This window comes from Theobroma umbraticum, unplaced genomic scaffold (genome assembly GCF_002168275.2).
Source record: "Theobroma umbraticum cultivar Fairchild unplaced genomic scaffold, ASM216827v3 scaffold_56.0, whole genome shotgun sequence".
NCBI classification, from domain to species: domain Eukaryota; kingdom Viridiplantae; phylum Streptophyta; class Magnoliopsida; order Malvales; family Malvaceae; genus Theobroma; species Theobroma umbraticum.
The window spans coordinates 5,369,246-5,441,334 of NW_018397256.1; the positions used below are offsets into that span (position 1 = coordinate 5,369,246).

At 31.4% G+C, this 72,089-nt stretch overlaps 4 protein-coding genes across 13 annotated transcripts; 1 reads left to right on the forward strand and 3 right to left on the reverse strand.

The window, feature by feature from the left end:
• Positions 1 to 13,033: 13,033 nt before the first annotated feature.
• Positions 13,034 to 19,100, forward strand: SCY1 (SECY homolog 1). Its single transcript, XM_021421458.2, has 8 exons — positions 13,034 to 13,336; positions 13,766 to 13,920; positions 14,023 to 14,408; positions 14,597 to 14,896; positions 14,978 to 15,067; positions 17,344 to 17,467; positions 18,033 to 18,196; positions 18,634 to 19,100. The coding sequence occupies exons 1-8, from the start codon at positions 13,158 to 13,160 to the stop codon at positions 18,862 to 18,864; spliced, it is 1,629 nt and encodes a 542-aa protein (XP_021277133.1). The 5' UTR covers positions 13,034 to 13,157; the 3' UTR covers positions 18,865 to 19,100.
• Positions 19,101 to 19,436: 336 nt separating this feature from the next.
• CNGC17 (cyclic nucleotide-gated channel 17) lies at positions 19,437 to 27,151 on the reverse strand. 2 transcript variants are annotated; one of them, XM_021419903.2, is made up of 7 exons: positions 26,671 to 27,145; positions 25,298 to 25,874; positions 24,314 to 24,526; positions 23,870 to 24,171; positions 21,799 to 21,910; positions 21,111 to 21,347; positions 19,437 to 20,595 (listed from the first exon to the last, which is right to left on the reverse strand). In XM_021419903.2, the coding sequence occupies exons 1-7, from the start codon at positions 26,697 to 26,699 to the stop codon at positions 19,867 to 19,869; spliced, it is 2,199 nt and encodes a 732-aa protein (XP_021275578.1). In that variant the 5' UTR covers positions 26,700 to 27,145; the 3' UTR covers positions 19,437 to 19,866. The 2 variants fall into 2 exon arrangements, with proteins under 2 accessions (XP_021275578.1, XP_021275579.1); XM_021419904.2 differs by lacking the exon at positions 24,314 to 24,526 and having other exon boundaries at positions 26,671 to 27,151.
• Positions 27,152 to 32,385: 5,234 nt separating this feature from the next.
• TPS11 (trehalose phosphatase/synthase 11) lies at positions 32,386 to 35,823 on the reverse strand. The gene is made up of 3 exons (XM_021420269.1): positions 33,506 to 35,823; positions 33,150 to 33,420; positions 32,386 to 32,969 (listed from the first exon to the last, which is right to left on the reverse strand). The coding sequence occupies exons 1-3, from the start codon at positions 35,467 to 35,469 to the stop codon at positions 32,688 to 32,690; spliced, it is 2,517 nt and encodes an 838-aa protein (XP_021275944.1). The 5' UTR covers positions 35,470 to 35,823; the 3' UTR covers positions 32,386 to 32,687.
• A 24,935-nt stretch (positions 35,824 to 60,758) lies between these two features.
• LOC110411349 (uncharacterized) lies at positions 60,759 to 67,022 on the reverse strand. 9 transcript variants are annotated; one of them, XR_002444755.2, is made up of 7 exons: positions 66,868 to 67,022; positions 65,721 to 65,805; positions 64,762 to 64,875; positions 64,405 to 64,431; positions 64,217 to 64,318; positions 64,000 to 64,113; positions 62,765 to 62,836 (listed from the first exon to the last, which is right to left on the reverse strand). XR_002444755.2 is itself a non-coding variant. In XM_021421470.1 (6 exons), the coding sequence occupies exons 1-6, from the start codon at positions 67,011 to 67,013 to the stop codon at positions 64,069 to 64,071; spliced, it is 519 nt and encodes a 172-aa protein (XP_021277145.1). In that variant the 5' UTR covers positions 67,014 to 67,022; the 3' UTR covers positions 62,859 to 64,068. The 9 variants fall into 9 exon arrangements, 5 of the variants coding, with proteins under 5 accessions (XP_021277143.1, XP_021277144.1, XP_021277145.1 ...); XR_002444754.1 differs by lacking the exon at positions 62,765 to 62,836 and adding an exon at positions 62,854 to 63,930; XM_021421470.1 differs by lacking the exon at positions 62,765 to 62,836 and having other exon boundaries at positions 62,859 to 64,113.
• Positions 67,023 to 72,089: the final 5,067 nt, after the last annotated feature.

Here is a 72,089-nt window from a genome sequence, read left to right on the forward strand (position 1 = left end):
TAACTTTTTATTGTTTACAAAAAGCAGTCTTAAAAATGAATCCAACTTTTAAGCAGGCTTTTAACCCACTTTCTTCATCATTATGCTTTTGTACTCTTCTTGAAATGTTGAACAAGATACAAAAACCCACTAGAACTTCCACTCAGCTACCCAACCATCCCCACATCTCCCTCACGAAAAATTATGGGTCCCACTATAGGTTTACCTAAACCCTTAAAAAGAAAAAGATTGTCTTGAAAGGAATACCAAATGCATTAACTTTTTCTCCTAACTTAAAAAAGCAGAGGCTGACATCTCAAGTTTTCTCTTACTCCCAATTGATTTTAGTAGCACAAAAAGATAAGGATTGGATTAATGTAATTCTATAATCTATACCCACTTGCAAAAGTGTTTTTTAATTTTTTAAAGCCTAAAGGGGATCCACTTTGGGGATAAAATAATTAATTGGAAAGCAAGACATTTATTTATTAGAATAAAATATAAAATGTGGAATGAGAGAATTGCAGTTAGAAAGGTATAAACAGGTAGATGACAAAGCAGGACAAGGCCCTTTTGTTGCTCATCTTTTTGTAGATATGCAGGCTTTTAGAGCACATGCTTACCTGTTCCCTCTTACTACATTTAAATTATTTAATTTACTCAATTAAAACTTTTTTCTCTCATCTCTGTTCACTAATTAATAAATAAAGTGGGGTGGTAATCAACAAATTAATGTATTTTTGGGCTTCCCACGCCCTCTTGGAGGCGTATTGGGGAACCCTTTCCTTATTTGGTGCAAATTGTTTGCCTCCAGACTTGACTCCGAGTGTCTTAACAAAAAAATACAGCAATTTTTGGTTATTTTATAATTAGCTTTTAATTGGAAAATTATTATGACCAAATGTATGACCTAAATAACTTGATGATCTTGGAAAGGTGTGTGTGAGGATAATATGCAAATATTATACTAATAAAATATTTAAAAAAATAATAAGGATGAAGAGATCTCAACTATCCCTTGATTGGGTTTTGAAAATGATAATATAACAACAATGATGGTCAAATGTTGGGCAAAGCCTTTAAAGAAAAAGAGACAAAGAAAGAAGTAAAACTAAAAACGGGTAGACAATGAACAACCAATAGCCAATCATTCTCCCAAGTGTTAGTTAAGAAATTAGACCCCAAAAAAGGATAAAAAAAAAAAAAGTCAAGAATTAACCAGGACCAATTTGCATCATAGGAATTCGATATGAAGCCTAATGTTGTAGGCTCTTTGCCTGACTTGTCTCTCTCTCTGCTTCATATTTTCAATTGAGGACACCATTTTTGGCAATAACACTGGATTCAACCTGACTATTCTATAATAAGGAAATGAAAATTGACATGACCAAATATTTGATTAGACCAAAAATCTTGGTCCAACTGCAAATCTTGGTCTCTCTTAAGGGTGTGGGGGGTAGACCAAAACCTCTTCCTCCCTAAATGCAATTGATTAAATAGAATCTTTGGGTAGGCAGAGCCTAGATTCAAAGTCCATCTACCATCGGGCCGGTTAGCTTGATTAGTGGTTCCCTTATTCTTTGGGTGGGCAATCCAAAACAAACTGAATGAGACTTGTCGAAAAAGTCCAAGGTGTTTTGATTGGACCCAGAGTCAAGCCAAATAGAACAGGGCTGACACTTATGCAACATGATCCCATATGTATGACTTTATTATGTGTGTACATTGATGATTGGCCCATAGTTTCTAAATCTGAATTGGATAATAACCCAAAGTATGTGCATTAAAACAAATAAAATATTTACAATTTTTACATGCAAATGTTATCAAAGTGTAAAATTTAAAATATGTTAATAATTGAAATAGTGTAATATCAACTTATAAATTATTTAATACTATTAGAATTACGAAATCATCTTTTAATAGAAATCATTCAATACAATTAGGACACTAATATATGAAATTGAATAAATCTTATTATATATAATAAAAATACATAAAATAACAATTTAGAAATATAATATAAAATTTATCAAAAATTTTACGTATTATATAAATCTTATTAATATATGTGTTATAGAATTATATATTATAGACTACAATGAAAACTTGTAAGAAATAATACTAGAAATCTACTCCCAAAAAAATTTAAATACATAAATGTATCTACATTTCCTAAAAGGAATCAAAGATTGTTGCTTGGATCATATGATGGAAATATTTTCTACTATTATTATTTTTTAAAATTTTAATAATAAAATACTATGTGAACATGTTGATAAATCTAAACTTGATTTTTAAAAATATCTAATGAAAAAAAATTCGACCCGACACATAAATACCTCTTAAATTTACGAGTACTATTATTCCCTTATATTAGACTTATCCATAGGTAAGGTTTCTTGTCAACTGCGCCAAGTCAACTCAATTATGGTTAAGCCCTAAGCATGATTTTTTAGACTCAATTTGGGACATTATCATAAAAATAAATAAATAAGTATTATATTTAATTTTAATTATAAAATATTTTAAAATATTAATAATTTTAATATATATTTTAAATTTTTTAATAATAAATATAGTTTAGATAGGTAGGATAGGCCAAGTTTATGTCAAATTTTAGAGGCGTTTGTAAAAGGACAAAAAATTTGTCCAATAACAATATGTCACATGTCTAAAATTAAAAAATTGAATAAAATTTTCGAAGACAAATAATGTACCATCATGTGGACTTGATGACATCTTTTAAGCTAACCATATCATTAATTTCTTAACTAATTATTTCAAAGACACATAGTTACACCAATTAAAATTTATTTTTTAATATAATGTTTGCAGGAAACAGTACATATGTTTTCTTCCAATTCTTACATGTTTAGATTGTCCATGTGCAATAGCCACTTTCTCATTTTATTTGGGGCATCAAGAAGTTTCATTGTCCAAGTCACTGCATTTCTTGAATCGTTTTCTATACACAAATCAAAATCATGAACCCATTCAAAGACTGCAAAGATAATAAAAACTTCCCTAATAGCCAGTATTTTTGGCTAAATTAGAATTGCAAACCAATTGATTTGGTGAACCATTTTCATCATGCAAAATACCGCCAATTCTCACCTCATCCACAGTTCCAAAATTAGTACCATCTACTTTAAACTTAAGCCATCTAATTTAACTTTGACTGTATTGTTTTGTGTTTTAAGGAATTTGTACATTTAGAGTGCTTTGGAAAATATCTTCAGCTATCTTTGTTACATCAGGCCTTCTTACTTTGACCCAAATTGCAATTTTAAGCTTGATTGGATCGTATAATTGATGAATATCTCAAATATTATCATTAAAAATCATATCATTACGAAATAACCATAATGACCATGTAATTTCAAAGAAACCTATGGTCCAAACACTGTTTCTTCCTTTGTTGAAATTAATAAATCTCCATGATAAGAAAAATGATTGAGGATTATTAGGTATGCCACGCAATTAAAGTTTCGTTTTGCACATCACATATTCCATATCTTCCAAGATTCAATGCAAGTAAAAAATAGATGATTGATCATTTTTTTTTGTTTTGTTTGCAAAGTAAACATACTAACCATTCTTTCCAATTAATCATCTTTTGGTAAGTTCATGTTACACGACATCTTTCCAGACATAAGTTGCCAAATAAAAACCCCGACTTTATAAAAGGCAAACCCCATCCACACCTTTCATCAAAGCTTTGTATTGTCACACGCATGGTTGTCGCAAGTCAATAAAAGGGTTTGAACACTATATACTACTTGTGTTAGGTTTCCAAATCGCCCCATTTGGCATGGAATCACTAATAGTATGCTCTTTTAGTTGATTTCAAAGTCAAGTCCATTGTCCAAATTTCCACTTAAACAATTGGAGGCGACGTTCAATTTTCATTACCAAGAATTGTCGTGCCATTTTCCAAATCTCGTAGCCTACCGTTTTTGTTAATGGATAATGCAAAAAGATATGAAAATTTGTTCTTGAGAATAATTCCATCCATCCATTCATCATGCCAGAATGCTGTGGAATGCCCATTACCTACAACAATTCCAAGATTAACTGAAACCTACAAAAAGAATCTATTAGTCTGCGAAAATGGAGAAATAATATTTTAAAAATTAGACCTTTTACATGTGACAACAACATTAGGCAAAAGGGCATTTGGCTCATAGTTATTCTTTGCTATCAAGATTTTTCTCCATAAGCTATTTCTCTCATTCCCATATCTCTACAACCATTTGTTGAATAAAGCTTGATTTTTTATTTCTAGAACAACCAATCCAAGACCATCCATATCTCTGTGTTGGCAAACTTCATTCCAATTAACTTAATGAATTCCCCATTTGTACCATTGCCATGCCATAAAAATCTCCACGGAATTTTATCCAATTCATTTTTAACCCCTTGAGGCATCTTGAATAGTGACGTGAAGAAAATAGGTAAACTTCTTAACATAAATTTTATTAAAGTGACTCGGCCTCTAATTGAAAGCATTTTAATTTTCCACCTATCCAATTTAGCCTCAACTTGATATACCATAGGTTTCCATAATTTTCAAGAAGCTTAGGTAGCCCTTAAAGGAAGACCCAAATAAGTAGTTGGGAATTGGCTGACCTTACATTGAATTTGTTTTGCCTAGACTCCAAGTAGCTTCGAATTGATGCCTATCCCAAAGAGATTGGTTTTCTTAAAATTCATCTTCAACCTTGAAACAATCTGATAATATCTTTATACTTTTTCTAAATTAAGTAAACATTTTAAATTAGGTTCACAAAAAAGAAAAGTGTTATCAATATATTATAAATGTGAAAGACTCAAACCTCTTTCACCAATAGGAATACCATTACATATTTGTTTTGCCCTTGTTTTCACCATGGAACAATTAAAACCTTCAACAACTATATTGAATAGGAAAAGGGATAATGGGCACCTTTGACGAAGTTTTCTATGCAATTTGATAGGTTTAATAGGTTAGCCATTAACAAGGATCGAGATTGAGGCTGTCGTGATGCACTCTATAAACCAATTATGCCATCTCCTCTTAAAACCCATTTTAAGCATCATGAAATCAAGAAAATCCCAACATACACTATCATATGCCTTTTTAAAATCCACCTTTAATAACATAAACTATCATATGCCTTCTCAAAATCCACATTTCGTAACATGTCAATGATCTCAATTGCAATCAAAGAGCAATCTAATGGTTGTCTACCCTTAATAAAAGCAAATTGAGGAACCACAATTATGCCTCTCATTAGTTTTTTTAATCTATTAGCCAAGACCTTAGTAAGTATCTTATAAACAATCCTACTAAACTAATTGAACGATACTCGACTACTACTATGAGATTCTTTACTTTTGGGATTAAGAAATGAAAGTTTTGTTAATCCCATGACTAAGCTTTCCATTTTTAAAAATCTTTAAAAAGACAACTTAGGAAAAAGGCAAGATACAATTCTTTTTTTTAGAAAAAAAAACCTGTTAAGTTGAAAATTCTATAAAGGAAAACAAAAGTAAAAATAAGGGCATAACATAAAATGACTGACGTTATTACTTGATCTTTCACTTTCTAAGGTATGTAGGCAGCTTGGTTACCAAGTTCAATTAACTAAAAGCAAGTTCTCTTGGATTAAAGATAATTCACATCTTTGCAATAATGAAACTAGAAAGTTGACAAAGATAATTGAAAAATAAATCAAGTTTGTACTTCTCTTTTAAGTTGCGTGATTCAAGCCATTAAATCTCAAGCAAAACAAACTATCATTGCAACTTGAATTGCTTTGAAATTTTATTTGTGATTAAAGAAATTTTGGGCACAAAAGTGTCTTGAAGGTTTCACTAGCTTATTTTTATACCTCTCTTTAAAAATAAAGAAAAACAATTAGAAAGATTAAATTTATTACTAATTCGAAAAGCATTACATCGTGAAAGAGAATTCTGAAAAATCGAAATCCTTAAAAAATCATAAACAAGAGTTATGTGAATAAGGAATCAATCAAATTAAGGCTTCCACTTAAAATTCTTCAACTCTTCTTGACAAGATTCCAACATGCTCTGTTACAATTCTAAGGAATTGATTTCATTTTCACTCAAAATAGGAGAAGACTTAATGGAAACTACCTTATCATGAATCTTGAAAGTATTAACTTTTCTTCTATGTAACTCTTTTTCATTATGTTAGAAAGATAAGCTTAAAGTAAAACTACCAAAAGGGGGTTGTGATATACAAATTTCCCATTTTTAAAAATCTTTAAAGATGAAGCAAAAATATGAGAGAATGAAATAGCTAAACAGAGTATAAAATGAATAAGCAAAGAGCAAAATAATAAACAATACTCAATAGGATTTTTATAGAGGTTTGGCCGTCCAATGCCTACGCCTTCTCCCTTGATAGCACAAAGAGTTCGAATCCATTATCAACTAACCTTTTGAACAAGATCAAGCATAACCTTTACTATATGCCTTTTACCAAGATTAAGCGTAACCTTCACAACGTGCCTTTTGTAGGATCAAGCGTAATCTTTATTAAGACACTACCTTTTTCAAGATCAAGTATAACTTTTACACAAGATGTAGCCTTTTAAAGGATTAGACAAAACTCCTCTACTTTTTGCTTGGAGGTATAACCAATATAACATTGGATTCTAGCGAATCTCTATCTCAAAACCTTTAGAAAGGTAGATAAGGAAGTTTAAGATTAGAAAGATGAGCTTTCTCAAATGATATGAATGATGAAGGAGGTTTAAGCTCAGGAAAGTATTAGCTGAAGGATAAAAATGTGATTTTTAGGCTTTGCCTTGCTCAAAGATAGGAACTTTCAGCTCACAATTTTTTTTTTGTTTTTCTACTTTTTTTTCAAAAATGATTCAAATTCATTCAAAGTTTCTCAAAATTCATATATTAACGTTCTCAAGGTAAGTATTTGTTAGTACAATAAGCTCAACGAGTATAGTTCTAAGAGAGGGTGAATTATAATCTTTAAATGTTTTAAAAAATTTCTTTTCAATTTCAAAAAAATAAAGTTCCTTCAAGTTAAATTCCTTTTTTTGTGAATAAACAAGATAATTGATTTCTTATCAAAAAAGAGAAGTTAAAAACACAAATAAGATTTAAGGAGTGAAAAGGGAAAATTAACACAATAGTTTTTATAGAGGTTTAACCTTTTTGCATATGTCCTCTCCCTTATATTCATTAAGGAGTTTAAAATCTACTATTAGAAAAAGATTAGATATTATGCTTTTTGTGGATCAAGTGCAACCTTTCAATACAATGCCTTTTTATGGTTAAAGTACACCCATTCTACGTTTTGTCTTAGTTAAGGTATAACCACTCAAAGCTACATTTTCATTTAGTTAAAGTATAACTATTCAAGTGAATACAAAGAGAGAAATATAAGTGTAGCTAGAATGTTTTTTAAAGGTTGAGTAATAGGTTAAGTACAATGTTTGGTGAAGAAAAGAATAAGCAATGAAAGCTCAATAATGATATAATAGAAAAACTTAAATGCTAAAAGAAGAGTACAAAGAGTGTTAAATGATTTGAGCTAAGTTCTTATTTCGAAGTTGTGTTTCAAAGTCTTCCAACTTTCATAAATGCTATTGGAGCTTGTATTTATAGTTACTGAAGCTTCAAGGGTCATTGAAGATGCATTAAATGTGAAAATAGTCAATTTTCTCTTCATTCTAGGTTCTAAGGATCATATTGTATCGATACATGCGAGGATGAATCGATACATTGCTCCTTTTATTTTTGAATTCTAGTGAAAATGTATCGATACATTTTGGAATGTATCAATACTTTTAAGCTTGGCTGCAAAGGTTTGACCACTTTGCTGAATATGTATCGATGCATTTGTTAATGTATCGATACTTTTAAGGCAGAGAACATTCTATTGAAAATGTATCAATACTTTTAAGGCAGGAGCATTCTACTACATTTATATCGATATATTTTGATAATGTATCAATGGATTTAGTTTGACTTAGCAAATTTTAACTTCTCTTAAGAACATGCATCGATAGATTTCAATTTCTATCGATACTTGTCTAAATATATCGATACATGATGAACATGTATCAATAAATTTGGACTGGAAGGCATTTTTCAAAGTCCTTTTAATTGTTTTTCTTTTCAAACTCATTTGTAAGTGCTAAAGGATATTTAGACTTTATTGTTTAAGTCTTAGATGATAATTTGATCACTTTCTGTTGTCATTTCAAAATATGGGATCAATTTGAAAGTTATAAAGCTAATCGTATTTGTAACCTCTATGATTGAAATTTGAATAATTTCTCATACGTTCTAGCCAGCTTGTGCAATTCTATTACATATTTAGAATCGATTCTTTATTGTTGCATTTTTCGTTCTTCATAAAGTCTAGAGCTTTCTATCTCGAGAGAATCAAATCTTTTATTTTAAGGTGTTGGTTCTTCTACAACTAGGTTCAAAGGTGACACCTTTACAATCTTAAAGAATCGATTCTTTTGCCTTAAAGTGTCGATTCTTCACTATGATCTGGTGTCAAAATTTGAATTTAAGCTTAATCTTTGCTGCTTCAATCTTGTCCAATTGTACCATCTCTTCATTTGGTCACCAAGTTTTTGAATTTTACTTTTGGTGCTTCAAGAATTGATATTTTTTTTCATGTAGAATCGATTCTTTCTTCTTTGTATTTTTGCCTTCTGCATTCTATCCCTCTAAAATATATTCATCTCTAAGGTGACGATTTTTCACAAATCCTAAAGCTTCTATCTTTCAAAAATCGACTTATTCTATTCTTAAAATTGATTCTTCATTATTGATCTCTACTTAAGAACTGACTTCTCCTTTTACAGAATCAATTCTTCTTGTAATGAAGAAATATATTTTACTTTTTCTTCATTTAAGAATCAAGTCTTTTCTTTTAAGAATTTGATTCTTAGGCTAACATTTTGAGTTTTGAAAACAAGAGATCTTTGAGAAAATTAATAAACATTTCTTTGAGTTCAAGAGCATGATCATTCATATTCAAAACGTGTTCAAATAATCATAGCATTTCAATATATCTTTCTCTTAAGTTCAACTTCAACACTTTTTTAGGTATTTTCTTCATATTCAAAAGTATCTTTTATTTATTTTCAAAACTCATTAAGTTCAATTAATTTTGTCATTTCAAAACAAGAATAAAGTTAACACATTCTCTTTGAGAGAAGATTTAATCTTATTATTCATGCATCACAAAGCATTCAACTTTTCAAGATGTACTAGCTTAGATTACAAGTCTTTTGCTGCACCTAAAAACTTCATTTTCAAGAACTAGAGTATGACCCATGCTTTGCACACAGGCCTCTTTACACCTTTCTTTTTTTGGTTTCTCTTTGCTTCAACATCTTTTCTCTTTCTTTCTCTACCTTGAAATAAAAGAAGTAGAATTACTAGAGAAGCTATGGATATCTCTATCTATCTTTCTTTCTCCAAGATTGAGCTTTTGTTGTTGTTGTTGTGTTTCATAAAAGTTTTACCTTCTGTTCAGGAAGAGAGAGAGAAATTAAGACCAACCCCATTTTTTTTTCTCTCATTTTTTTTTGTATTAGAAAAAACCTAAAAGAAATAACAAAGGCTAGCCCTTTTGTGGGGATTTGTTGTAAATTCATCTTTTTCTTTTGCTTTTTCTTTAGATTTGTTACTAATCCTTTTTTTTCTTTTTTTCTACTTCCACTACTATCCTCTAGTAGAATTGTTTTATTTTTTAGTTTTACTCACATGTGCGGGCAATTTGAGATTTCTTTTGGAAACTTGTTAGATCTGTGAAACTTGCTTCTTGAAGCCTTGTGGCCACTTTTTAAGCTTACATGAGGCAAAATGAGAAAGCCCCTTTGGAGCTTCCTTTTAAGTATGCTATAGATTTTGAATCTTTAAGACAAATTCCAAGGAACTAGCAAGCAAAAAAACTTAATCAATGGATGTTCAAATAATTTTTGGTCGAATAATTTCCCATAGGGCCATGGCAAGCTTTGAATGAGAATTAAGGATCACTCTATCAGCATTGGCTTTGGAAAGTTCTAAAGGTGCTAAATGGCAAACGTGGTTACCTTTCGACCTAGCTTATAATTATCCATGAAGTAAATCCTAATGGACTATTCAACATGTCATCAATAATAGAATATTATATTTCAAACATCTTTATTTTACTATGAATATGATGTTTAGCAAGTCTTGAACAAAGCAACTTTGCTCTACCATTGTCACTAACCTTTTACTAGTAATATTAGTAATAGCACCTCCTTTCAACTTCTTCAATCATATAGTCGACTAGTGCACGTTCTTCCTCAAGTGTCCAAACTTGCTTGTAAGTTGTCATTTCTATATTATGAGGCAATAGATAGAATGAACATATACTTACTCAATTATTAAATGCACAGATTATATGCTAAAGACAAGCAAATCTACAAGTCTAGAACCAGGCAACTTACAACTTTATTTTGTTATGCATATGATGTTCAACAAGTTTAGAACCATGCAACTTTTACTCCATTAGTGTTGCTAACCTACTATTAGTAGTGCTAGTTAAATCTCCTTTTAACTACTTTAATCATACAATATACTAGTGCAAATGCTTTCTTAAGTGCCCATACTCTCTTATGACTTGCCAATTCTATATTATTATGCAATTAATAGAATTAACATGTACAATTGTTAAACATATAGATTATATGCTAGAGACAATCAAACTTAGGAAGAAATAGTTTTTAATTCCACTATGCTCATAGATACAAGCAAGCTTGGAAGCAAACTTAACAGATATATGCTAGAGATAAAGAAACTACTATGCATTCCTTTTTTTTTAAAAAAAATATTGTTAAGGTTTCTTTTTAAAATAAAAGAAAGAGATAATTTTGATTAATCTAAGAAAAGTTAGAACCATTTTTTACAAAAGCATCATAATTCAATCCAACCAAATTCACTACTATTTTCAACTAAAGCAATCGAAAAAGGGTTTTAAATATTTTAATTTTTGGGTTAATGTCAGATTAAATTAGTAAAAAATAAAGAAATTAAAAAAATCAAAACCCATATGTAAATAACTTTATAGTATTTTATTTTTTGAATTTTTAAAAATTAACTAAGGAAACAAAAAGCTTCGAGTAAAATTTTAATTTACCCAACACATATTCACTGTCGTATTACACAAACAATCAATTAAATCTCAAACATACAATTTAATCAAATATACCATACCAATTACCATAAATATATTAATTTTTTTCACCAACAAATACTAAAATAGTTTAGGTTAATTTCAAGAGTGAAACAAAAGATACCAAAGTAAATATCAAAACCAAATCGTCAATCAACTAAGCTAGAAAGCTTTCGATCACTGATGGCTTCACTAACGACGATGGGTTTGAGCTTGGAGGGAGGGGCAGCTCAACTAGGGTTTATGAAAATAAAAAGAAAATGACTTTCTAGTAAGGTTTGTAGAAATTTGCTCCTAGTTGTTTTTTCTTTTTTAGATATAATTTCATTTAATTACAACATTTATAACTCTATATAAAAAGCCTCAATGGGACTCCCAAATAGTACCTAGACCTGAAAATTTTAGATACAATACGAAAATACACGGAGTTAAATAGGTTTGAGTTTAATTTTAACATGTTTTGTATTTAATCGTGTCTGACACATTTAAGACATGAGTAACATGTTTAAACACATTTAATTAATTATGTTACTGTATTTAAACTTGTATATAAATGGCACATTTATCAACTTGTTAAATATTAATAATCGAAGACTATTTTAACCTTACTTAAATAATTTTAAATAATTATTTTAATAAGTTTTTTTAATTTTATAAAGATAATAATGTAATTATGTCATACCTAAACCCTAATTTTGAACTTTTATTTGTTATATTTGATTTTATTATTTTATTTTGTTATAATTATTTTTATAACTATTGGTTTTAAATTTAAATAATAAAATTATATTTAATTGTAAATATTTTTATTTAATTGTGTTAAACATGTTAATTGTGTTATTAATCGTGTCATATTATATATTGACACTTTTAACAAATGTGTTAGTCATGTTGTGTCATATTACATGGTTATTAAATGTAAATATGTATGTATTTTAGATTTAAGATACGAATATTACTCATATCGTGTTCATATTTAATTTTATTGTGTTTCATATCTAATCATGTCTGATATGTTTAAGACATAAAAACACAAATTGTCAAATCTAACAATACCACGTGGCCACTTCAACAAAGAATGCTACAAGTCAAAGAAGTAGTCAGCTTTTGCATGTGGAGCTGTCAAGAGACAATTGTTATGAGATTTGGTCTTCGGCGACCCACATCACTGGTGGCCTATATGGGTGATGGATTGCAATTGGCAAGATTTGCCAAGTCAAATTTTAGTTATGGGTAGAAACAAACATTTACTAAGAGTATAAAGGAAAAAGAGTTCATATTTCTATTGAAATTAAAAATTAAAGGTATAATTTCATAAATTATATTCAAAATTTTAAATAAATTTTTATTTTTATTATATTTTAATTAATTTTTTTTATTTTAAATCAAATAAATTTTTATGATTAATAATTGACTAATTATTATTCGTTAAAATGTTATTTGTCATATTGATATAACATAATAAATAATAACGTGATATATAAATATAATATAGTGACATAACCATACGATATTTTTATCTTATATTTAGTTACATTAACAGCATATAATGTAAAAGATGATAAATTATGTTTGAATTAATGACATTTAATCAATTATTAATTATAGAAGCTTATTTGATGAGTAATATAAGAATAAAAATTTATTTAATTTTATAAAAATAATTTAAAAAATATTATGTGAAAAATAAAGTAAAACAATTGTGTGCATGGGATTACCTTACCTTTGAAATTTTTGAAAAATTGAGAAATCAATATTATGGAATTCTGTGCTATCAGATGAAGAGGAAGGAAGCAAGCATACCCAAGAATCTTATCAATATTTGAGCAAAAAATTGAACATTGCGTGAAACAAACGCGCTTGCAACAGGGATGACGTCCGACCACAGCAGGAGCCCTGGCCACTAAATCAATGAACTTCATTTGCTAATAGCCCCACAAAAACAAAAACTGTAACCCAACTAAGAGTTGGAAATAGGACAATGTTGATAACGGTCAGAGAAGCTTCGTCTTGGCCTCTTAGCTTCAACCTCTCTACACTCTCTCATCCCAATCCCAAACCTTCTCCACTGCTCAAAGCCTATGTTTGCAGAGCCAGTTTAACCGTCCATAGAAAACCCAGCTCCAACCAATCATGGAAACTTGGTCTTCTTTCTAACAGGTAACCTCTTTCAGATACCCTTTTGTTCGATCTTCTATAAATCCTTGTTTTACCCTTTATTTTTTCCATTTTAGTCTTGTAGTGTCGTTCAAAAAATGGTCTTCTTTTTGGCTTGAAATTTGCTTGTATGTTTTGTTTAATATTATTATATGCTTTTTATTGTACATTGAGCTTGCTACTGCTAGGGAGGAAAATGTTATGTTTTGAGGGGATAAGCAAGTTATTTATTGTATTTTTAAGGACTAGAAGCTTAGGCGATATGACAGATCAGAATTCTGCAAAGAAAATTTAGAACTTTGCATGCCGAGTTTCTTAACACTATATATTTAAACTCCATGTCTTTATTAACTTCTGAACCCTTGCTAGGAATTTTCCTGTAGACTTGCTGTTATAATTGTCATTTGTCTTCTGATTGGAATTCCTTCTCAGCCATAAAGGATCTGTTTTTGATCCCTTGGGTATCAATCCAGATGTCTCTGGTCTAAATGGTGTTTGGGAAAGTTTTTTAGCCTTGTTAACACCTACATTTGAGAGTACTTCTGGTACAAAGAAGGAGAAATCTTCTTCAGCTCGAGGAGTGGCAGGTTTGTTTTTTAAGCTTGTAAATTTATTTATCAACTATTTGCATGCGTCAAAATGATTTGATCCGTCTTGGCAGTTGACATAAATCCTTTGGACTTTGGCAGCTGCAATTGAGGACAGTTCCATTGACTTTGGGGATTTCTTCAAAGGCCAATTACCCGGAAAATTTCTCAAGCTTTTAGCGTATTTAGCCCTGTCACGTCTTGGAGTTTATATACCTCTAGGTGGGGTTAACCGAGAGGCTTTTGTTGGCAATTTGGATCAGAACAGTCTACTGAGCACTTTGGATTCATTCTCTGGAGGAGGCATTGGTAGACTTGGTATATGCTCCCTCGGTATTGTTCCCTTCATTAATGCACAAATTGTGTTTCAACTTCTTGCCCAAGTTTACCCTAAATTGCAAGATCTTCAGAAAAGAGAAGGTGAAGCAGGAAGAAAGAAAGTTCTTCAGTATACTAGATATGCTTCAGTTGGTTTTGCTATAGTACAGGTGAGGAACTTAATTCCCCAGTGACTTACAGGTTAGCTAACTAGATATAAGGTAATTGTTAGGTCTGTATCAATGTTTCGCATCCAAAAGGTCCTGAATTCTACCTCCTTTTTCCCCTCCATATTATGTACTATGCAGATTACCGTTGCTAAATATAAGGTCTTATATATTATTACGTTTCATTGCAGGCAATTGGCCAAGTACTATACCTTCGTCCGTATGTCAATGACTTTAGCACACAGTGGGTTCTCTCCTCTGTCACTCTATTGACACTTGGTGCTGTACTTACGACATATATTGGGGAAAGAATTTCTGATCTAAAACTTGGAAATGGCACATCTCTTCTAATATTTACAAACATTTTATCCTACTTGCCAGCCTCTTTTGGTAGGACAGTTGTGCAGGCATATCAGGATGGTAACTACGTTGGACTTGTTACCATCATTATCTCATTCTTCCTACTGGTTCTTGGCATTGTCTATGTTCAGGTAACCCTACTTGTATTGTTTATAAAAGTTCTATCAGTAAAGGGAAAAAATATGAACTGTTGTCTCAACAAAGGGTTTCAGGAAGCAGAGAGGAAGATTCCACTCAACTACGCCTCAAGATACAGCAGCAGAAGTGGAGGACTTCAAAAATCTGCTTACCTACCTTTTAAGGTCTGTGTTCCCAATAATTGCTTAAAAGGTTCTAATACTGTGATGTGCTTGATGACAATAGTACTGGCCTCACTGAGGTGTAACAAAATTGGAATGGATTCTTTGTTTGCATGAGCACTCAATTGAGAAACATATCGTCGGCACCAACTTCTCACACGTAAAATGGATTAAATACTGTATAATTTGTGCCTGTACTAATTCTTAAAAGTTGATATTCTTTCATTGGGACATGCTCTCTAGCATCATTGACTCCTCTAGTCTGTCAAGGGGCAGCTGAAGCCTAAAGTACAAGTAAACATGTTTTTCTTATGGCTTATGATCATAATGATAATGGAGTACTTTATGATGTTGATCATGTCGCAGTCAAGGACTTGTCGGAAATTCAATTGATCATGAAGAAGAGGTTGAATAATTTTAAACACATTTCCATAGATGCATCTTTTATACAAAGATCACATGATTTGAATAATTTTAATTGCATATCCTTAGGTGCATCTTGTATACAAAGGTGGAAAGATTACGATTTCTTTCTTGTAACTATGCTTGCCAGTTGTTGAACCATGATGTAGCATTTATTTGTTAGTTGCATATCTTCTAGAGAGGGGTGTTCTTTGAGTTTCTTATAATTTGGGATTGGGAGATGGTAAAGTAAGACAGCTGTTAAATTTTGCTACACTTGCATGTGGGTGATAGATTGCGAGAAAAAAAAGATAAATTAGTTGGATCCTTAACAACATATTCAGTTCAGTCTGTTACTAGCAGCAACTTAAAATTAAAAAAAGAAGGTGATATGCTTGCATTCTCCACACCAGCTTTAATGTCGGAAATTATGAGGCATTTTGTTAACCTTAGACATTGAAGTTTAGTAAATTGACAGATTACCACCTGCCTCTTACATTTTGTTGTATCCTCCACATCAAGACACACTTAGCATTTGGACCAAGAATTGATGAGGAGCTCCTAAAGTGATGCAGTTTGAGAAGAGAAATTTGATGAAGAAAACAGTAGATTTAATATTCTTGATGTGCTGATGGAATTGTGAATTGGGACCTTTGGAAGCTCATATCAAAAGTAAAAACCTCTGAAGTTATTAAATCCACTGAAAGAGTGACGTTGTCAAGCGGGGAACAGTGGGATTTGCAGCTAAATTCCTCGAAGCTTCAACTACTAATCAAGGAACTGGGCAAGCTACAAGAGGAAGAGCCCAAATGTTAAAAAGAATTTTTTGAGAGATCAAATGTGAAAATTGGATGGATTTTTTAAACTGACAACTTAGTGTTCTGGCCTATACTGTCAGGCTGAGATTATTTTCAACTGCTTCTTATGAGCTTCTATGCATGGTTTGGGCAACTAACTATCAACATACGCAAAAGATGAGCATGGCTGAGATGAGTATTTTGTGTTGGATATGTGCATAGAAGGACATACTTATTTATGAGATTAAGAATGATTTCATAAAGGAAAAAGTAGGGGTTGCAGCATTGAGGTCAAAATGAGGGAAACATGTATGAGGTGCTTTAGACATGTGAAAAGGAGACCTGCAAAGTTTTGAGAAGATGTGATTAACTGGAGGATATTCATATCAAGAGAAGAAGAGGAAGAGCAAAGAGGACACAGATGGAAACTAATAAAATGGACTTCATATTACTGAGCTTAATGAGGATATGGCTTAAATAGAGCACAGTGGTGAAATAGGATTCATATAGCTGAACAGCCATGGTGGGAAAAGGCTTGTTACTTTTGTTGTTGTTCTTGTTGCTTGTTTAGCTTCTGGTAGATAGGAGCACTTTTTCCATCTCTTACCACTGTTATTTCTCACAAAGTTGTGCACCTGTTTCCTGTGAAAATTTCTCTTTTTTGTTTCCCTATCCATTCTAAATGTAAAATTGTTACCTTTAGCTGCTGCTAAATTCTGATTTCTATCTGTTTGTTCAAATCTTGCCAACTTACTCTGTCCGTCATGTTCATGACTGTTTAACTGGTTTAGATTTTATTTGTTAACTTTGTAGTGTTTGATAGGACATTTACATTTATTTAATTGGAATGGAAGTTTCTATCAGTGTGATGGTCATTTTGATCATGCAAACTTTCGATGCACTTCTCTGGTACCTCATTCCTGCTCTAGATTCTTGTTAACCACAACATTTCTTTCACTGGTGTTGCATGTGCAGCTTCCCTATCTTTCCTTAATTGAGATTACTAATTATGTTTGTCCGTCTTGCAATCAACATGTACTGTCTTGTCTTTGTATTCATTCAATTGTTTTGGCCAACCAGGTGAACAGCTCTGGAGTGATGCCAATTATATTTTCAACATCATCCCTAGCTCTTCCTGGTACTTTAGCACGATTCACTGGCATATCTGTGCTAAAGAAGGCTGCAGTGGCTTTGAATCCTGGAGGTAAAATAATGATTTTGACTGCTAGAAGTTCTTAAGGATGAAAATGTGTACCAGATTGATATGAGATGTTCCTTGGCTCTATAATCTGTTCGGTTTTCTTCTGTAAAAGCTGTCAGTTAGCAAAATCTTCTCAGTGTTCTGTGAATATATTGCATTGACACATGCTGTGTTAAATCTTAAATTTAAGGGTTAAAATCTTGTTAATGTTCCTTCCAAATATTTCAAGATGTAACAGATGCTTGAACTGCTGAAATCTCTTATTGCCAATCCAATGCTAATGGTAGGACAACGGTTTGGTTCTTTTTTCTTGCTTTGCTACAGTGTTTAAAACCTTTCATCAGAGCTAGGTGGATGATATGAATTGCTTATTGAAACTTATATAATTTTCTAGCCAAAGAAAGAAGGGGTGGGCAGGGGAAGTTACACTGTAATTTTCGTAGGTGTAATCCTGAGAAAGGACTGAAGAGGTAAAATGAAATGAAAGAATATGCCATTATTATATCCTTTTGGCTGTTGAAGTTCCCACCTTTCTATATGATTAATTGTAAATTATAAACGTTTGTAGGATCTCTCTACCTTCCTACCAATATCTTGTTGATAGCCTTTTTCAATTACTACTATACTTTCCTACAACTGGACCCTGATGATGTTAGCGAACAACTGAAGCGCCAAGGTGCTTCAATTCCACTGGTCCGACCTGGTAAAAGTACAGCAGCATTTCTGAAGACGGTAATCCTCTTTTCTGTGGCTAGTGACTTTATTGTGCTAGCCTGATATTTATTCAGTGATACATGTTGATGATTGTGTTCAACTACCTTTACCATGTAGTCTGCGTGTGGTTATCAATATGATCTCTATGACAATTCAGTATAAAATTTTAACAAATTTGGTCCCCTAATTCTAGAAAATGAAAAAAAAAAAAGGGAAAGAAAACAAAGATATGTATCATGACTTGAAATGTTGACTCCTGAAATTTTCAACTATTTAAATCCACTTTCTCATAAGGTAGGTAATAGATATTTGTGTCTTCTGCTCCTTGTACTCAACCGCTTCATTATTTAGATATTGTATCTAAAATGATTTGGCTGACTTTAATTGTATTTCTAACTTAACCTCCATTTTTTTTTAATGACGGACTCATATTTGCATCTATTATTGGAATATAGGTTCTTAGTCGGATATCAGTTTTGGGTTCAGCATTTTTAGCAATCCTGGCTGCTGGTCCTGCTGTAATTGAGCAAACCACACACTTAACTGCATTCCGAGGATTTGCAGGGACTTCTGTTCTTATTCTTGTGGGATGTGCAACTGATACTGCAAGAAAAGTTCAAGCAGAGATAATATCTCAAAAGTACAAGAACATAGAGTTTTATGACTTCGACAGGTATGGGCCCTAAATGGGGATAGCAAGTTGAAGACCGGACGAGGATGAGAAGACCATTTTGCAATGACTAATTCTGTTTACGATATCTTCTCTAATAGGTTTGATGGTAATGCTTGCTATGACCATCATACTCCGTCCATGGTCAATTTTCCCTAGCATAAGATCAACTAAGGATGTTTCTTGTACATATGCTGCTCTGCGGCCACAATTCTTCGTTCAATATATTACAAGGTGATTGAAAACTTGTAATATGCTTATTGGTCAATTCTTGTCTAATGCGTAACCAGAATGATTTGTAGAAACAAAAGATGGAGGCTGAGAAATTACCTGGGAAATGCAAAAACATAATAAACGATGGGATCAACTGTCAACTGTGAAACTTGGTTTAGTAAGTAGAAGTATGCAAAAACAGATAGAAGGCCACAAGAAGGTTGATCCTGAAAAAGGGGTTATTCCATCAATTTAAGTTTTCTGATAGTTTTTATGGTTTATTGCTTAACTAAATGCTCAGTTGTCGCATTAAATTTCAGGTTACCATACGGCCAAAAGCCTACTTCATCAGCATGTTTTACTAATCCGCGACTCAGAGAACCGTTTTCCACTTTCAAATTATATTCAAGGAAGCTGGATTCGACCTTAGGCCAATCTTTTTGCCAAAGGCATTCCTAACTGATGCACTTCATGAGTAAATATTATAAGAGAATCAGACTGATAGCCAAACTTATACATCAAATCAATTTGTTAATATCTCAAGTCTTTTCCAGGGCTCGTGGGTTAGACTCAGCTTGCATTTGATGAAACCCCACTAATAAATAGCTAATAGTATACAGGCAGTGCACGACACAACCTTCTCCTGCTCGTTAGTAAGGTTTCCACCCTTGGGCACAATCTGTTCAAGATCCGGGATTCCCAATCCCATCAATAAGATTCTGAATCTGCTATTATACTGAAATATGTCTGACCCCCCAACTAGAGAAGCTCAAGCAACATAAGCTCTTTATCATAATGCAAACAATCAGTCATCATCAGGCTCGGTAGAAAAGTCAGGTTCTTCTGGTTTTTGTAATTTTGGCAACTCAACATCTTTGATCTTCTGAGCTCCTCTCCTAGTATTTGCTGCAAACCTTGATGCCAATATGGTGACTCCAAGGTTAAGTTTCGTCTGAGAAGGATTGGAGCCAGCAGGGAATATTTTCTCTTCCTCCTGCCCAGTCTCATCATCCCCTTTCTCATCCAAAGTAAATGATTCTGTCATAGTCAGATTGTTTTCCATTATCCTCCTTTTGTACCGACGCCAAGCAGCCTGTATGAAGCAGGCTGCCCATGTCCTCCAATGGTGGGAGTAAAACCGGAATGTGTGCTGTAGTTTCTTGCTATGGAGCCGTCTAAATTGGTTAGCCACAAATTTAAGATCTTCAGCACGTAGTGCAAAAGCTTCAACCTCAACTAAAGCTCTGACTGTTCTAGTTGAAGAGGGCAAGTTCATGGTGGATTTTGGTAGCAAAGCCCATGCCAGTAGTTCCTCTCCACAAAAATCTCCAGGTCTCAGCACAGTTGAGTTGAAGAAACCAGTTCGACCACCATTAGTTGTTGAACTCTCTAATCTACCTCTAATAATGAAGAGCATCTCTGTCACAGGATCACCCTCACGAACAAGATAGGTACCTTCAGTGCTCAAGGACGACACAAGACGCTCACATATTGCATCAAGCAGCTGATCATCCATTTGGGAGAAAAAGGGGACCTGCAAATGAGAGTAGCTTTAATGAAACTAATTACCAGATTTAATAAAGAAATACCATATGGAAGATTGCACATCCTTCCTTGGGTTTAAACACAAACATTTTGGAGTCAGATCTAATCTAATTGGGTGCAGCAACATTGTTGAGGCAACATATTAATGTTGTTTGATGGAAAATTCAGAATGGAACACATAGACACGATTAGAAGGAAGATCCTTGCAAAATGTGGTGAATGTATGCATTTTTATTCCACCTAAGTGGCAGGATCTAAGGGAGGACTATGTACAGCTCAGGAGGTAGTTAACCTAGATCTTCGCCATATGAATGCCCTGCAAGAAGAAAAGTCATGCTCAAAACAGAAGAGGCTGGTTTCTAAGTAAATAATTACATTACTCTTAAAATTCAATGTGGACAATCTCCCATCAAGACTTTTTGTTAGTAGAAACACCTAAAACAAAAGCAAGTTAACAATGGTTTGAAACTCAGAAAGAAATTGATTTGGGAAAGCACTGCATACACGTCGAACGAGGTCCAAGCATAAGTGGCGTTGAATATCTCGACTAAGATCAGCAGGTAAGCCACGCAAGATGGCTTCTTCATTAACTCCCCGAGTTGCAAGCCATTTATACTGAACAAAACGTCGAACACGATGTTTTAAATCTTCAGGGAGTTGACGATGCCTCATCCACTCCTCGGTGTCCCTTCGCTTAAGTCTCCATTCCTCAAGTCTCACTGTGAGGGATTGCAGATATGTCTGTATCACAGAAACAAAAGTAAACTATCAGAATGTGCAAGAAAAGTAACATGACAGGAATAATTGTTTTAAATGAGGACAAATAATCAGTTAAAATTAATTTGAAAATTGAAGCATAATGCAGTATTTTGCCAGCTACTAGAAACTAGATAAGAATGCATCTTACTTCCTATTTCACAACTTCCCTGCACGGAGGAAGAAAGAAAAAGGAGATCACAACTGCCAAGAGTGGACAGCTCAAGAAAGACAGTACTATGTGGTCAAGACAAAGTTCTGACAGATACAAATTAATTAGATGCAGTCTACTGAACAAATTCAAACAAAAAATTCCATCATCAACACATAACTGTGAGAAGATTGACAACATATATCACAACTTTATTTGAGTTAATACAAACAGAATGAATTTGATGTTCCAAAGAAAATGTCAAGGATGCAAACTTTCTGATACCTGCATGTTGCCAATCAAGTGGGCAAATAGAACAAGACCCAAGATAGCAATAAGTATAGCAAATAGTGTCTCCCCAATGAATGTGCTTGTTGACAAATTCTGGCCATAGGAACTGAGATGATATGAAAACAAAAGGCATGTATCAACATTTGTAAAGACAACAACTCATTAAATGACATCTGCTTTCTTTAATTTTCATATTAGATAAACTAATTCAATGTGCAAAGCAATTTTCCTGTAAATGATACGGAAAAGAAGTGTAAATGGTCTACAATCCTCTAATTAGCATTTCATGGAATAGGTATTATAAAAGCATTAAGTAATATGAAATGTTGATTGCTGGTCATCATTTGTTTCAATTTGCAAACAGCAAACAACAATGTTGATCCCACTGTATGCACATCTACTACTTCCTAGGGGCACGTAAAGTTATAACCTCTCTATTTTGAATGCTATCCATTCCAAACTAGAAAAGAGAAACATAAAATTGACCAGTAGGCATCTGATTTTATTCATTTCAGATGCATATCTAAAGGAAAGAAATTCGCATATTGATCACAATTATGGTGAAGGTTTACATCTTTTCCATCAAATCTTCCAGGAATATTTATCTCATTGAACACAACTGAAACATTCAATATATTCACATTGTAGTAATAAGGTACACTTTTTGCCTCATACTGAAACCTACAATAGAATATGACCAGTTAGATGATAACAGTTGTGTAATACAACATCACAGGCAAGATATTGAGTGCATCACTCAAGTTGGCACAATTTTTTGATGTGATGCAAATGTTTTTGAGATCAAGTAGCTTCCGAATCTTAGTAGCACAGAAGAGTTCCCTTCTAAAACTAAAAGCATATTGCAGCATGCCTCATGCTTCATGCCTCCTGTCTCCACATGGTCACCGCATTTCTGTGTCCCTTCACAAATGCTTAGTAAATGGCTGTTCCCATTGGCTTGTGGTTCTTTTCTCAAACAGTTTACTGGAACTGTTCAAAAGTTTTGTTACCAAAACTAGAAAGGGAACAAACAGGAAAAGGTAAATCGTGTGGAAGGAGGGAAACAATATTATCATGGGAACTTATCTCCATAACCTTCCATCACTTTAGCTGCAGTTGCAAATTATTACATATCTTCAACCATATACCAAATGTAAATTCCAATGCATATGCCTCTGATTCTTTGCAGTGATGGCAAGGTCATAAATTCAAGAGAGAGAGAGAGAGAGAGAGAGATAAGGTTTTTCAGGGAAGAATGCAGGAACCAAGAACTTATGCTTAGCAAGGAATTTCCAAGCCCAAATTCAACAGATGAACCACAACATTTTCCCTATGGCCATGTGACATAGTTCACAAGCAAGATATTGTAATTTCAAAACAGAACACTTACTAGCATCAATTTTTTTTCAACCATATTTTATGGAAAAGATGAATTAAATTAAAGATACTTACTGCATGGCTTTAGGCCATTTGGAGGACAAGGAAGACCTCTGATGGCACCTCATTAACGATAGAGGCCTTTCTTTGAGTTGTTAAGGGGAAAAATTATTAGATTAACAACTCATATGTATCTCATGAGATAGTTTCACAAAGGAAGGATTCATCATTTTCGTATGAATCTTCACTAATGTCCTAATATCTCTCCATCTTGTAAAGGCAAAAAAGTGAAAACCCACAAAAATTTTGATGCTAACAAAGAAATAAACTTGCAATTCTACACAGTTGAACTTCCATATTAATGCAACCACCATCAGCAAGTGCATAATTATTATATAAATGTCATTTGATTGCATGTAAAGTATGTCTGAACTACACTCTCACTATATTGCCAGAGTATCTAATGCAATGTGGTTAGTGAAATCCCATACAGGTACTGCATTGGCACCTAAACTATTTTTTGTAAGTGAAACAACAAAATTTACTAATCGAACAGTTTGGTTGCACTCATCAGCCACCAGGAGATTATCCAAAAAAAAAATATCAGTATATTCTGTGAATAAAGTGAAAAGTAATAAGAATTGGAATAGAAGATAATTTTTATCTATAAAATTTAATAAAATCATACCTAAGTTGCTGTAAGCCCCACCATAAGCAATAGAAATACTTCCGCAGAAAGCCCGAAGAGACAACATTTTTTTTTACTGCGCTTTCAAATATGCCATATTGGAAATTTATGTCACTTCTAGGATCACAGCTCTTGAACACATCTGTCCCATCTGCCCACACCTCGCGATCATCACTACCAAAAGTGTCACAATCTAAATAGTGTAGACTGCATCTGACAGGAGCAAATTCCTTTCTGCAAATTTTCTTCCAGCATGACGTATACCTGTCAACAGAGAGCAGATACCATGCTGCCCCTACAACCTGCATGAGTAGGCATATTTTTGTGTGAAAACTGACAGAAGGGGTGAGAAAAAAATTGAAGTCACTGTCGAAGAGAGCACAACACACACACAAACAAGAGATCCGAGAAAAAGGCTAATAATAAAGTACGTAGATAACATACATGGCTAGCTAACATGTATAAGAGAAGATTGTAGGCAGCACCCGCCCAGGCAGTCTTCGTAACCACTCCAGTTGCTTTAATAATTTGAGAACTTAACGGAAAAATCAAATATAATCTGGGAATGTACTGAAGCAGAACAATTAGTGCAAGGGCATTGTTGTTATGGTCAGTTCGAGCACTTCTTGTTGCCGGAATGATAAACCAGATAACTATCTGCAAAAAATAATTCAATGAACTGTGCTTTCATCTTTCTCATATTTAGTACCTAGTGCACCAAAGAGGAAATCACACATTTATTTCATTAATAATTTTTCCCAAGGATTAAAGATGAAGTCTCCCCAATGTACTTTCAAGAACTTCTAGTGCGGTACATTAGGTGGAGTCTGCCCCAGAATTACAGCAATATTTATGAAAAAAGGAAAAAGAAACAAGAAAACTATGCAAGAAGACCACAAATATAATTGTGCTTCAATTTTAAGAAGATAGGGGGCTATATGGAATTAACCATGACACTTGAATCAAAGGCTAAAGCACTCCACTTCAAAATATCCTTGAATGGCAAAGGGATTAATTAGACCCCTAATCTTCAGTACAAATGTACAATGCACTTAAAATCCAAATAAGAACAAAGAGAATTGAGTTATGTACAAAAAGGCATTTCATGCCTCGTATCTATTTATTAAGGATACCAAGATCCTTTTGGTCAACAAAGGATGATGTGACAAAACCTCTTCTAAATTGTTATCGTTCGAAAACATGTAACAAGGCTCACATAATTCCTGTTTTGGTTGATTTGGGAAACAAAGAACCACAATTCAAGTACAAGCCAATGTACATAAAGTCTACTGTGGAAATATAAGTTATTTACAATTTATTTACTCTGTTCTACAATTGAGTTCAAGCGACAGAACAATGCAAAATAAAGTAGGCAACTAATGTTTATTGTAGGATTTCAGAAGAAAAATGGTGTTTTAGAACAAATACCTGAGGAAGAGGCAGTGTCGCAATGAGATCTACAAAGAAGTCAGATCGAAGATACCTCTGTGCAATCTTCTTAGGGTCCATTACAAGTTCACCCCTTCCAAACACTCGAGTTGTTGAGTTTGGTGCAACATAACCTGTTCTGAATTTTATAATTATGTGCAACAAGTAGAAAATATCAGCAATAGTCCGAAAACAGGTAACAACAATTCTCAAGCTTGTATCTGTCTTTACACACGAACTGGTTGCAGGGCCTCCAACAGCAGGCAAATAAAAATACAATGGGTCAATGAAAAGTGCCACCAAGCAGGAAATAATGAAAACCCAGTTCCATTGTAACACAATCTCACTGCCAGGATCAAGAATTCTCTTGTACCATGGTGCATCAGCCTGTGGAAAAGCCTTTGACCTTCCAATTTTTCCCATTTCAGGAAGTCTATTTCTTCCTCCCACTATCCCATTCTCTGGTTTTAGCACTGAAGAATATGAAATCTTGTACCCAGAAGATGACTTTTCAAGGAATGATGGGTCATTCTTTCCCCATGGAGTTTCTTTCTGCCGTTTCCCGTCAGAATAAAACCTAGAAACAAACACATTTACCAAAGAACTCCAATTGTCCATATCAAGTATTTCCATAAAACTTTTTACTGAAAGTAGAAATGAGTTTTGCATACAAAAGAACATTTTAATGATTATCCAAAAAAAAAAACTTTTTCATGATTTTAGGAATAGGATTTGTTCAATTTACTCAGTATTCTTTTTCAAACCTAAAATTCAAATGTATGAAAACTTTTCTCTGTTCAGTAATGGAATTAACCCTTTCCTACTACATTTGACTCCCACATTATAGCAACATCATCTAGTATCCTCGATCATAGTTAAGGGGTATTTCAACTTTAATCAGCAAGTCCATTCAAATGGAGAAATCACCTTCATTTTTTTTAAAAAAAAAATAGACTTTACGTTTCAATGCGTTCCACTACCAAGAAAATTGAAGATTAAAGAGATTAATTCCAGTTGAATAAAAGTTCACTTTTTCCGGCAAACAGATAATAAGAAATGTAAAAGTTTCCATCACTACTCCATTAAAAACAGCAAGAAAACATTATGCAAGAATCCTCCTGATTAACTCTTCTCCAGTCCCCCCAAGTAATAGAAACATGACCCAATTCATCCATATCAGTTATACGAAGCTCCTAATTAATTATTACCAGAATTCCAACTTTCCTTAGTCCCTACCAAAAGTCTAAACTTCCCATAACTTTCCCAGCTCCAAACAGCATATGTTTGCAACAGCAAAACTAACCAGCAAGGAAATGTTAAATCAGAAACAAAGCTACTAATTGAAAAAAAAAAAAAAAGAGCAAACTATTTACCTGACAAGCTTTTCCTTCTTCAAGTCCATTGCCAATAAGAAGCAGGAGAAAAAGCAGCAACTTTAAATCTGATCTTCCAAACGCACAAAACAAAACCCTAAACAAACATGACCCAGATGACAAAAGATGAGCTTTAATATATCAACTTTCCTTCCTTGAATCTGAGCTTGTTGAAACTGCAAGGGAAAGCGAAGTTATGGGTCGCTGAGAAAACAAATAGATTTGCAACTCTTATTCGTATTTTCCATGGATGACAAATTGGCAAAGTCACGACTTCTTGTTTTTAGTCAGTCTCTGCAACATCTTCGCTTGCTTGTTTAATATTTTACTGCTAGATTTTTGACCCGACAGGAAGAAGAACGCAAGTCAATTCCAGTTGACAGGAAAATAGCCGAACGTGAAAGTAAAGTCAGAAATTAACCCATCTTGGGGCTGTTTTTCATTTTAACAATGCTTTTATTAATACACGAAAGAGAAAACTTCGGTTTTTCTACCTAACGTTTTGCAAATTTTTCTTTGGTTGTGGTTGAAATAAGAATGTTGAACGACTTTTTAAATGAAAATATTCGTAATTCGCATGCATTTTATAAAGTTCAATTGAAATTTTCTGCTTTGGTTGCAAAATTTATGTCTGATCTTAGAATAAAATTGGTCTTTTTGTACCAAAAAGAAAATTTGTAAATGGTCTTGTTTAGTTTTTATTTTCCTTTTTGTTTTGTCCTTTGTTGAATCCCAAAATGAAAGAGCATTTCATAAAAGTTAAAATTTAATTAATACTCATTGATCATAGTAAGTGCTATTTTTAATTGGTATAAGACCTAAAAAATTTCTAAATTATTTAAAAAATTTTACATAAATTTATATTTTTTATTACATTGAATCAAGTCGTTGATTAATTACTATTAATTAAAACTCTTCTTACCGTTTTATATCGCATAGCATATTGACATGATAATACAGTGACGTATTTTCACCTTATAAGTTACTGTTGCATAACATAAAAGAATGGCAAGTAATAATTTTAACTTGAAAATTAATCAATTGTCAATTATAAAAGATTATTTGATTTAAAATAAAAGTATATAAATTTAATTAAATATAATAAAAGAATAAAAATTTATTTAAAATTTTTTAAAAATAATTTAAATTTTTTAAAAATATTATATGTTTTTAATTAATATAGTAAATCATAAAATAAATAAGTATTTAACTCAATAGCATAAATACGTAAGGCTTAAAAATTAAATTTGAATTTTTAACTTCTTAATAAAATATAAATTAATCCTTAAAATGAACAATCAACAGTTGTTTCATACACAATGAGAAACTTGTTGCATGCATATTCCTTGAGGTTGCACTATCTATGTTGCATTGCAAAATTGTTTTGCAATAAAGGAAAATAAAGGAAAATAAAACTTATGTACTATAAATTCTGAGTAAACATTAAATTGATTTGATTGAAGCACCTAACCATGGCAAATGTGTTTTAAATATAGTTACTTCAACAGAAAATGACGAAAGTGTTGAAAAGTAATCAAACATGACAGCAATGCATAAAACATATCCACGTCAACCAAGTTTAAGATGGGACTTTGAATGGTCAAAAGATCCTTTCACTGTATATTTTTTAATTTTATTTAATTTAATTTTTATATTTAAAATCAAAATAATTTAAATTTTTAATTTTAAAAATTATTTCAATTTAATTTTTTTTCTAATAATATTTAATTTTATCGTTAAAAGATTATGTTAATCCTGACATCAACGTTGATATGTCATATTTTAATGATGTGATATTTGAAATGATGATGTGACATGTCATATGGCACTGAATGATAACATGACAATGTCACATGGTACTATACGATGATGTGTCATTGATATGCTGACATGTCAATGTTACGTGGCATATCAAAAAAACTTTTAACAAAATAAAATTTACCATGTCATATAAATTAAATTGAATAAAAATATATAGTATGTGGACTAAATTGAATAAAATTGAGATGTTAAGAGACTAAATTAAAAAAATATTTGAAAAGCATAAATTTTTAAACAAATTATTAATATCCTTATCAATAAGCTAAATATTTAAGTGTAAAAGATTTATGGTATTAAAAAATATATATAAATATTCTCATTGATTATTTGATTCTAGAATATATAAATTAATTTATCTTTTTACAAAAATTAAGTTTGAATTCTTCTTCTATAAAAAAAATTTAAAAAATTTTTATACCTAAAGTCAAATTTAGATGAATAACTTGCATTACGTTAAAATAAAATAATATAAAATAATTAAATATATTGATTTAGTTACAACTTTCACAATTTATAAATACACATTTTTTTGAAATTATTCAATTTTTACCTAATTTACTTTTTCTTGAAATTGACTCAAATTAGCAAATATGTTGATTTAGTTACAACTTTCACAATTTACAAATACACACTCTTTTGCAATTATTCAACTTTACCCAATTTACCTTTTGATTTAAATTTACTCAAAATTTCTTATAAAATGATTTTATTTAAATTTCAATACCACAGTCAAATTCTTCTAAATTTAAATTTAAATTATTAATTTAGATCTATAAAAAATTTGTTAATAAAATAAAATAGTACAAATATTTACAGTTATATTTAACTTTATCAACTATAAATACAAACTTTAATCTAAGAAATTTCAACTAAAAAAATATAACTTGAAATATTAAATAAAATAAAAACATAAAAATAAATAAAAATTGCAATGATGAAGCTCTGATTTTATGGTTGTAATAAGAGGTTTGTCATGTCTAAATTAAGCAAGTCAAAATGAAAAATTATTTTTATAATCATCGTTAACTATATATCTACGTTCTTATTTTTAAAAAAAACTAAATCAACATATTTTGCTAATTTGACTTTAGCTCAAGCTAAAAACTAAGTTAAATAAATTTTAAATTTTTATACTATTATGAATAGAAGAAAAAAGAATTTATTTAGTCATTTTGTATTATTTTATGTTAACGTAATATAAGTTATTTATCTAAATTTGACTTTATGTATGAAATTCTTTTAAAATTTTTTTTATAGAATGAGTATTCAAACTTTATTTTTGTAAAAAATATAAATTAATTTACATATTTTAGAATGAAATCATCAAGTAAGAAAATATTTATATATATTTCAACATCATAAATCTTTTACACTTAAATATTTGACTTATTAATAAGCATATCAATAATCTGTTTACAGATTTGTATTTTTCAAATATCTTTTTCAATTTAGTTCCTCAACATCTTAGTTTTGTTTAATTTAGTCATTATATTATATATTTTTGTTTAATTTAATTCTTATGATATGATAGAAATTTTTTTGATCTATCTCATGGCACTGACATGTTAGCATGTTTGTACCACATCATCATATAATACCATGTGACATTGCCACATCATTACTCAGTGCCATGTGGCATACAGCATTATCATCTCAAAACACCACGTCATCAAAATGTGATACGTCAATGCTAACATCAACGATGACGTTAGCACTGACGTCATCTTTTAATAGTAAAATTAGATGTCATTAAAGATAGAGATTAAATTAACGTAATTTTTAAAATCAAAGTATTAAATTATTTTAATTTTAAATATAAAAATTAAATTGAATAAAATTGAAGGGTACAGAAACTGAAAGAATTTTTTGATCGACTTTGAATAGGGAAAATTAGGGCCATGCCTATTCAACTATGTTTTTAGTATATAAAATTGAATTGATCTTATTACACATGTTTATTCTTGTTTGAACTCGACATAAAAAGATTAGGTGAAAATGCTAAAATACAAATGTTGATTTGATAGTTAAAAGTATTGTTGTCCTACTAACAAACTTTTTTATTTTTATAAAGCAAGCATTTGAAGAAATTGAAAATGATAAAGTTAAAGAGGGGAAGGTTGGGCTGGAGGTCATATACAGCTTCTTTGAACTTGGGTTTAGTAGGTTGAGTTAGCTTTGGGCCCAAATTGTTGATCGCATTGTTAATAAACAAATGCAAAACCCTACAACTCGGTGGAAGATAATTGTTTAGAAATGATATCGGTGAATCAGTAATGATTAACTTTATTGTTTAGCATCATCAACACTTCACTGCAATCTTTGTTTTCTCTTTAATGCTCTTGCTAAAAGTTGAAGCAGACCATGAAATCTTAATCACCTTTTTCTTTCCTCTTCAATGCTTTTCTTTTCTGTTCTTTTAAGACCAGTACCAGCCAGCCTCCGAGGAAAAAATGATCCATTTGTTCCAGAAAATGTGATCCAGTCTCCACAATTCACTTTGATGAATTACCCCATAGATCCTTTACAAACTCGGGAAGAAGTTGGCAGCGTATATCTGAATCTTTACTTCACAACATATACCTCATACCTCCATGTTAAGGTTTCCATCTAATTCCATGTTTAACCATCAATTCAGTAGCAATTGCTTTGCCACAGCTGAATCTATATATATATCATCACCAACAACATACTTCACTCGTAACAGCCTATGTTTCTGCGTTTAGAATTTCTCCAACCCCAACTACACTACTTATTCCTGCAAAAGAAAAACACGCTTAACTCTCCAGGTTTACTATCTCATTTTCATGTTGCAGGGTTCCTGGTGCCCTCTTTATATACGTGATTCAAAATCTACTGCTAGTATAATCTGCTTCGTTTGCCTGGGCAGGGATAGGGTATCCATTTCTTGAACTTAAGTCTTTGCATTCTCATAGCAACAAGATTGAAAAGTGCAACAAATCAGAACGTCTGGACTGGACTCAGCAATAAGGCAAATGGCATATGCTACAACATTATTCATGCACCTCTAAACGTATATCTCTTGTTCTATATATGTATGTATTATCCCATAAAAGGGAGAATATTTGAGTTTGATCCTTATTCTATCTATGCCTGTGATGGGTATCAGTAGTTTATTAAATTTATTTCTCAAAAAATCATCATAAAATATCGTTTCCCCAGTATTTGGCTAAGAAGGTTTACAATATGCTAAAGGTGATGCCCAAGGATCAGTTGGGAAGTCCCACCAAGACAGGTTTGAAAGAATATCGTGAACCTGCTAAGATAAATATTATCCCACAGATGATTCTCACGCATAGACTCCATTCTACTTTGATATGCTTAATGACACATGTTCTTTGTTTGCTAGCTTTCTAGCTAATGTCAGAGATAGGATATGCATCACTGAGGAGATTATTATGCCATGTCTATTTAGGTACATGAAGGCTCAATATTTTACGCAGTCCCTGTTGAAGGATAGAAACCTAGTATGACCGGTACATGAGGATCAAATTCAAGATCATTCCTACTCCACCTTTAAGATTGACTTAGCAACATTAGGCTGCTTGAAATAAAACCATGGTTGCCGACCTAATTAGTTTGAATCTTAAAGTCAAAAGTTTTGGAACCTAGGTTTTATACAATAGTTTTATAAATAAAAAAATAAATGGCAGTTCATTTCTCCAAACTCTAGGATTAATCTTTTCTAAATGAGACTTGAACACCCTCTTACATTCACACTCAATATTCTTAATATGAATCAATTAATTTAATGAAGTCAAAAATGTTGAAACCTGTTCCAACGACCATTCCCAGTCACATTGTCGGTAATTAGGAGGCTGGACTGCAAATTCAAGATACTTGGACAAAGTTGAACATATTTGAAGCTAACCAACATGTAAAATGGAAAGAGAGCTGGAATGCTCTTCATTCTGATATGATTGAAGGTGATAAAAAAGGGGATAATGGGAAATGTACAAAGAAAGCAAATTCTTAGACAGGCTAAGAAGTTTGCCTGATAGTATTATCAAAGAAGATGAACCAGCGGTGTAGCATGTCGAAGTAATGGAATCTGTTAAAAGTATCCCCTGTACAAGGCTTCCTATATCATTAGGCCTGATGGAAATTCTACCCACTGAAAGTAAATCCTGATATAAACATTGCTCCTTTTCTTTCTTTTCTGTAGGTTTTTTCTATTGTCAGTTTGGCTGTACCGATGCTTCTGCAATCCCTCGAAGCAATCCAATGACTTCGACAATATCATCAACATAGTATTTTGCCATACTTGGTTTTTGACCAACAGTGCAAGCAAATATCTCTGCTATGGTCGGCAAGGTTGGGTTGGCGGATGACCGCGCAATGCTCTCAAACATATCTTCATCTGAACGATCATCTCCTATGCACAGCAGAAAATCTGGTGATTTGCCCCTACCTCTCATGGTTGAGATAAGATTTTCCACAACAACGCCTTTGCTCAGTCCCTGCAGTTCACCATAAAACCCTTCAATATAGTTCACTAGAAACAACAAGCCAATGACGTAATACATTTTTGAAGACTTTTCCGAGTTCATAATTCTAATTCTCAATTATTGAACAAAATCTTGAAAATCTTTGAACATGCTCTTCTAACTGCAGCATAAGCTTCTGAAAACGCTTTGTACCTGTGGCTTCACCTCGACTATTTGTTGCCCCCTTTTAACAACAACAGGCTCATTGGCTAGGACATTCTCCAAGTGATCATGAAGCTCTTTAGCTTGGAATAAACCAAAATCAGGGTCAGCATCTTGATGGTGCCAGACGAGTGCAGTTTCTTTATTCTCTATGCACGAGCCATCAGTTGCCTCCATGTAAAGTTGCATTATAGGTTCAACAACCTCTTTCCAACTCAAGTCAATTGAGCGGTAGGTTTCCCATGGAGAATCCCTAGTCCATCTACCAAGAGGAGGAAAATATATTTCATCAGCAACAGATATGGCACATATCTAAGGATTAGATGAACGCAAATTTAAAACATTACCTTGTAAAGTATCCATGCTCAGCTGCAATACCCAATTTCTCACATGAAGAAAACCACTTGCTCAGGGTATCCCGATCTCTGCCACTCACAATGAAAACAATGTTTCTGGGGTCGTCGCATAAGCGATTCAAGACTGAAACAACTTCATGACTAGGCCCCTTGTTCACAGAAGTCGGAGGCATCATAGTGCCATCGTAGTCCAAAAGGATCAACCGGCTATTTGTTCTCTTGTAGGCAGAGTTGAGGGTATCCCCTAACAGCTTCCTGAAGTTAGGCTCCAACGCAACAAGCCTGAATGCTAAACCAAGTCCAATTCTCCAATACCTCTTGTGATAATGATCTTTACAAGCTCTTTCAAGGTCCTGAGTGAAACTCCGAGCCCAATAAGCGACATCGTGAGAACTAATATACTTGTAATGTTTCTCATGGCGCATTTGTTTCTCTGTCTTTGGCAAATCAATGGCTGAATACATGGCACTAGCCATTTCACCAGTGTTCCATGGATTAACACGAATTGCCCCACTAAGAGACGGTGAGCAGCCAATGAATTCAGAGACAAGGATAACACTGTTCTTGGGAGGTGAATTTTCATCAACTCCCAATGCCTTATCTAAAACAGGGCAGCCCTGTTTACAAACTGTATACTTGTAAGGCACCAAATTCATCCCATCTCTTACAGGAGTGACCACACAACATTCAGCAATTGCATAATATGCAAACTTCTCTTGGGTAGTGACTGGTCCCCTGATGAAAACAATTGGCTCATACCCCGGTCGGCCGTATTTATTATTGACCTCATTTGCTATACGATTGGCCTCATCCAGAAATTCTTGCACATCCGGGCCTGAACTCCTTGCTGGGTTTGTAATCTGTACTAAAACCACTTTGCCCCTCAATTCCTGATTGGTTTCCAAAAGCTCCCCCATGGCTGAAAATTTCTGGGTAATGCCCTTAAACAAATCCAAATCATCCACACCCACCATCATGATTTTCCCCTCATATTTCTCCTTCAATGCCTTTGCCTTCTTAACCGTGCTGTCCTCAGACATAACAGATTCAAGCTGCCCCATATGAATCCCAGCAGGCAAAATCTTAATAGTCACAGTCCTACCATAATATTCTAATGCAATGTAACCCCTGTTAGACTCGGAATGTAAACCCAAAATTCTTCTACAAGAAGACAAGAAATGCCTTGCATAATCAAAAGTATGGAATCCAATCAAATCACAATTCAACAAAGCTTTAAGAATGTCATCTCTAACAGGTAAAGTTTTATAAATATCGGATGAAGGAAAAGGACTATGTAAAAAAAAACCAAGTTTCACCCTATGAGACCTTCTCCTTAAAAAAGTAGGTAAAGCCATAAGATGATAATCATGCACCCAAACATGATCTTCATCTTCATCATCTCTATCCGTCACTTCCAAAACTTTATCGGCAAATATTTTATTAGCAGACACGTAAGCCTGCCACTGTGAACGATCGAAACGTACCCCATCGCTCCCAGTCCTGGGCATCATGTAATGAAACAACGGCCAGAGATAGTGTTTACAAAAACCATGATAAAACTTGTTCTGCATATCCACAGGCAAAAATATCGTTTCACAACTAAACTTTTCGCGCAAAACGTGAGCCACCTCGTCCTGATCAGCCACATCTACATCTGCTTTCAAAGTTCCAACGTATCTCACCTCTGTGTCGGGAGGGAAAGCGTCCTTCAGCTGAGCAAGGAGTTCGTTCTCGTCAAATTCGAAGCGCCATTCATTGGAGAACGAGTCCCTGGACGCACGTAAAGGCAACTGGTTGGAAACGATGATAACCCTTTTCTGAGACATGGTTTGTTGATCTTCTTCGAATTCAGAGATGACTCCTGGAACCTTCATGACTCGAGGGATCCGATTCATGACTCGGAAATCATCGGTAGACAACAAGTTTAATTGGTCTAAACAATCACTCGAAACCATGTTGCAAAAGGATACGGCAAGAAAAGCGAGACTTTGTATATGAGCGTAAATATATCGAGCATAAAAAGAATAAAAGAAGAAACCAAGGGGTATTCAAAAAATCAATGAAGAAGAAGAAAACTTTAATTTCTGTTTCTTGTGTTGTTTTTCTACATATATATATATATATATATAGTAATTGTTTTTTCGGGAGGCTGCTGCTTAGGGTTATATTCAGGGAAATTAAAGAAGAGTATTGCAAAGAAAGATGAATCTAGCAGTGATCGAGATCAAAGATATTGATCCACATTCCATAGAGGAAGAAAAGAAGGGAGAAATAGCTCTTAAGAAGGAAAGAAGCAGGCAGAGGATAAGGACGAAAGACTGGGAGGAAAAGAGAAGAAATAATATATGTGAGTACGTGAAGGCAGTGAACTGGACGGTTCTGATTGGATGAGCCCACACCAATATCAACTGAGGTTCGGAGCATGGGATTCGGTTCAAACTGTAACCGACTCCTTCCGCTCTGTCTGATCCACTGGTTACTTTCATTTAACTACTGTTATCCTTGCCGTTTAATTTTAATTTTAATTTTAGAGTTACAAAAATAAAAACAATAAATGAGAGATTGGATAAGTTTTGGAAAAAAGCTGTTAGGAATATAAGTTAGCAATGTATTATCTTTTGAGCATGTTTAATGTGATTGAGATTAGGCTTATCCAATTGTGTAATTAAACGTTTAATCATTGACATTAGGTGCCAGCATATTTTTTTATGTTAGAGATTGTGCCAATGATATTATATGTAAAGAACATGAATTTATTTTCCTTTAAAAAAGAAAACCATTAGGTTTTTTTGACTTAAAAGATCAACGTGAACCTTTAGGACGGCATTATTATACGTCATAAATAGGAAAATTCTTAACACCTTCATTCTGCCATTAATTACTAAAAAATCACGTTGCTGATTGTTTGGAAATGAAAATTTCTGTATTGATTGAGATTTTATCTCTGTGAAAAATAGTAGAAGATAATTAATTGGAAAGAAGATGGCGCTCGCAAATAAATGGCATAATTGATTCGAAACAATAAAAAAGTCACACGTCAAAGAAAACAAAGAAACGTGTCGAAAATCCTTTACAGATTTGCTCGGTCAGGAATTTTTCTCTTTCAACTCTGGACGCCTATCCGTCCGACTCTCTCTCTTTCAAAAGACTTTTCTTTTCCTTTTATTTTGTTTGAATTTTTGACAAAAAACCACCAACACATTTTTTTTTTTCAATTTCGCGTAATAATTTTAAGGGGGTTCTCGAAAATGCCACCTGGAGTTATTACAGAGGAAACATGGCGTGTTCGGCTGGTTCAACAAAGCCAAAGTCACGGACGTGTCTTTGACTGATTACGTGGCTGATTCGCGTATCAGTGGAACAATCGTTGCCAGCCTCTTACACGTTGACACATCACCCACCGACTTAGCCATTTTATTATTTCTTTTTGTGATTTCCTTGCATACAAATCCTTTGGTTTGCCAAAGTTTTTCCCACGTCATCTTCATGACTCAACCTCCCCTTAGCTGCCCTTTTTTATTTCTTTTTTCAGTTTTTCTGTTGTTATGGGAAAAATATTTTTATTATTATGAAACATAAACAGGAACAACCATTATAAAAAAAATATTAATAAAATATAAAAATTTAATTCAAGTGTGTATTTATAAAAAAAATGAGTGATCTGACCAATAAGTCTTTAAATCTTTATCTTAAACCAATTTATAAAAAAATAACTATAAAAATTTAAATTAAATTACACTTCTTGTTAAGGATGAGCAAAATCATTCCAGACCCATTACTCATCCAAACCAAATAGATTTAGGTAAAATAGTTCGGTCTAATTGATCTAGTGTATTAATTGATCCAAAATATTTGGTTCAATTGATTTTTTAATCGATTTTCGGTCTTAAAATTTTTAGACCAATCTACCTAAAAAACCAAACTAGTTTATTATATATTAGTATATATAGCATACTTTATATATATTCAGAAGAATTGATAGTAAATTTAATTAATAATATTCTTAAAATATATTAAAGTACTATATGTACATACACAAGTCAACATTATAGCAATTTAATATTAGTTATATATATTTTTATTAATTTGTATTAATATGAAATTAAAAATTATATGTTTTAAATGATATAACTTATATGTTAATATTATAATATGTAATCGTAAATATCTTACACATTAATATGTTATAATTATTACATTTTAATAATGTTTCGTAATATAATATGTTATGAATATATATAATTGTCTAAATATATTATATATATTTAATTTATACATATATATTACTATAATTTAAAATAAATTTTATTTATACGATTACATTTAATAAATTTATTAATTATCACCTTAGATTTATAATATATTGTTTATAATTAGTTATTATTTATATAAACTTTTTTGTATAGTTCAATAAAATGTTTCAGTGTACAACACGTACGTGACTAATGGCCTTTCAAGTTATATTGATAACAAACATTTTCTATATTTCTTTTATTATATCCACTTCTGTCTTTTTCTTATATCTCTTCACTATCTATTCACTTCTGATTGGTAGATGCATCCGTCAATTTTTGATAGTTAAATGTATTTTTATTATTAAATTAGTGATTAGTGTAATTACTACAATTGCAATTATTGTGGCAACTACGTCTATAACCATGATTATTAAATAATATCATGTTCACTTCAGGCAATGGACGAGATATATGATTTTTCATTAGTAGTTCGTTTTTCTTGCTTAGCCATAAAAAGACATTAAATCTAAAACAAGTCATATTTTCATATAACCCAAAGTATAATATTTTTCACTTGTTATAGAATAGATATTATACAAAGTTAATTTCAAATGTTCAATTCAAGATGTATTGTGCAAAATCTCATAGTATCAATAATGGATTTATATATATTGAGAATAATTATATTTGAAATTCAAAGCAAAGAAATCATATATTGATCAAATCATATTCTAATATCAGAATAAAGAGATCATATATAATTATATATATATATATTTGTATACTTATTCCAATTTAATAAATCAAGGGTTGAAATATGATATATACAATGTAATAGCAAATTTATATTCCAATTTGATAAATTAAGAGACAATATATATATATATATATATTACATGATAGTAAATTCACATTAAGGTTATTTTTAGGGAACAAAAACATGAGAGAGATATCAAGTCATTTATTTTATTTGATAAAACTAAAAATTAAAGAGCAACCATTAAAATCCTTTTTAATGCCAAAGATTGAAAGATTAGAGAATCATATTGATAACATATTATGAAAAGAGGACAATTATAAGAGAAAAGTATTAATAAAGTAAAAAAAATCTTATGCAAATGTATATTTATAAATGAAGTGAGTGAATTTTCTTTCAAGTTGAATTTGTGATTGTAATGAATATTTATCGAAGCTAATTTAAACAAAGGCCTACATATGTTGAATTTAAAAATTTAAAATTTAAGTTATGCTATGCTATTTATAGATTTAACTTGCCGTAAAATTTTAAATAAGGATAACAATCTTGCTTATTACGAAAAGAAAACAATTATATTAACTTTTTTTAAATTACCAGATATACTATTTCAATTGGATTTTGACCAAGGATATTTAAGCAGGGTTAAAGAAAAGAAGAAGCAAACAATTTCCCTTTATGAAGGCATATATCCATCAGTAACACCCCTGATGACTTAGCAACAATAATTCATGAATCATACCAAACAAACGTTAACATGTGAATTAAAAGAGATGAATCTTAAAATGTAAACACAAAACATTGAAATGGGGCTAGGCGTCGAATACGACTAGAACCAACTACACATTACCCATCAAAGATGACGTGGAGAGGTCCTAATGGTCAACGTGGCGACCTGATGATTGAACTGCTCAAATCTTTTTTAGAAATTTATCTATCTAAGGTTAAGGTTTGGTCTTCCTTTCTTTTTATTTTTTTTTAAATTTTAATTTCATTAATTTAAAATTTGTAAGTCTCGGTTGGGACGCAGAAATTGATATTGGATAGCTCAGAGGTGCGGTGCATAAATAGTCATCAAAAAGGAAACTGATGCTTATAAGTGGGGCCTAGGTTTCCAGCCACGTGGGTTGAAAAGCATGTGGACCCCACTTTATCTACAAAAGCAACTCGCTTGGATTTTCAGGCCTAAATAAAATGAAAAACCCACATTTTTTAAATTAAAATAAAATAAAAAAGAAAGAAAGGAAAATCTGAGGATAAGCGACTAGGCGGCGCCTTGTTTTAAATGTCTGAGAAGTTGGGTGTATCCGCGGTTTAGGTGAGGGACCCAAATCAGGATTAGCCGGTGTTTGGTTTGTAATACGCTTGCAGTATACTTTTGTGTATTAATAAATTATAGAATTATAGAATTATTGATTTATAGAATTGTGAATTGTAATATATTTGATTATCATCTATATTTAAAATCTAAATATATTTCAAATCTTTATTATTTACAACAAAAAAATGTTAAGTTCTATAAAATTATTATGAAATCAAACTTAATTTATTTAAATTATTTTTTATTATAATTATTAAATCAAAATACATATGGGGTACTAAATTTTATTTCTAAATATCAAATATCGTATCTTATCATATAATATCATAAAAAAATTTTAAAAATTGATTATAAATGAGATGTTTTCACCCAAACAAACTAAAGAAAAATTTCTTAAAATATTATATTTATTAATAAGATTGAGGATTATATGACATAAATTGAAAAGATAGTTGTTTTTAAATTTAAACTATCAATTAGATTCAATTTTATTAGATTTATTACATTTATGCGGTGTTTGGTATTTTACAATATAATGTAATTATAGCTAATATAATTGTAATTAATATGATTGCAAACAATGTAATTACAGAAAATATAAAATTGTAGTGTTTGGTTTATAAGTAAAATAATGATAAAAATGCAAAGAATATAACATTACAAGGTTGGTTTATAGGTATTTCACTAGGAATATAATGTTAATTTTTAAAATTATCTCTTTTTATTAAAACGTAAATTTAGTATACTTGTATTTTTTATTATTAATTTTTATATAATAACATTTCTTAAATATATTTTAAGATCACATATTTTATTTTTATTTCTTATTATAATCTTATATATATTATTTTTATTTCTTAATATAATTTTTTATATTATATATTTTATTTTATTTTTTAAAAAAATAATATAAATTTTATTAACAGTCATCAACTCACCATGACTACTAAGAATAATAAAAAAAATCCATCGAAATTTATATATAAAAAATAAATTATAACATTGCAAAATATTTTTAACAAAGTAACAAAATTGAAGATCAAAAATGTTTTTAACAACATTTCAAATTGCAATGCAAGTTGATTGTATTGGTTTTGAATTATAATCATATTACATCTATTAACTGTAATGTGATTGTATGTAATCTTATATTGTAATGGTTTTTTTTATAAAACAAACATTGTACTACAATTTAAATAAGTACATTATAGGGAATGTACTCTCACTTCCTTTATATCAAATGCTACCTTAAAAAAAATTAAATTATATTTTCTTTCTCTTTTTTCTTCAAAAAATGAGTTTACTTTTATATTATATACTATACATATTCACTTGGTATGTTGTACATAAGGAATTTTACACTACACCACCATAAATAGTAATATATATATATATATATATATATATATAAAGTGAAAGGAATCCAACCATTATATCATGAAAGTTAATATTTATTTAACTGATAAGTTAGAAAGAGTTGCAACTTGCAAGGTCAAATATCTGATTTTAAACTCACATAAGTGTAATTAAAATAATGAAATTATAGATTTTGAAAATTCAATTTTCCATCCAAAATCATTGGAATCTGCCCTTCTGCCCTTTAGCATAAACAGTTTTTGTTACTTATAAATACCATCATATAAAGGGGAAGGTAGAGACCAGTGTTAAAGTATCCATTGGCATATTTTATTTTCTATTTCCTTGATTCAGTGCTTACTCACAAAATTTTTAACATTTTGTAAATGATTTTATTATTATTATTGTTATTTTTTTGCCACAGCTCTTTTATACATAAGCATTTATAAAGATCTATATAATTGTTGAATGGTAGGTTTGTTTTATAAATAGCAAATATTTTGCTTCTACCATAAGCAAAATAAATGCATTTATAACAAAATGAATTATTCTAAGAATCACATTCTTTGCATTAAATTCTTAATTAAATTTCTAAAGTATGAGATTTCCATTGCTTGCATTTAATTTCTAAAAAAATTCCATTTAATATTGTTATAATTTTCTAATTCATAGCATCTACACTAGTTAAAGAATTGAAGTTTTGAAGTCTTACAAATATGTATTATTCAATTGATTCTTTTTTTTTGAAAAAGTATAATTTTTTCCTTATGTATTACTAGCATTTTGATATTTTAGCCAATCTACCTATCGCCCACTACTTTGATACTGCAAAATTAAATTGAATGCAACGGTTGTGAGACCAATGAAATACCCTTTTTTTTTAAAAAAAAAAATGATTGCATATACATGGACTTTGTTTCCCCATCATATTTTAGAGTATGTTGAAAAATTGGCCTTTTTATGCAAAATTCCATATAGACTTATCTATTTTAGATATATATTTTGTTTGAAAATCAAAAGCTTATAAAAAAAGACATTTGAAAATCAAAATATAACTATCTCGAGAGTGTCTATTATATATATATTTTTTAAGAAGTGCCTATTTGTGTGCATAGTATACATAAACACAAGTCATGCATTGCACGGGTTAAAAACGAATTTTAATATAAAAGTAAAAAAATTAATATTCACTCAACACTGATTTACCATAACAAATCAAAATAAAAGTTGCACCTATGAAACTTAGTTAGGACTTAGCGGGTTTGTAAGAACTAAAGCATCGGCTAACTTACGGATACAATAATTTTTTTATTTCAACAAATCATTATCGCACTTTAATAAAATACCAAATATAAAAACTCCAAAATAGTTGTAATTCCAATATAAAAGCCAAAAAAATAAATACCCCCAACCCTAATTTACTATAAAAGTTAATATAAAAATTACACTTATAAGAATCAAGTCCCAATGGGTGTATAATAATAAAGATAAAGAAAGAAGCATAACCCATACAAATGTCAAATCTAAACTAAACCTAATATAATTAATATTAGTCCACCAAAAAAACCAACAAAATGTCAAATGGTAAACACAATTTGAGAACAAAAAAATTGTCAAGTGTCAACCTACAAAATAACAAGCATTATCCTAAAACATCACTAGCTCGAGTTAGTTTTAATATAAAAATAAATATAGATAGATATTTATTGTTATAAAATTAAGAGAATTATAAATTAAAAATGTGATAAAATTGTCCCTTAAGGGGTATTGAATGCCACATACACAGTGAGTAAATAAACTGCCACGTGTCACCAACAACCACCTTGGGACCGTTTTTGTATATAGATTTTAAAATAGTATTTAATTTTATGGTACGTTGTGTTAAATTTAAAAAGAGAGACCTAATCTAAGCATCAACTAGCTATTATTAGATATATTAATATCATGTTTATCCGTTTAAAACATTTTAAAGGAGACAATGAAAATAACACCATTTACGGTGGTAGGTGATACCTTGCAAAATTTTAAGACGAGCATTTATCCTCATTATATTATACAATATCTTAAATTTAATTGATGTAAAATTTAGGGTTTAGTGTTACTTTCACATATATATTATAATAAAAATAATTATTTGGGATTTATTTTTGACATAATGTTGGTTATAAATTTATATTTGCAATAAAAACTCAAATGAGGTTTTTTAGCGAAATTCATAAAGATTTTAATTCTAACAATTGTATATTTCAACTAATAAATATTAAATAAGATCCATATTTCTTCCTGTATGTTGTAATGAAGCATGCGACCTAAAATGATAAGTTAATTAAAGTAACCAATTACAGGTTTGCGGCACCGGCATACATCTGATATGGGCAAGTTTAAGGAATACTTTCGTTGCTTTATTAGTATTATATTGAGGAATAAAATGTCAATCATAATTAGCATGGAGATATCTTGTTAAAGATAAACAGTTGTAAGCTATAATTGAATATATAGATGAAACTCATGAACGTGGATGTCACATGGCTGTTAACCTTGGACCTCAACTCATTGTTGTATACGCATCAATCTTGGACAGAATTTTTGCTGTGTACAATGGCATTAAAATATAAAACCACACCAAACCCACTGGCCTCAAGCATGCTAATCTTGTTCCAAACTTTTCTAGTTTAATGAATTTTCCACCAAGTTGAAGCCTTGTGGTTGGCCAGCCAAACTATGTCGCTTTCCACACCGACTAGAAAAGTTTGTTATGGGAATTCTAATACGGTATTAATTGCTTTGATAATCCAAATGCCTTTTGGCCATTGTCAATGGCTTGAAATTACAAGGAATATTTCATTGAATAAGATTAGTCCAATGCCGTCTCCATCCTCATTCCATGTCCAATTGGTTTTATTCCAAAGAATATTATTCATTTTTTGTCCTTTCTTTACTTTTTTTTTTCTTACTCAACTCTTATTATAATATTTTTTATCAAAAAATCAAATTCATAATTTCGCTATAATTTGAATACTAAATATATGATTAACCCAAAAAAGAAAAAAGTCTTAAATACCGACTTGGAAGCATCAGATGCCAATTGGAGAAAGCTTGAGTAGCTAATCAATTATGATCGTTCAATGAATGTTGAAAAGAGGAAGTTGTTTCCAGTTCTTTTTGGGTTCCGTTGACTAACTTCATTTCCTTTTGTCACGTATAGCAAATCACTGTTTCAAGAAGAAACTCCCTAATTGGGTAGCGAGGTGGGGAAAAAGCAAAGAGAAAAAAGGCTAAACAAATGCGATATGTTTTTGTGCGTTCAAACCCAATGTTGTCTACTTCTAAGGTATTCTCATCTTTTGCTTTGTTATTGGTTTTGATCGTTTCTAGGAATTTTCTCACCAAAATTTTCTATATTCACCAAAATGGAGTTGATTTGATATTTTTTAATTTTTTTTCAACATTAATTTGCAATAGCGTCACTATAAATCCTCAGTTTAAGTGCCATCAAGTATCATATATTCAAGTTTGTTTCAATTGTATATCAATTATAATTGTAATTTTTATTAATACATATAATTTCAAAACAAATTAGAAAAGAAAAACATTTGAACTTGCACATGTTAAATACATAAAATTAATAACGTTGTTCAACTAATTAATTGATATCATGTGATTGTTACGGCAAATAGTTTCATAAATTAAGAGGAAGAAGAAAAAAAATGAAACACGGATGGTTTTCAATGTAACGAGATTGAGTTGTACAAGTTCAGTCTTGACCTTTTAGGGATGTGATAGGTTGTGCCAAAGTTATAGAGCAGCCATTTCCATAAATCGAGATTGCTAAAGGAGACAGCCAAAAGATAACAATAAGCTTTGAAAAGGAATTTATCCCCAACTAAAAGGGGCAACCAATGAAAGTGATTCTTAAATTACTCAACTCTATTTAATTCCTCAACTATACTCCATAGTCGGCAAACCAACAAAAAGTGGAACAAGTTAAAAACGGACCACCATTGGAATTGTTGGTTAGCAAGCCACCAATGCAACCACCGTTGCTACCTTCATCGCTAATCATATACCCAGAACAGGCAAATTAAAAGGATGTCTCCCTCAGCTCATGTCGGAATATAGGACCGATATTGTCTCTAATTTTCTAAATTCATCCCAACATGTCATAAACAATTTCATGTGCGAAACATTGAGTTGGTTTTGCTAGCACCATGATCTGCTTTGCAGTTGTGGCATGTGATGTGTACAGGAAAACGTTCCGATTGTGGCCACGTGGGGAGTCCTAAAAGGCTGGTGTTTATAGACCAAGATGTAAGCAATGGTGGTGGAGCCCGTGGCCATCTGAGTCCAAGCTGCCTCCCCTTTTGTGAAGTTGAATGGTTGGCTTGGCCCCAGCTCCCCCTCCTCCCGCTTCCCTTATCTCAAAACTCTTTTGAACCTTCTTCCAATACATATCACACGCAACAGCAAACAAATTTGTCAAGGATTTTTTTATCCCTCACGTATCAAATAATATAGATTGATTAAAACATTAGTCAAGTTTGAGGAACCAATCAGTTGACACCATGTTGGAAGTTTTGACATGCTGTTGGTTGAGTGCCCAACGTATGGGTTACCTCGTTGGTCTTAAAAATTATAATTAAAATAATCAACGTTAACGTTTTACATTCCAATATTTATTAGATTAATTACAAATACATACACATATATGTTCTTTATTTATAAAAATTATTTTAAATTTGTTTTTAACGTAGCATAAAATAAAATAATCAAAGAGTTTGCGGATATATACGACCTACTAGGAAAGTGACATGAGCCCACCCAGATTTTTCCTAACAAGAAGATTATAGAGAAAGAGGACTTGGTAGTAATTTTTTTTGGTTGGATAAGTCCTCAGCCCGCGTTTTTGGCTGGTTTTGAAAGGGTTGTGAACATGGGTGAGAGAATGGGTCTACCTTTCACACCAGCTTCGCCTTGTCAATTGTTATATGCATGCTTATCCAAATCTTTTGGTATTGTTTGAAATATTGAGCTATGTCCTTTCCTAGGAAGCTGCCTACAACTTGAACAATGACAAGCTTTACCTAGTGTTTGAATCTTAGGAAACATGGACTAAAATATATTATATATTATATATAATGAAACAAAAACATTGGATTCTTCTATCTCAAGTATTTCAATTTTTAAGTAAAAGTTAAATGTAGTAGTAGTTAAAAACATATATTATTTCTTAAAATGGTTAAAAGTGTAACTTTCTTTCATTCTGATCCTCATCCTTTTTTTTAAGATTTTCCTTTTGTCATGGTTTAATCTTAACATAATTTTTTTTCCCTCTTGATCAACATCCCAACTTAGCTCAAGTTGTGGAGGAAGAAAATCTGGATAGAACTTCTTATATTCTTATTTGATTTAAATACTTTTAAATGACTAATTTTGATTTCTTTTTTATGCAGTCAAGCATAACTAATGGCGCTTTCTTTGTTTGTTGGTTTGTTTTTTTTTTTCAATTTTTTTTTTTACACCAGATGAAGATGTGGCAAATTAGAGACCCTTTGTTTTAGAGGTTTGGTACAGCATCAACTACCCTATTTTGACATCAATCCTATGAAGCAGGGCAGTGGAGTACCTTGAACACGTCTCAAGAAGGTCTGGCAGTATATACGTGTCTATTTAAGGTAGGAAGAAAAAGAAACATTTTCCCCCCTACATGCAAATGGACGGTATTGAGGTGGAACCAATCCTTAGGGCTGCTTGAAGTGGACTCAAAAGGTTTTAATGAAAGATGATGGATGTTACCTGTAACATTAAAGCAAGTGCATAATTATATATGTTGTATATGGTTGCCGCTATAATATAATGGAAAAAGACCTTCGAGTTAGGTTCTTTCACATTGAGAGGTCAGTACTACTTCATTTTATTATTATTTTTAACTAATGTGATATTTGTAGAAAATGTTAAATGTTGATAGGTTTTAATTTCGATAAGAGCATTTAGGCTGACATTTTTAATGAAAAAGCAATTTGTTATTGATGAATGTAAAAACATTTTTTGGAAACCAATTTTCATTCATACATCATCTCATCTCCTAATATTCTTCACAATCGATTCCAATCTTGACATCTGCCCCAGTCCCCAAGTGCCTGCTGGCTTATCTTGGAGTATCCTGAAATTCTGTGTAAATTTGTTTTCAAAGGGAGCTGAATGCAACGAGAGTGAATGAATGGGCTAAAGATAAAGAGGTCCATTGACTTAAAGAGGCTAAGAAAATAGGGGCTCAATAAAGTGACCCAGTGAGCAGGCAAGCACATGCAATGCATTTTTGACAGGAAAAAAAATGAAGTGGTCCTGACTCCAGATCATGAATTCATGTAGTCCCTTGCTTCAGCATTTGGCTAATTTAACCCATGGACCGCCCTATCCGATCTTCATTATTAGTGAATCAGAATTGAATTGGATTGTTACAATGCCACAGATACTAGATGAAGAATGACAAATTGCAAAGTCAGCAGCATGATACATCGCCGCCTAGCCCTAGAGCCTACGACTCCATCTTGTGGGACATTTAACACCACATCCTTGTGAATCATTAAATTTGTGCTTTGTCTAACACACATTAAATTAATAAAAATGAAAAGATAGAGGGAGAGAGAAAAAAATAAATAAAAGGAAATAATACAAAGAGGGACCACTAGCAAATTCATTCACACTGAAATAAATAGCTTTGTAGTACTGCAAATTGCAGCAACCAATTAGTTGTTACCTCTCATGAATATGGAAACGCACACAAGAAAAGAATTCAGATTTCCACCTTGTTAACGGCATAGGCTCAAGTGAGCCCAAGCTTTGAAACCACATGTTTTCCAGGCCCACTTTTGTTCTATCAAGGTTTTGAGCCCATTATATCTAACAATGAAATAGTTCTATCAAGGTGGTAATCGGATGGGTTAAGTTGGTTTCTTTCGAGTCATAAAAAAATTTAGTCATTTAGGGTTTGGATTGTTTCCATGTTAAGTTATTTTTGGTTCATGTCTAGTTCAACAATTTATTTGAATTTAAGATTCAGTTTATTTGGGTTTGGGCCATTCACATTCAAATTGTTGATTTCTTAAGTCAAAATTTAATTAGATTTGAATTGAATAATTCATATTGAGTCAAATCTTATCAACCATAATTCAATTATTCGAAATCACATTTTTGTCAACTTTTACCATACCTCTAAATTTTATATTTGATATCATAAGAATAAATTTTTGAAAAAAAAAATTAAATCACATAAACAAAAAAGGGCAAGTGTATTAAATATCATTTATTAATTTCGAATACTTTTATATAAGAAATTAAATATTATTAATGATTTTTGGTTGAGTGATATTTTATTGTTGTCTTTGTTACACTAATTAATATCACTGATTCACAATGATCATGGAATGACTTACAATTTATAATGTCAATCATAACACCAAAAAATTGAAATGGTATTAATTAGCTTCTCAAATATTAAATTTTTTTTGAGACATTAAAAAAATTATTTGAAATTTGGATTACAAATAAATTTTAATTGTCTCTTTAACTACGTGTAAAAGTTAAGATTTATTTTATAAAATTTAAATCTTTTATAATGATAATTTTCTCTAAGTGTCATAAAATATTTCCTAGATCAGTACTATTTCAAATCAGTTGAAAGTCAAATATTTAAAATTAGATGTCAAAGTTAACCTTATTGAATTATTGACAATTATGTTTTTAGTTTGGGTGATATACATTGACTCTCAACTTCTGGACATAACTATATGTAAGTTTATTAATTTTCAAAATGAACACTTTACCTCAAATGTGTAAACAGTATTAATGCTTAAACATGAAATATTTGAAAAATCTTTCTTCTTTTTTTACTTTTGTCTTTTCTCGTACACTTGCCGGCAGCCTTTTCTTACACCAATCGATCATCTTGTGACCGAATCTGGCTGTGGAATGCTAGATTTGGTCAGATCTCTCTTTGGGAGCGTGATATTTGGCCACGCACTCTAGATATCGGGCTCCCTAAAAACATACAAGGGAGTGCATGGTGCTCCTCGAAGGAGTGTTCCCAGTTGCGAGGTAGTTGATTAAGAGTATTTTTTTTAAAAGAGAAAAAAAAATTTAAAAATGAAAAATATAATTTATATTGTAGTAATTTTTAAAATTAATAAATGATAAAATTATTTTAAAAATATTACTACATCATCAAACTAATGAAAATATTGACAATTGTCTAACGACATAACTTATGTCTTCAATGAAAATATTTTTCTGAGGTGAATGTCTATTTTGAAAATTAATGAATTCGCATGTAATTATGATCAAAAATTGAAAGATTTTAGTTGATACATTACTTTGTATTTTTAAATTTATTATTTTTTTTCTTTTTTCAAGATCGCTCCCTGTCCGTGGAGGATAGGATTATTGTCACCTATTCTAATTATTTATTTTATTATTCCTTGAAGTGAAAAAAAAAATAACTTTTATTTATGATGTATGATTGTAGAAATTGAATTTAATAATAATAACAGAAAGAATTTGGCTTTTTACTCATAATTAAAAAGGAAAGTATCCAAAATTATGTAAAAAATAAAAAGTAAAGAAAAAAAGATTTTAAAACTTAATTTAAAGCTATTGAATATCAGTGGACTATAATAGTTTCTTTTATAATAATTTTTTAAAATAAAATTATACTCAAATTTATTTCGGACTTTTTCTAGTTTGAATTGACCAGCTTACGAGTGGTTAAATTTTCGGTCAAATCTAGTTGGGTCGATCTAGGTTTGGATGGATCGAGTGGGGTTTTTGGTTTTGGATCAACTTTGACAGCTCTTTTTTAGAACAAGAAATAGTACTCTTGCCGAGGTTCGGTTAATTTAGTAAGCAACAAACAACATTCATCTAAAACAAATATCATAAAATGTTTTAAGATTACAATTGGCATAATAGTTTAAAAAATTATGAATTATTTGAAAAAATTAAATAAATTTTTATTCTTCAATTATATTCAATCAATTTTTTATATTTTTACTGAATTAAATAAACTTTTATAATTAAGAGTTGATTAAAATATTTTTTATCATTTTTATATCCACATGACGTTAATGTGACATTAACATGATGTTGATGTGGAAGGTGAAATTATCACGTTACATGTCATCATGCCACATAAACATGTCATATCTTTATCTATTATGATACGTTAACATACTACGATAGCATTTTATGATATAAAATGATAAGTGATGTTTTGACTAATGATAGTTAATGAACTATTAGTTATAAAGCTTATTTGGTACAAAACAAGAGTACAAGGACTTAATTGAGCGTAATAAAAGAATAAAGTTTTATTTAAAATTTTTTGATAATTTAGAGACATTTATAAGTATTATATCCTCATAATTTTAACTTTTTTTTAAAGATAGGTACGTGGATTTTTTTGTTCTAAAAATTCAGATTTTAATTAATTATTTTTTAACAAAAATGTAAAAAATTCAGGATGAAATACTTGCTGAAGGGAATTTTGTCTTCATTTTTCTGTCCCCTTGTATAATGAATGAAAACCAAATGATACAATATGAAAACAAATTACAAGAATTATATTGTTTCACATTAATTGGAAAAAGAAGGCATGAGGCTGGGATAGAGGCCAGAGTAAAGGTGGCATAGCGACAAGGGGCTGGATCAATGTTATGGATTGGAAGAGGTGTGAAGTACCTGATGACCATGTTTCTCCCATTAATTTTCAACAATAACTGTAGTTGGAAGCAGAATTAATGGGTCCAAGCCTATTGCGTGAAAAATATTGTTGACTAAGAAAACATATAAAGGCCATCCGTAAGACCAAGTATGACAAAAATCCCATTTGTTTTATTTCATATATGTTGAGAATTAATACATATAATCTAATGAAAAAAATATAGCTATAAGAGAAAAGCAAAGTGATGAGAGTTATATTTCTTTCATGAAAGCCCATAGTTTGAAGGACATGATGGGTGATGCAATATGGGATATCGCCACAGCCCTAACACCACACAAAGAGAAGGTCGAAAACCCCCAACTCCCTTTGTCTCAAAAACAGGATAAAGACTATTCTACTTTTTACTTTAATATTGGAATTTGGAAAGCATTGATTCTCGTCCAAGGTGATCATAAGCTTCTTGCAAAACCTAAATTTCTTTGACTATGCCACTGATTCTATATACCACCATTTATTATATTCTTTAAATAAGATTAAGCTACCTAATCCTTTCACCTCATATGCTTGAAATTTGGCTCGACTAAATAGACAATTAATTAAACATGCAATGCAATTTGGTCTTGCAAACGTAATTTCTTGGCTTTCCCCATCCTCACTCACTATCCCCACTTGACCATTCCCTCCTTGATGGATTCCTTTCCAAATTCCTTAATGTTTGTACATCTGTTTATTGTCTTAACTAACACACCAAAATAGAGAAAAAAAACCAAGGAGTCCCTATGTCTAAATTTCTTTCCAAATTATATCTGAATCCTTTTTCAATTTGCCATTCGTGCATAAAACAATAAGCCCAAAAGTTGGCCTCTATAATACTCCTAATCCCAAACCTCATTTGTCTTTTGAGATTTCCAGTGCAATTTAACAGATTCCACAAGCTTCTTGACATTATGAAAAATTACAGATAAACTTACACTACAATATATTTTTTTTTGAAAGGCAACTTACTGTACAATATTAGCAAACGGAATAGTAAAAAGCATAAGCAGTACATGACTTTTGATTTATGTACAGGAAATCTTTCCTGATTCATCATGGAATGTTTTCACTAATAAGTGGGACAGTGGGTATTCTGGTGTATTCCATATCTGCTTGCAATTCAACCTCTTCTCCATGAGTCTTCTTGCATTGGTAATACAAAACAGTGTATGCTGTATGGCCAAACATCCTCACGATCCAGATCGAATTCAATAGTAGCAACGTGATAACAATTAGGATTCCTTCCGATTGCTTTAACATGATCAGTCTTAAACATTGCAACAGTATTAAAGGTAATATAGTTAACAGAAGATTCATATATAAACCCTTGTAACTTCATGCCTTTGACAATCTGTGCAGCCTTCCCTACTTGATTTGGTTGTCAAGGATAATTTGGTCTCTAATCTTCGATTCGTAACATTTTCCCCTACTTAGATTTCAACAATGCCTTTGTTGCTAAGTAGCCTGCCTCGACTGCTTCTTGGAATTACCACAAATCTTTTGCTAATCCCTAAATAGCTTTAATTGCCTTTTTTGGCCCAAGGATGGGACGAGCATGTTGTACGTCTTGCATGTCGTTGCCAGCATCAGCTTCGTGGGTTTGTTTGAGATTATTTCTCATGAATGCCTCTAACCCCAGTTGTGTCAATTAATGCGAATCCCAAGCTTTCATCTTGCCTTTGGATCCTTTGTTGACTCTAGAATACATTACTGTCTCTAGGATGTACCCTTCTGTAACACCTCGTACTTTGAATGCTAGCTATTAGAACTCATTAGATAGTAAATAGTAAATGTTGGAATCAAAATTATTTTATTCATGGTATAATGATGTTAAAATAATATCACACTAATACTATGTTGATAGGAAGGTCGAATTATTAATTTACTGTAAGATGAAAGTTAAACGTTATTACACTAGGCTTAAACAGAGGAGTAGTTATGATGTGCATATTCTATAAATGTAAAGCATGCACATTAATTTAATAAGAATATATATACAAATATATTAATATATTATATCTTGATGTATTACATGTGCATAAATGCATGTGTTAGTAAATTACAAATTCAAGCAAGAATAAATAAACTAGGATAAGGATACTCCTTTGTGAATGTGGCTGACTATAATAGATAAATTATGCATGAAATTACATTAAGTGAAAAAGGTGACAGTTCAACTTTTGAAAAAAACAAGATAAATTATTTTAAAGGTTAATGAGGACCATTGGAGAAGGTAACGACAAGGGTTATAATAGACAAACACACTTGGAAGACATGAAATCTAAAGATGACCCATGATGAGAGTGATAACCGGCCACATGTCCTAAAGCAAGAGTTCAAGGGACAAAGTAGTTGTAAGAAAAAAAGAAAAGAAAAGAAAAGAAAACGATAGGAAGAAATAAAGAACAATAAAAGTAATGAGCTTGAACCTTGAGAGTTCCACCTATCCCTTAGAAAGTTAAGAAGCATTTGGCATTGTTTAAAGCCAAACCCAAGAGCTTTGGTTAGATTCTTCAGACTATTTTGGAGATCTTCAAGAATAGTAGTGAGGAATATTAAAGAAATTCTTGTTTCTTTTAGAAGCCGAGGCTATTGAACCAATTTTTTTTTTTTGAAAGGAATTAAGCAACCCAAATGGATGTTGATGTTGGAAACTAAATGTGTGGGTAAGAATTCTTTATTATTAGCAAATACATATATATAAATAGTTTAAGAAATTAATATTATGTAAAATTTGTGATAGCAGATTTGGAAGTATATAATGGGGTAAGGTTTACCTAGATTTATTTACAAGTTCAATCACTAGCAAGGTAAGACAATAGGAAATTCATTTTTTCGGTTGATTACCTAGACTAGCTATGAATTGTAAAGTGTAATTGGGTATGCCAAATTGACTTGATATATTTGGTTGTAAGGAATTGTAAGAGGGAAGTTACTGAAAATCTTACCTAACAGAAGCTTAGTTCTAAGGGTAAATTGGCGAAGTTTGAAAGGTAAGAATAAATGGATGAAGTGAGGTTTTAGTTACAAAAATATGCTGGTCGAATGCATACTTAGTTTAGTTTTGATAACTTTTGCTAAGAAATGTGGTGTGTGTGTGTATTGTTACAAGATTGTAAAGAAATAGCAGAAAGGTGTATGGAAGCTGCCAATCCAAATATTAACATTCATTAAGTTGCTAAATTGTTGTGATAAGGTAAGAATAATGAATTTTAGTTGAGCTTTGAGTATTAAATCATTGCAACTCATATGTATAAGTAATAGTATTGGAAGAATTATATATATATGTATATATGTATATACACACCAAGTAAATGTGAATTCTTAATGACAAGGGGATTGTTTGAATCAGGGCATTAATTGGTAAATAGTATATGGTCAAGGCACGGGCGATTGGCACCTTCACTATAGCGTTGAGCCTTCAAAGATTCAAGGAGGGAATGGTCGTTGAGCTCGCTAAAGGATATTGCTAGGAACTAAATTAAATTAAGGAGGAGCGGTTAGTAACTTGGTGAGAAATCCTATCAATTGAGGTGAGTGAGGCATACCTATTTTAAATTATATTCTTTATGCTATATCAAATATGCATATAGAGTTTGCTATTGAATATCATTGTAGAAAGCATGAGTTGGTAGAAAGTTTTTAAGATATTGTGAGTGTGATATGGTTTTCAAATTTGTTTTAGGTATATACTATGTATATATATGTGAACTATATGTTTTGAAAATTGAGAAACAAGCCCTTCAAGATGATTTAAGTCCAAATTGCCTTGCAAGTGTTTGTATTTGTGAAGATTGAGCATGATGGTAACAACTAATTTTTGGAAATGTGGTACTTCAACTGATTTTGTGTTTAATGACCACATGATTTTTAACATTACACCAAGCTTTCAAATACATTTATATGAAATTTGTAATTTGTTACTCTTATGAAAAAGTACAACATTTGAATACTATACCATGCCTTAAAAGTGATTATATAAACAAATATTTTTTTTAATATTAATACCAGTTTATTGAGCTTGCCCATCGTTGAGATTTTACATGATTTAATTAAAGGATAAACTTGAAAGTAGATCTATTGTCGCACCAAGATGTGTGACCTTTGTGCACAAAATTTGCTCTAGCTAAAGATATACGAGAAATGCCTACAGGCACGTGTTACGTGGCAAGATCACGAGTTTTTATATTACGTGGCTGGAGCCACAAGTGAGCGTAGTCAGGAATACTTATTATGTGGGAGTGGGCCGAAGAGATTAAAACCCTACTTGAGATTGGATGCATCTTGATTGGTTTTGATTTAAATTATGGCATGATTATGATTTATACAATAGTTTTCCCCATGGCAAGCGATTGTTATATACGTAAAGAAATATATGCTTTCAATTATTTTGTACATTTGATATCATTGTGTCTTTGCATGTGAACTGGTTTCATCTATCTGAGTTAATACATGATTTAGCATAATGCTGCAATAATGGTTTTACTACGATGTAATGTTGTATAACCAAATATTGTTTTATATTTGCAAGGCTGTTCCATTTGATTATTAATTAATTCATTAATATTATGATTTTATTATTCAAATAGTTTCCACTATAATGCTTGTTTCCCTTTCTTGCTTGATTCACTGAGTTGATGATCATTGAGTTCATGAGACTTACCCTATTACTTTATTTCGCAGATAAGTGATCTGCTTAGTGTATCCTCTAGCAAATTTTCCCTTTCACCACGAAATAGGTAATGGCATCTCGTGGTTCCTTCCTCCATGTCACTCCGCCACTAGAGGACTTTATGTTGATGATTCCTTTTGTTTAGTTATGTCTATTGAAATTTACGCGAAGTGTAATATAAGTACTAATTTTATATTTTAAATGGGAGGTACGAGCAAAGATGTTTTTAGTTTCTTGTTATTATAAAATGTATTTCTTTACGTAAAAGTGTTTATTATTTAAAATCTAATGACAGGATAATTGATGATTGATAAGAAAAAAAGTTTAATTAAAGTTGGCTTGGGGCTTGGCGAGCTTACTCGTGAGACTCGAGCACCGATAGCAATCATGGGTTTGGTCGTTACACCTTCTTTCAGCATCTTAATTGTGGTGGATGTTGGTGCTCAGTCTATCGACACCATCCTACTTTGACTTCTAGCTCGTATGCCCTAGATTTGCTCAGCCCTTATGTGGCTTACCTAGTTGCACATATATGTGAGAGTTGTCTAGTCATACTACTGCCTTAGTCGTGAACTTTGTCTCTTTTCATTTTGCCTCGACTTGAACTTGAGTCCTATTCTTTAAAGCCCTAGCTTGATCGTCTAGTTTCCCATCGTACGTCTGCATGGTGCTTGTGTGAAACATGAGGTGGATCCTTCGTTCCATAAACACCCTTGTTGAAGCCTTACTGATCAAATTGCTTTTGCTTGGTCATGACATCGCATAGTGTGACTTGTTGATTTTTTTTGTCACATGTAACACGATCACTTCAAGATCCTTGACGTGCTCCTTGAGTTGCTAGTTTTCATGTTGTATCAATGTCATCAACTCAGTAAGCTCTACGTCTTGGCAAATTATTGTATCCATCACGTTGTGCAATTTGCGTACAAAGCTCATCGCTATTGGACCATAGTTGCTCAACACTAGCCTCAATATGTTCAAAGTTGTTCCACAGTTCTTCATCAGTGGCCATCTCCATGAGAGATAGTTAGCCATCAAGTGTGAACAAGACGCCTTTAGATTTGTAACACTCCCTTGCACCCATGTGCACAATTTCTCTATTTGCAATGTCCATGGAAATCTAGCTCAATGGTTCTAAGTTTGACTTAACCTTGTCACCAGTTGATGTCATTCTTCTTTTCTTTAATATACCCAAAGCTCGTTAAAGAAAGGGCTTTGATCGAATGCCTACTTTTCTTGAAAGTTGATGTTTGCTTTGGTAGCACTTGTACAGGCTTGGAATTTTAATCAAGATCTATGTGATGCATAAGTCCTATGTGTGAAGACTAAGGAAACCTAATTATAGTTGTGATGCGAAAGCATGAGCTAAAGAAAAAGATATGCGAGAAATAAAATATATTATTTCCCACGGTCTTATAAACTTATGTCGACTATTAGTGTGTTTTTCCCTTATAATGGTAATTTGGTTAGGGATGGCAATGGGTATCCTGTTATAGGATAGCTGCGAGTACCAAACCCAATTATATAAGGTTAGGGTACACTATAATTGAGTTCGAGTATTGTTCAGGAAGTAATTTCACTACCTATATTGGGTTTGGATACCACTCCTTGGGTATTCGATATCCAATCCGACTATATTTTTTTTCTAATTTCATATAATTAAAGATAAACCCATGTTGTTAATTAAATAAATTCATAAAACTATAATTATTAATTAACTTGTAATATCTTTTAATAAATATACTTTATATATTACGTTCATTTATAAAGAATATAATTACTATTATATGTATATATATAGTTTTAGTATCTATATTTCAAATATAAACATATTTACTTTTTCTTTTGTGTTAATGTTACAAAAATTATAACTTATAAAATTATTAATTATAATATATATACCTTTATTTATATAAACTTATAATATATATACCTAAAGATAAGTTATGACATTAGAGTAATTTTGAAATCTAACTATTTTTTTTAATTTCATGTAATTAAAGACAAACCCATATAGTTAGTTAAACCTGTAATGTTATTTAAGTTATTGTTTAGATATTTATTTTTAATTATTTAAGTTGATATTTGAGATATTTATTTTCGACTATTTAAATTTAAATTTTATTGTTTGTGTGCTTTAATAAATTTAATTATTAGTGAATTATATGAAATATAAATAAAATATATTATTGTATATAGATACAGTTATTGATTCGAGTTTGGGTAATTGAGTACCTAAGAAGAGCGTTTTAATTTTTTTTTACATTATTGAAATTTTAAACAAATTTGGTTAGTTATCAGGTAATAGATATGTATTAAGTTCAAGTTAGAAAAATATTTAATTAGTTATAAAGTTTGAGTTTGGGGATCTCAAAATTAACGGATACTTTATCTACTGAAATTTCTAAATTTCACGCTTTAGAATGAAATCTAAAAAAGTTATTTGTAGTGATAAATAACCTACTAAAGTTAGTAGAAATATAACAAACCATATATATGAAAATTGCCTAAACCTAGACCTATTTGTAAAACAAACAAAATAAATAACAAGTAAGAAAATATAAATAAAAAAAGTATCTTAATTTTCACATAATATTAACTTAGTCGTCACTCTTCTTACAGTTAATATATCATCTTTAGACGAGTGATCCTCTTGTACGTCGGCCTCAAGTGTATGGCTTCCATCAGCGCAGCCCCTATGCCCGCAGCCCACTGATGCGCGTGTTCTTTGCTCGGCAACACTCATTTCTTGCTGGCTCGATGTGCCTGCTGGTTACCTTGGCGTTTTGTGTAAATTTGTTTCCAAAGGGAAATGAATGCAGCGACGGTGAATGACAGCTCTAAAGATAAAAAGGTCCATTGACTTAGAAGGCTACGAAAATAGGGGCTCAAGAGTGACCCATGGACCAGGGCAAACACATTCATTTTTGGTAGGAAAATTACAATTTTGGAAAAGAATGACGTGGTCCACACTCATGAATTGATGTAGCCCCTTGCTTCAGCAATGGGCTGATGTAACCCATGGACCGCCCTATGTGATCATCATTGCTATTGAATCAGTGTCAAATTGGATTAGTACAATGCCACCGAAACTAGACAAAGAATGACAAAGTCAGCAGCGTGATGCATCGCCGCCTAGCCCTAGAGTCTCAGGCTTCATCCTGTGGGACATTTAACACCATTTTCTTGTGAATCATTAAATTTATAAAAAATGAAAAGATACAGAGAGAGAGAGAGAGAGAAAAAAAAAGAAATAATACAAAGAGGGACCACTAGGAAATTAATTCATGCTCAAATAAATAGCTAGCTTTGTAGTATTGCAAACATCAATCCGCGTTTACCTCTATCCGTTAGTAAATATTGTGAAATGTCCTTCTATGCCCATTATATCTAGCAATGGAATAGTCCTCTGATCTAAATTATGGAAGTGGTAATTGGGTGGGTTCAGGTGAGTTGTTGTAGGTCAAAAGAAATTTAGTCATTTAGGATCTAGGATCTTATTGGTTTAAGTTATTTCGGGTTCAAGTTACTTTAAATAATTTATTTAAATTGGAGATTCAAGTTATTTGGATTTGAGTCATTCGAGTTCAAACATTATTAATTTTTAAAATAAAATTTTATTAGATTTTGATAAATAATTTAGATTAAATTATATTTTATCAATTCTAATTAAGTTGTTCAAAGTCACATTTTTCTCAATTTATATTTGATATTTTAAGAGTATTTGAATTTTTTATATTTTACATAAAAAATTAATAATTTTCTCTCAATAAATTATTAATAATTTTTTATTGAGTAAATTTTTTTTGTCGATTCTATTACATTGATTATTATTAGTGATTCGTCATGATTATTGAATGACTTACAACTTATAAAGTCAACCATAATTTCAAATTATTTGAAACAGTATTAATGAGTTTATCGTATATTAAAATTTTATAAAAAAATAAAAAATAAAAATTATTTGAAATTTTGACTACAAATAATTTTTAATTCTCTCTCTAATTCAGTATTGTTCCAGGTCCTTTGATATCATTATCTAATATCATTGTAAGGTGACATAAAGTCAAATATTTAAAATGAGGTGTCAAAATTAATTTTATTGAATTATTGACAAATATTTTTTAGGTTATAAATTACTTTTTGTTTTTAAAGTTATTATTATTTATTCTAATTATCTATTTTATTATTCTTCGAGACTGAAAAAAAAAACTTTTATTTACGATGTATTATTGCAACATTAAATTTAATAATAATAACATAAAGAATTTGGTTTTCTATTTATAATTAAAAGGGACAATATCTAAAATTATTTAAAAATAAAAAATAGTGAACAAAGATTTTAAAAAATAATTTAAAGTTATTGAATAGCACTTTAGAGAAAAAAAAGGTTATTGACTAGCATTAGACTAACATATAATTTGTGTTATAATATTTTTAAAAAATAAAATTATAGTGAATTCAAATTTGAATTTTTTTCGACTTAGAAATAATCAGGTTCGGGTGGTTAATATTTTTGGCCAAATCGAGTTGAATCGATTCAGGTTTGGATGAATTGATTGGATTTTTCGGGTTTGGATTCAATTTTAACTATGCGACTGATTCTATATATTACCATTTATTATATAATTTAAACAACGTCAGCCACCTAATCATTTCTTGCTTTGACGAAGGAGGCGTCGGGATCCCTACTCAAATAGTAGACATGCAATGCTATTTGGCATTGGGAGCGTATTAAATAAAAATACCTTCAATTAATTTTAAAAATTGTTATCATATAAGATAAAATGTATTCATTTTTTACATTTTTTTACTTTCTCTACTCATTTGCCTCCTTCCTTCTCTCTCTAAATTTCTTCTATCACCAGAGAGTAACAAAAAACAATGACGATGAAATATGTTATAATAATAATTTTATTTTATAAATTAAATTACATAATAGTTATTTATGTATTATTTTATTTTTATTTTTAAAACTATATTTATTGCTGACCAAACACGCCAAAAAAGAAAATAACTTCTTCCTATTTCCATCGTCCATGGTACGGAATACAGTGGATTTGTCTAAATCCCTTTCGCAATTATATCTGAATCCTTTTTCAATTTGCCATTCATGCATAAAGCAATATGCTGAAAGGTTGGCATCTACAGCACTCCTAATGCCAAACCTTATTGGTCATTTCAGATTTCCAGTGCAATTTAACAGATTCCATTAGCTTCTTGACATTATGAAAAATTACAGGTGAACTTACACCAGAATATTGGCAAACAGGACAGTAAAAAGCATAAGCGTTACATGACTTTTGATTAATATACAGGAAATCTTTTCTGATTCATCATGGAATGTTTTCATTAACAACTGGGGCAGTGGGTATTTTGGTGTATTCCATATCTGCTTGCAATTCAACCTCTTCCCCATGCGTCTTCTTGCATTGGTAATACAAAACAGTGTATGCTGTACGGCCAAACATCCTCACCATCCAGATTGAATTCAGTAGTAGCAACGTGATAACAATTCGGATTGCTTCCGATTGCTTTAACATGATCAGTCTTGAACACTGCAACAGTAGTAGATATATTATAGTTAACAGAAGATTCAATATAAACCCTTGTAACTTCATGCCTTTGACAATCTGTGCAGCCTTCCCAAGTGCTTCGATCCCGGATGTTTCTTCAAGTACGGAAATAACAAGGGACAGATCCCAAACAACGGATAAATAACTGCAGAAAACCATAGCTGAAATGGAGAGCGGGATCGCAAAAACTGATGAGATGACTCCACTTCCAAGAATTAGAACAAGTGGAAGCAGAGTGAACAAGCAAAGAAAGATGTAACCAAGACCAAAGAGAGTGATGTAGAAACAAGTAACGAATGGCCCTTTCAATGATCTGACTGTCCTCAATACCAAATCCTTGATGGATATCTTTTTGCCACCATGGATTAAAGCTGATGCATGGGTCGTTGATATTGCCAAGAATAAGGACGCAATGGCCATGATAAGCAAGAAAATCCATTCAACTCCAGCATAGATTTTGATGTCTTTCTGCATACCAATTGAAAGGTTGGTAAATTCAGGAGTACCCGGAGTTGTAAGAAGAAGGTCGCTTTGCTTGGTTATCAAATCGGTGAGCATTGATTTAACCGAGAAGACATTGAGCAGGTAGAGCACGGTGTGAAGGGAGATGACGAGTGCTGCTATGAAAGCCATGAGCCTCCCATTTTTGAGGTAGATTTTGTATGTATCTGCTAAAAGTGTCAACAACTCAAAAATCAGGGGAATGAAATTCTCCATTGCAGAAACGAAGGAACGAATGAATAGCTAGGATCCTTGCTCTCAAGATCTTTATTTCTTTTGTAGGTAGCAAGGAGCACAAATTAACAATCCATTTAATTATATACTAATCAAAAAGTAATAATATTTTTATGTATTGAATTAGTCTGCTCCGTGTAAATTAATTGCAAAGGGAAGTCTCGGCCAAGAGCAATTTTCAGTGTTTGCTGGTCAAGTCTTCTCATGCAAAATTTTAATATGTCAAATAGTCTAGAAGTGTGCAAAGTTGACTTCCACCTGTACTTCTTACAATTCAAATTTTAATATTTTTTCTTTTTTTATTAACTTCAGGTGGATATGAAATTATATCTTTAGTTTTACTCGATGAAATTATAAAATATCTTTTTAAGTGTGAATGAATAAGATAATTTTTAAATTAAAATTATTTTGATAATTTGATTGAGTAAAATTAGTGGTATAACGTTTCTAAAAACAAAAGAGACTATAAAAAAAATTAAAACTCAGAACATTATTAATTCTCCCATCGTATTATAATTAGTGTCCCAATTTGCTTTTTTCAATCAAATTTGTTTAAATATGACTATTATTTGTTTATAAATTATCATTAATTGAATTTTTTTTAAAAACCATATTTTTTAAAAACTATATCAATTAATTTTCAAGTGTATATTTATTAAAATTTAATTTAATCAAATATTTTAAAATGATTAAAATTAAATTAATTGGGTTATATACAAAATCAAACTAAAGAAAAGTCTACCAGATGTTTAATTGGGTTAAAAGAAAGATCATGGAAAAGGAGAACAATGAAGCCACCTAAGCATGAAAGAAACATAAAGCTTAAAAAAGAAACAGTTTTGTCGATTACCAGTAATCGTATTTGGTAACAAAATTCTTGACTGAGTCCTTTTTCTTGGGAATTGACATAGTCCCAACAAAACTGCAAGCAGAATGTTGTCATCAAATTAATATAATCACCTTGTTAATCAAGTTAAATAGAACATGGTGACACTTGTTACTGGAGAAAGCAGGGTGTTAAACACAGTTTTGACTATGCTTATCCATTGATCCACCTTGTGCATGCAGCTAAAACAGAATGGTTGCTGCAATGTTTTCTTTGTAACTTCTACTAACTATGAATTAAAGATGCAATTTAAGATATTTCCTTAACTTAGCTGTTAGAAACATTATGCTTCACAATCCCATCCATCAAAGGCATTCAAAAGGTTCTAGACAGCTTTCTTCACTACTCTCATCATTTATTTTCTGTCAACTGTTCAGATTTCAATGTTTTCCCCTCAATCATTTTAGCTTTTTCCCTCAACAATTTGCTTTTCATTTTCGTCCAGATTAAATACCACATGGTTCTGATCCTAAAAGAAAAGTTTCTGTAGTCAATATTCCTGAAGCAAATCATGAACACAAATACAAAATTTGTTGCTTGTATTCTCAGAAGGAAAAATGATCCCACTTAACCATTAAAAAGTGAGAAAAAGCACACAGCAAACCATCAGCTTGGTTGTTGAAACCAATGTGCATCTTCACCTTTCTAAAACCCAAAGTCATTCTCCTGCATTTTCAGTAGTCCTATGTCCTACTGATACTATTTACAACAATCTCAGCTCAAAATGGAATTCTTTGAGTTTGAATTCTCTCTGTAGAATCCTAACTATAACATTATATAAATGTGGTAACAGTAAAAAGAAATCTACACTTAATCTGTTTGATGTTAACATGCAAACATCTTGAGCAACCAAGTATTTTCTGGATATAATTTTGCCTTCATTCTCTTCTTAGGTTAGAAATTAAAATTGATAAATTAATAGTACAGAATCATATTGTTTAATATTGGGTAAAAGTTTGCTCCAAGTTTTTCACTTATTCTTGACAGCTGACAGAAATGCAGCCAGGCCCCCTGGAGAACCTTGTTGAAGAACCCGTGCCAAACTCAATACAGCAACAAACAAGAAGAAAGAATGATGTCATTTGTCATAACAAATGATCACACTTCTTATAAACGAGCTGGCAGAATTGCTGGGTACATACAAAGTAAAGGGTCACAAAAGGCGATAAGATGAAACAACAATTGTTTAATGATCTTACATGTTTGATATGCAAAAGTGGTTCAGGAATAAATCTGCATTCCACAAATCATCCACAACGGGAACAAGCCTATTGCACAAAAAGATGGATAATCGCAGACAAATAACCAGCCAACTGAAAAACAAAAACCAACAATGAGCAAAGTACTCAGGAATCCAGCCGACTGACTGGAATTATTCTGCTCCATCAAAGGAGAAGAATATTAAAATAACTTTACCTGTGCTAGAATACTTTTTCCTGTTTGACCTTCAATAACTAAGCCCGCTGTGAGACCAATCATTGCCCATGCCCCATTAATTGCTTCAATTCGGCGTCTTCTCTAAAATGACAGGAATAGTTCCAGCAAACAACCTTAAGTAAGCATATTGATGCAAAACCATGCCGATGATTGACATCTATTCTTACCAAAAAGGACATGTTTTGTCTTCTACACTGTAAAAACAAAATTACACTGCTGACTTCCCTCCAGCAAGCCAAAGTACAATATCTAAGGACAGGAAACGGAGGGGGACATAAATAAAGTAGCAGCTTGCATAAGCCAGAGCTCAACAGAGCACAAAACTTAGAACGACTCGAGATCTATAGAACAACATGTGGAAGTGGATATCAAAGAAATATCACAGGTTCTAGTAAATTTTGTTATTTTCCAATTTTCAATCAGAACTTCAGCAGGTAATTCCTGCCATTGATATCTTCTCAAGTGGTACCTACCAATGTACAAGCAAAGATAATGAATTCCCATTAACATGAAATCCTTTTTACCTGGAATTTCTCTTTAGCTTTAATTTGTTCCATTTGTTTGGCAGCTAATCGTTTAGCTTCCAAAGGGTCAACCATGATGACATCATTACCTGGATCTCCTTTCCCCGAAGACACCTATTAGATACAACATGGAAAAAAGTCCATGGTCAAATAAAATTTGATATGAGAAGTAGTAGGTTTTCCTTTTAGGGACTACTGCATAAATATGCGGCATTAGCAAAAGCGTTTCTCCTCACTGAATCACAAGTTCATTGAAAGACATGACAAGGGATTGGCAAAAGAAAAGAAATATAATAACATTGCAACTCCAGATAATTCAAAGCAATTGGAATGCAATACAGAATCTCCAGCAATAGAATAAAAAGTGAAAAAAATAAAGTAAAATTCAGTGTTTTGAATTAGCTAATTTTGACAGATTAATTTAATATTTTGAATTATTCAGTTATAGAGTGTTAAAGAAATAACTATCATTAATAGGCACAATAGGTGCTTTTCTCACTAAGCTATTGACAGCATAATCTGGTCAGTCCTTGCTCAATATAATTTTTTTTAAAAAATTTTATTTGATACCATTATGTGTCATTTAATGGTTTACAGCCACAAGTGAGGCAAAGAGACAACCTGTGAAGCCGAAATTAGGCTACAAAGTCATTTCGCAATGAACCTTTTTCATCAAGCACTGCCAACATCAATATAATTTCTATTTTCTATTTTCCATACTCACAACTGATACAAAACCAAGTCACAACAAATTAATGAGTCCATTTATATATTACATACTACAAGAAGGCAGTCGCAGATGTACCTCTAAATCAACCAATATTCATCTAGACATGGAGATCTTACTACCATGAAGCATTTATTGGCTAAATCATTAATCACATACCTACAAAACCTTTCACCATATTCAAACCAAATATACTGGCATTATACATGAGGAAGCCTTGGTTTTAGCATACATTAGGATTGGCCAAGATTCGAAATGCCTGGCCCTTGGTTCTGCTGGTATTTAGACTTGAATAATGGTGTCTTCCAAATCTCCACCTGAAATAGATAGAAAATTTTAGAATTGAAAAAATCTTAAGATACAAATCAGGCCTTCAACTTTTTGTCCTCTAAATTGATCATGGATCATAGAAAACTAATGACATAAAAAAAATAATAACTTCAAACTTCAACTTGGTCCAAGCCATAAGGAAATATTATGTGCAACCTTATCACATGCCTTGAATAAATACTTTTAATAACTGAAATTGGAAGAAGCATGCCCAGGATAATGCTAATTTCTCTTCAAATAACTTCTCATGTATTGTCAGATTAATATGTAAAATAGGTTTCCCAACAGCATTCAACTCAGAAAAACTTTGGGCAGCTAAATGAAGCAAGTTCAACATGATATCATGGTCTGAGCCATTTATTGGACAGAAGTGTTAACTTCCATTTGGTTCCAATTCAACTATTTCAGCGAAAGGAACATATTTCATCAGTAGCAAAGTAACTCAATTTACTTCAAGAGGTCCAAGATGGAAAGTCAACTAGCAACAACCTTTAGCATAAACCTCTTTCACAGTCCCCCTTAATCTAACATCAACTCAAGAGATTTATAACCAGGACAATCGAAGCGAAAATTAAGAATTAAAACATCGTCAAGCAGCAGCACAAACAAACCATTGAAGTATTGGTTGAATTCAGAAACAGAAGCATATCCAACTTAACTTTTGAGAAAAACTCCTGAAATAAACAACTCTTACTTTGGTCGTGGAAAATAAATACATAAGCTGTCAGAAAACAGACGCTCCAACCCCATTAATATTCCAACCCCACATTAATAATTAAAGTTCCATTTGTTTTCTTGTCTTTCTCCTTTCTCCTTTCTTTCTTCCTTCCTTTTTTTCCCCTAGTAACTGTTGCAATTACAGATACCATCAAATTTGTTCTACACAAACAACACTTGGCCTAAAATAAGGCGAATACCCAGATGGTAAAATCATAAAAATGATTTACTAAAGGAGGATAAGGAAAAGTTTGAAGAATAAATGAGAAAGGAAATGCATGAAAAAAGAGCACAAGTGGTGGGTATTGGAGAAAAAGGAAAGTGAAGTTCACCTGAAGATGACAGCAGAGCAACGATGAAATTGAAGAGTAGGAGAGGAGAAGGGGAGACTTCCATTGAAGAAAGGCTGTGCTTGTTGAGATGAGGACATCGCCATCATATCTTCTGGAGTTGTATTTTCTAGTTCTTCTCTATCCATTTAGACAAATTTGAGGGCCTTTTATAATGGCCCAAAGATGGGAAAATTGCTAAACCCCCATTCAAAACTCTTAAAATTACATTGTCACCTCGTTTGTTCTAAGAAATTAATTGCCTGGCACATTACTATATGGAGTACAGGCATCCCAAGCCCACTGGGCTAGCATTGTTAAAAGCCCATTTTATACATTACTATGTCAATTCAAGTGTTGTTTATAATTATTAAAAATTTTTTATTTATTACTTTTTGATATAATAATCATCATTGTTGATATGCATAAGACCTATTTATTAATTGTAGAGGTCCATTCATATTTACTCTTGTCACAGTATCCTTTATCCTATGCTAAGCAAGAACATTTGCCAACCCCACTGTCTTTTCAAAATCGAATTTTCCTATAAATATGATATGCATCATGCTTGTCACTTGTTCAATGACACCGAACCTCACTTTTGAGTTTTTAGAACTTATTACTTATTCAAATCTATCAAAATTTAGATATTAAATCCACTAGATATATCTATATTCATATAATATGATGATTTGATGTCTTTGTTTAAATAATAATTTACATTAAAATATTCCTATAGTGAAAAAATGATTAGAGGAACCAACAACACGAACGAGAATGGAGGAAGCACAACTGATACAATAATCATCGATAATGCCAATACAACCAACCCTTTTGTTGTTGGTAATCTACTACAACAATTTTGCCAACCACCATTCAAGGCTTTGTGATAAAAGAAAAGCTCCATAAACTACTTGACCAAAAGAACAAGAACCTAAACATTTCAAAGTTTGACCTTAAGTTGCCTTATTTGGTTATTGTAACTGTTAGGCCATATCCTAAGGACTACACTAAGCCTAAGTTCAAACAATTTCAAGAACAAGTCACAAAATTTGTAAAGACTTTTGGAGTAGCAAGATTAGACAATGACTTGAAGCTAAAGGAGTTCTCCAAGTCTCTTACTACAAAGCTACACTTGTTATGTTAATCTCACCCCTGAACTACCAAATCTTGGGGTCACATATGCAAAATGTTTAGGGAAAATTTTTTTTCTATTCAGGACAAGGTTACTTTTATGGACTTGGGAAAAGAGCATAAGAAGTTTAGGGAGAATCTTAGGAAATACATTTAGGGGGCATTTGGTATGTTGTAAGTAGGGAATTTTCCTTGTAATTTAATTAGGTGTAATGTGCTTATAGCGTTGGGTTTGCCAAAAAGACATGGGAAAGTCTTTCCATTGTAAAGTGATTACAAAGAGTAAAAGGAATAACATTCCCTCTTCTCATGGATGCAAAGTTACTTTCCCTTTGTAAAAGGAAAGTTACAACTTTTATTATTTCCAAATTATCTTACCCATCACACTACCCTCTTTTCTTCTTCTTCTTCTTCTTCTTCTTCCTTTAATCTCCTGTAGGAACTCATACTTACACATTTTAGTCAAAGGTCAAGACCTGAATCTAATTTGTTGAGTGCTTTTGAAGGTTCTATCTATGTTTGCCTTACTTGGTTGCTTGGGTTTTTATAGTCTTGGAAAGTGGGAAAAGAAGTCTTCACTCTTCAGTTCATTCTCGTGGTGAAGGAAGGACTAAAAAAGGTGGAAGAATAAGTTGTAATGTGAACTAAGGTGGAGTGAAGATAAAATAAAATTACCAAAAGAATGGGCGTTGGCCTTTGAAAAAAAAATAAAGATAGATTAAAAATAAGGATAGATTTAGGATCTAATTTAAATATATAAAAATGATGCCTTGAGTTAGATTAATCTATCCTTATTTTTTTATATCTTTTTATTTAATCATTTTAAATATAAACTTGCTCTTACTATTTATGTATGCTTATAAATAATACTACTATTAATATTATTAAAAGCATTTACTATTTTCTTAAAAAAATAAAAAGAGAAATCATTAGCCAAAAAAACTTAAGACAAAAAAGTTGAAAAACTTTTTGAATAATGTTTTTTTATTATTCATGTGATAATTCTTGGTATTATTACAAAATTATTATTTTTAATATTTTTAGGCTTTATTATGAAACTAAATATTTGGTAGTTTTCCATATTTTAATATTTGAATAATTAGTATTAAAATATTGTGTTATTTCTGTCATGCTATTATTTATTATTTAAAGAGATAAAATGAAAAGTTAAAAAGTTACATTAAAAAGAAGGTAAGTTTATTCAATAATTTTATATTTTCAAATATAAGGATAATTTTGTAAATTTACACTACATTCCTTGTATAATGCTTCCAAATCAAGTACTAAAATATAATTTTCCCACTAATCACATTCCGTACAATTATCATTTTCCTATGTTATACCAAACATTACAAAGTTACTTTCTCAATAATCATATTTTCAATAATCACATTTTCTATAATCATATTTCCAATAAAATATCAAGCACCAACTCAATGTTTTAAAGAAAAGGTGTTGAACATACAAGATTCCCATGATGAGAAAGAACTAGTAAAAGTTTGCATCCAAGATGTTTCATGAGTATAAGCTGCATTAGGAAAATTTACTTTCTCTCACCTTTGCTACTTTGGTTGAAGCCATACAAAAAATCCGTAATACAATTCTTAGATAAATAAGAGCTAGACATTTTGAGATAAGGAATACCTTGATAGTGAATACAATCCAAAAAGGAGGCAAAGAATAAGAGACCTTCGACTTAATATGTGTCATAGATAAGACAACCTAAGAAGAAAACATGATGAAGAGATTGATTTTTCTCATCGTTCTCAATCCCATCATATAGAGTGGGAGCACTTCTTTGCAATTGATTTAGGGATGGACTAATAAACTTCCCCTACATTCCACAACAACAACAAATAAAAGAGAAGTCCAACCCAAGTTCTTGTGACTATCGTAGAAGAGCCTTGCATAAAATATTTTATAATTGGGATTGGCATGCATGAGAAGTAGTTGTTTGAAACAACAGGATCTAGAACAATTCATCTTTCACGTATGTATAATACTTCTAAGGCTTTTACTCTTTATTACTTCATATATTGAATGTTGGCATTTCAAGAAAAGAAATCCATGTTTCAATCACAACTTTATCGCTTATACTTTGTTGCAATGATCTCCACCGCTCATTCTTTGGCCATAGTTCATTATTCGCATTGGAGTTGTAATTTTATCATTCACACTTTAATTGTAATTGTATTTTATATGTTATTGGTAACAAGCTTTAGCGTTCATTCTTTAGTCATAATTCATCACTCATATTTCAAACGCAACTTTATCGCTTGTACTTTGACAATAACTCTATATTTTTCTCTTAGTTGCAATGTTATTACTTATTTATTGATTATAGATTGTTGTTTATGAATTGGCCACCATTTTCAAGTTGAACTAATCTTTGTCACATTAGCATAAAAGGTAACTTTCCATATACAAAGTTGAGATTTTCCATTTAGTTGTATACAGTAATATGAAGTAACATGTATATGGATAGCATTACTTAGACAAGCTTGCAAAGGACTTGTCTATTGAATATTGGCAATCACAAGTCAACTTTCAAAGTATTTTATTATATATGTGTTACACGAGTACTAGAATTACTAATAGCACCCGGAAGTGTGAATTACTATATACGTATTACACTCGAGCAATATGACTCTTAAACTTAACCAAGTATACATGAAACCCTTAAAGGAGAAATGAAGAAACACAAAAGGAAAAGCTGTCAAGTGAAGGAGGATCATGTGGTGGTCATACCTAAATTAGCACGTTATGTTGTGAGGAATGAAATAACTTAACCAATTTCGCTTAATTAGATTTTCTTACGAGGAGAAGCTCTTGAAAGGATATCTCATTTTTTGAAGATTTCTTCCTAGCAACAACTCTAGCCGCTTGCCATAATAGATCTTAAGAGGGTAGTGAGTCTTAGCCATCAAGGAAAAAAAAAAAAGATATCTTTCAGACATCAAAAAAAAAAAAAGAGATAAGTACTCATACATAATATCATTATCTTTACACACACTATGATAAGTTTGATTTAAGATGACATATTTTTAAAATATGCTATTAAAATTTTTAAAATTATTTTTTATATATTTTTACAACACTTTGTAGATTTGATTGCACTAACTTTGAAAAAAAATTGAAAAAGTGAAACTAAAAGTTTAAATAGTTATATTTTTAAGATTTTATAAAAAAAAAATTACTTAAATAATTGTAATTAAAATCAAAATTTAGTGTAAAAGTTTAAATAGCTTCAACACGACCTATGCGTAGGTAATCCCTACATGCAGTTGTTTATGCAACAAAAAAAAAAACTCAAATTTTAAGGTAGAAGACGAATATTCTCTTTTGGGCTCTTGTACTTTGTTTTTTCCTACAAGTTTTATTTACTACTCTTTTAAATTTGTAAAATTCTTACTCTTTGAACAAGTTTTACTGCATCATCTTACTTTTATACATGAAAAATTTCTTAATCTTTTAATTAAAAAAATTTATATAGGTGACAAAAAAAAAAAACTGTTGCATAGGAAAACAATACCATGTATAAGATAATACATTACTCTCAACTAATTCTTTTTAAAATTTTATTGTTTAGAAATTATTTTAATAGCAAAAAATTAGCACGCCTCAAATAATGTTGAGCAAACCAAGCACAGGTAGTATGCGTCGAACAATAGTTGCTCCCAAGGACCTAAGACATGCCTCCTAGAACAAGTCTCGCATAGACATACTTATTCATAGATGAGATTAAATTCCTTTATTTTTATATTCTTCTTTGTCTCATTATTCCATTTTACTAGCAATAGATTGGGACTTCTTTTCTCAAGAATCCTCATGCAAAATGCTTGATTTTTATTAATAATTTATGATTTTTTTAAGAGTTATTTTACAATAATTATCGTGCTTTACAAAGAACAATAAAAATAATTAGAATGTATAGAACATGTATATCACGCGAACAATTGTGAAAGTAACTCAAATAAATGGTAAGTTCATACTTTTGAAAATATTTTAAAGAGCTTGATTTGATGGTTCAAATATGAAAGGAGTTGAGTAGGCTTCTTCTTGATCTTTTCATGAAATATGAATACTTCCTC

Excerpts from the sequence above, each read along its gene's own strand:
- SCY1 (XM_021421458.2), top strand. The coding sequence starts at position 13,158 with ATGTTGATAACGGTCAGAGAAGCTTCGTCTTGGCCTCTTAGCTTCAAC. Across the intron at positions 14,897-14,977 it reads TTGGCATTGTCTATGTTCAG|GAAGCAGAGAGGAAGATTCC; the intron begins GTAACCCTACTT and ends AAAGGGTTTCAG. Across the intron at positions 18,197-18,633 it reads CAGCAGCATTTCTGAAGACG|GTTCTTAGTCGGATATCAGT; the intron begins GTAATCCTCTTT and ends ATTGGAATATAG.
- CNGC17 (XM_021419903.2), bottom strand. The coding sequence starts at position 26,699 with ATGGACTTGAAGAAGGAAAAGCTTGTCAG. Across the intron at positions 21,348-21,798 it reads ACTTGATTGGCAACATGCAG|ACATATCTGCAATCCCTCAC; the intron begins GTATCAGAAAGT and ends TCTGTGATACAG. Across the intron at positions 20,596-21,110 it reads GCTTGGACCTCGTTCGACGT|GTCCCCTTTTTCTCCCAAAT; the intron begins GTATGCAGTGCT and ends TCTCATTTGCAG.
- TPS11 (XM_021420269.1), bottom strand. The coding sequence starts at position 35,469 with ATGGTTTCGAGTGATTGTTTAGACCAATTAAACTTGTTGTCTACCGAT. Across the intron at positions 33,421-33,505 it reads GAGCATGGATACTTTACAAG|ATGGACTAGGGATTCTCCAT; the intron begins GTAATGTTTTAA and ends TCCTCTTGGTAG. Across the intron at positions 32,970-33,149 it reads TAGTCGAGGTGAAGCCACAG|GGACTGAGCAAAGGCGTTGT; the intron begins GTACAAAGCGTT and ends GGTGAACTGCAG.
- LOC110411349 (XM_021421468.2), bottom strand. The coding sequence starts at position 61,812 with ATGGCTTTCATAGCAGCACTCGTCATCTCCCTTCACACCGTGCTCTAC.